This window comes from Arachis stenosperma, chromosome 10 (assembly GCF_014773155.1).
Source record: "Arachis stenosperma cultivar V10309 chromosome 10, arast.V10309.gnm1.PFL2, whole genome shotgun sequence".
Lineage (NCBI taxonomy): Eukaryota > Viridiplantae > Streptophyta > Magnoliopsida > Fabales > Fabaceae > Arachis > Arachis stenosperma.
This window is the reverse complement of record NC_080386.1, coordinates 104,429,180-104,501,268: the sequence shown is the minus strand read 5'-3', so window position 1 is coordinate 104,501,268 and position 72,089 is coordinate 104,429,180. Positions and strand designations below refer to the sequence as shown.

General features: G+C 36.0%; 2 protein-coding genes, 1 non-coding gene and 1 pseudogene across 4 annotated transcripts; 1 reads left to right on the top strand and 3 right to left on the bottom strand.

Moving 5' to 3' along the window:
* Positions 1–30,840: 30,840 nt before the first annotated feature.
* Positions 30,841–34,228, bottom strand: LOC130956009 (probable serine/threonine-protein kinase WNK7). 2 transcript variants are annotated; one of them, XM_057883028.1, is made up of 8 exons: positions 34,001–34,228; positions 33,633–33,769; positions 33,491–33,528; positions 33,063–33,290; positions 32,748–32,968; positions 32,402–32,559; positions 31,862–32,300; positions 30,841–31,778 (listed from the first exon to the last, which is right to left on the bottom strand). In XM_057883028.1, exons 2-8 carry the CDS (start codon positions 33,726–33,728, stop codon positions 30,994–30,996), a joined length of 1,965 nt encoding a protein of 654 aa, XP_057739011.1. In that variant the 5' UTR covers positions 33,729–33,769; positions 34,001–34,228; the 3' UTR covers positions 30,841–30,993. The 2 variants fall into 2 exon arrangements, with proteins under 2 accessions (XP_057739011.1, XP_057739012.1); XM_057883029.1 differs by having other exon boundaries at positions 33,633–33,747; positions 34,001–34,204.
* Positions 34,229–51,176: 16,948 nt separating this feature from the next.
* LOC130956212 (uncharacterized) lies at positions 51,177–52,087 on the bottom strand. The gene is made up of 3 exons (XM_057883263.1): positions 51,754–52,087; positions 51,575–51,663; positions 51,177–51,475 (listed from the first exon to the last, which is right to left on the bottom strand). The coding sequence occupies exons 1-3, from the start codon at positions 51,911–51,913 to the stop codon at positions 51,344–51,346; spliced, it is 381 nt and encodes a 126-aa protein (XP_057739246.1). The 5' UTR covers positions 51,914–52,087; the 3' UTR covers positions 51,177–51,343.
* A 1,473-nt stretch (positions 52,088–53,560) lies between these two features.
* Positions 53,561–64,655, bottom strand: LOC130957424 (isoflavone reductase homolog; annotated as a pseudogene).
* Positions 60,257–60,364, top strand: LOC130958834 (small nucleolar RNA R71). The gene has a single exon (XR_009077937.1). It is a non-coding gene; the product is annotated as a small nucleolar RNA R71 (small nucleolar RNA).
* Positions 64,656–72,089: the final 7,434 nt, after the last annotated feature.

Genomic DNA, 72,089 nt, shown 5'->3' with positions numbered 1-72,089 from the left:
AACGAAAATATTTATCCTTTATTGATTTATTTTGTTCATTATTTCTTTTTTATCCTATTTTTGGTGAGATTCTTTCTTGTGAAAATATTTTTTTTCATAATTTTTTTGTTACCAAAACCTTGCCATTTAACTCTCCTAGGGTTATAATTTACCATATTTGCTTTAGAAAATGGGGTGGTGCCAGCTAAGCGTGCTTTATGATTTCTTAAAAGCAATTTATTGTTACATTCAGTAACAAGAAAGTAAGAAATTAGCTCAGAATAATGTCACTTGCAAATAAAAGAGCAACATAGCAGACAAAAGATGATTGACGAACTTGCTATGAAACTAGGAGATGGTAGATCAACTAGATTTTGGAAGAACACATGGTTACAGTCGGAGAAGTTGAAAGACTCCTTTCGAGGGATGGCAATTCATACCCTACCCGCGGGTACCCAATCCGGTCCAACCCGTTCGGGTAGGGTAGACTACCCGACCCGCTGCGGGTAGGGTAAGGTAGGATACGGTCCGGGTATTCCTGCGGGTAGGGTAGGGGTACGGGCTTAGGGTGTATCCTACCCTACCCTATCCACACCTCGTATATAACACATATTTTTTAAAAATTGGGTATATAGTGAAGGAAGTGAGAGTTGAACCCACAACCTCCCTTATGTAATGATTTACAATAAGTGAACAACCACTAAACTAGTTAGTTAATTTAGTAATTTAGAGCATTAGTTTTTTATTTTCTATGTTATTAATATGTATAAAATTCGAAATGATTGAATTTTATATTTACTTTGAAAAAATTTGATATTTCTACGGGTAGGGTAGGGTAGGGTAGGGTAGGGTTTAGAGTTTTAGGGTGCAGGTAAGATTAGGGTTGAGAGATTCTTAACCCGCAAGTAAGGTAGGGTAGAGTTTTAATAAAATTTTCAACTTACGGGTAGGGTTAAGGTAGGGTCCAAACTCATTGCCAGCCCTACTCCTTTCCGAGACTCTTCTTGATTTCAAATAACAAAGGATCCGTAATTGGAGACTGTGGATTTTGGGATGGAATAGAGTGAGTGTGAAATTTCCAATGGAGGAGAAAACTTTGCCAATGGAAAACTGACAGTTTGAATCAGCTGCTTGATATCTTACAAGCTGTGAGATTGATTGCAAGCGTACAAGATAGAGTGGTGCCAAAATTTGACAAGGAAGGTGTTTATACCACTAAGTCATTTGTGTAGGTTTTGCAGGTACAGACTTTGATAGATGATATTATTAGCTACAAGTTCACAAATAGAATCTGGAAAGGACTAGTGCCTCATTGAGTTGAGTTGTTTACTTGGTTTGTGTTACTAGGTCGAGTTAATACAAAGGATCGTCTAAGTAGATTGGACATCATTTATCGGAGTGATAATGTTTGTGTTATGTGTAACAAGGAAGTTAAATCTGTACAACATTTGTTTGTTACATGTGAGTATACTTGGCAGGTATGGTGTGCATGGATTACTCATCTGGGTCATGTTTGGAGCATCCCAAGTTTCATAAAAGAACACTTTGAGAGTTGGAGGACGATGTCTTTGAGAAAAGACGTGCGAAAAATATGGTTAGTGAGATTTTTCTCAATTATATGGAATATCTGGTTGTGTAGAAATGAATTCATTTTTCAGAACAAGGCAACAGATGTGGTGCATTGTGCTGCTAGGTCGTTTTGTTACTCTAGAGAATGGTGCGAAAGCTAATTCATGTTGTTGATGGCTATGCCGGAGATGACATAGGAATTGCATTGTTTTACTTTTCTGTTTTTTGTATGCTCCACTAAGTGTGTTGAGCTTGTTTCTTCTTTCAAAAAAATTTTTTTTTCTCGATACTGCTGTTGTAGGAGCATATTCGAGGAACGGAAGGTCGAGAAAGTTTTCTCTAACATGTCATTATCAGTTATCTTTTTCCCACATAATTTTATTCGTGAGGTAATTCGGAACATTGCTGAATTGTATTCATTTATGAATTTAAAATCCTGTGGATGCAAGTATGTCCACTCCTATCTGGTTTGAAAAAGTATCACTGTCTTTTGATGATTATACATTTCTTCAAGGTTTTTTCACATATCTGCAGAATTATTTAGTGTGAGATATTCAATTTTCAATTTTTCGTCAAGATGACGACAAAGAAATATCATGGTTTTGTCTTTATCCTTCTGAGATGCTTTATTTTCAACCTTAATGGTATCTCCAAGATCCATTGAATCAAGATAAATTTTGGCATTTAATATCTATGATAAGTAGTTATTTTCAGATATATCAAAAGTATTAAATTCAAGATGAAAGAGCTTTGATATAATGAAAATTTATTATCTATGTCATCCTAAATTTTGATTAGAATTGTGTACTGATAAGGTGTTGTAAAATAAATAAATAAATAAATAAATAAATAAATATAAAATAAAGAAGTGTAAATAAAAAGGTTAAATTACACAGTTGGTCCCTACACTTTTAGTGAAATTACAAATTGGTCTCTACACTTTAAAAATTTATAATTGGGTCCCTAAAAAGAATTAAAATTTACAATTTAGTCCTTACTGTTCAAAAAATGTTGATTTAATATAATATTCTCAGCATCTGTTAAAATGAAAAATATGCTGAAAATATTCTGTAAAATCAAATACTTTTTGAATGGTGGGGACTAAATTATAAATTTTAATTTTCTTTAAGGATCCAATTACAAACTTTTAAAGTCTAGGGACCAATTTACAATTTCACTAAAAATATAAGGACCAATTGTGTAATTTAACCAATAAAAAATTCTAGTATTAACATTCACTAATATTATTATCTCAATATAATTGAGATAGTTTATATATATATATATATATATATATGAACTATATGTTGCAGCATACATCTATATAGAGAGAGGTGTTTTATATTGATCTTGTGTATGTATTGTGTGTGATACTTTGACCCCAGCCGCCCATATTAAAAAAAAAAAATCAAATCGTTAATGGCATTCATATCACAACAATATGTATACAGTAAATTTTATGTGTATTTGACAAATTTTGTATGTATACTTAAATAATTATTTAAAAGTGTATGCAAAAAATATCAAAATTCGATTTCTAAAATTTGTCATTTTTAAAAATTTTGGACATTTAACAAAAAAGTTGCATAAAATCTATTTAACGTAAAATAATCAAATTTTAAAAATAAAATATCTTTTTTTTAATTATTATATAAAAATAATTACATCAAAATTCGATCCTTCAATTTTTTTGAGAATATATATATATTGGATATTTTTATTATATTTAAAATATTTTTATTATTAATAAATTTAGAAAATATTTTTCAGAAAATTTGATAATTTGAAAATATAATAATATCACTCCCATTTTTATAATGTAACTTTACGCATGATATTTTTTTATTATATATTTATACAACATTTATAAAAAATATATTTTGAAAATAAAAATGATAATATCCATTCTCTATTTTTAGTATTTACACGCAATTTTATATTGGTTACAAGAGGTGCTACCTGGCATTTACAGTATCCTAGTTGAAGAGGTCTATAACAGCAGTTCCTGCTCTGTTTAGGGAGAGTAGGTCCAAATAAAAAACATACATTCACCTAACCACAACAAAAAGCCTATATGACATAACACACATACATACCCCCTTTACTTTATTTTGTTTCATCTCTTGCCTTTAATATTAGTTTTCTCCCCCTTCCCTTCCCTTCATTGCGCCGGTATACTACTGCTCGTCTGCTCCTATTACTTACTTTCCAATTCTTTAGATATTTAGAGTAATTTACTTTGTTTACAAAATCTATGTAATTTGTTTCATTATAATAATGAGTCTATACTCTATATATGTCAATCCTATATTCCAATTAAATAATAAATAAATATAAAGAGCGGGGTTCCAAAAAGCTTGTTCTTCATTCCCTCCAGGCTTTTCATCAATCAAACTCTCTGCTTACAAACATCCATCTGAATTCTTTTGAGGTTTGACTCAAATCAATTATCGGTTTAGTATCACTCCCTCTTCTCTCTTCTATTACCAAAAACTCCAACGATCGCTCTCTCCCAAAATAAACAAACATTCATTCTTGTTGCACTAGCTAATCTTTCATCTTCTCTTCTCCATCACTACTTAATAATGGTAATAGTGCAACGTCGTAGGAGACCTCTTCTGTTGTGCTTGATCTTGGTTCTATGCATATTGGGACATTGCCATGGATCAAGAACAACAAATTTATTCAAATTGAAGCCAAAGTCTGAGGAGATAAGAGGTCACTTTTTTGGGTTCTTGCCAAGAAGGATGCCATTTCCTTACTCATCTCCTTCAAGGAAACACAACGATATTGGTTTGCAAAGTTATTCTTCAACATCACCCTAATTATAAATTTATGGTCTCTTTTTTATTTTTTATTTTATTTTTTTTTTTAAATGACGAATGTACATGTTACATGGACATGCCATGCCTATAGGTTAGTTTAATTTGTCCGTCTATATTTCGATTATTGTAATGTAAGAACTACGAAGATACTTAGATTAGACTCGTTGGTTTTTTAGTCAAGATGACAATAGTGTTATTTAAGGTTGTTTAAGAGGCAAAGGATGTGATTGGAGCTAATAGATTTATGTTTCGTCTTTTTGGTTTAATTTAAAAGTTAATATCTGATTTTGTGTTCATCATGTGTTTGATTGTCATTTCCATGTACGTGTATGTATTAATAATACGGCATGATTTAGGGTGTGTTTGGGAAACACGTTGGGGAGGAGAGAAGTACGTTTGAGCTTCTTGAAAGTTTTACTTTTTTGTTTGGCCATTTTTATCTTTCTGAACGCAGAAGTGATTCTGCTTCTAAACGCACGTTTAGGAAAAGATAAAATTTGTAGCTTCTGCGTTTCACTTTCATGGTTGCTTGTTGTCTTTGGAAAATTAGATGAAATTTTATTTCTTTTTTACTAACCTTACCCTTCATTTTCTTCTATAAAAAGATACTAGTAACTATTACTTTCATAATAATTTTTTTGTAGTTCTTCTTACTTCTTCATAGTTATTCGTTCCAAATTTTTCATTAAAATAGTTCAAATTTGTTTTAATCACTAGCAAATTAAATATTTCAATTTTTTATTATTTTTAATACTTATTTTTATATTTTAATTTTTATGTTTTTTATTGTATTTTTTACTTATATTTTTTATTATATTTTTTATTTATATGATAAATATTTTTATATTATTTGTGTAGTGTTCTGATTTCTCATGTTATGTTTTTATGAGTTTTTTTAATGATTTATTATACTATTTTTAATATGTATATTTTTTTATGAAATTTTTTTATTTTTGTTTGGTTTTTTATTTATTTTATTGTATTTCTTTTATTCATATGACAAATGTTGTTGACTTTTTTTAGGATATTTTTATTTGTTTATATGAAGTCTTTTTTTTTTCTATCCTTTACTGCATTATATTTATGTTGCGTATGAAATTTTTTATGTTTTTAATTTTATTCATACAAATTTTATTTACTTTTTATTATATTTTTTTGTTCATATGATATTTGTTGTTAATTTTATGAAATTTTTATTATTTCTTATGTGTATGATTTTTTTCTATTCTTTGAAGTACTCTATTTTTATTTTGTATTAATTTTTTTTATTCTGACTTTGAAAAATTTGTAATTGTAATTATTATATACTACGTTTATTATCAAAATTTTGTATAATATAAATTATGATCCTATAAAAAAAGATAAAATAAATAAGAAATTAATTATAAGTAACAACAAAATCATAAATAATGAAAATTTATAGTAAAAAATAATACTAAATTAAAGAGTACTAACAGTACTGAAAAATTATAGAATATTTTTTTTTGACATTATCAAATTTATAGTACTGTCTTTTATATTTTTATTTTTTTATTATATTTATTTTATTTATATGATAAATATTTTTATATTATTTTTTTAGTATTTTGATTTTGTATATAAAAAAAATTATTTAAATTAATGTCTCTTTTAGTAATTTTTCATCTAAAATTGATTTTGAGTAGTATAATCCAAACAACATTTATTTTATTATAATTAATTTTGATATAAAAATTGCCAAACAAAAATCACGTTAACCCAAATTTACTTTTCATCAAAATCAATTTTGCAAAATCACTTTTATACAAACTCCCATTTGCAAACCGAAATCCAAACACACACTTAATGGTTCTGATTATACGGAGTTAATCTTGTTATTTTTCTTTCGCTAATTGATTACCCTGACCTGAGAAATTAAATTACCTGAAATGTACTGAACCTGTGAAATCTGAGATTCTGAATGCAGAGCAATCTGATCGGATCCCACTGAATCAGGGTAAAGCTGATCTCACACCATTATCTGCCCCGGGTTGCGTGTATTCCTTCCTTCCTTTCTTTTTTTCTTTCTTTTTTTCTTCTTGATTTAATTTCCTCCGTATAGTCATTATTAGTTTATAAATTTGTAACCAACGCAGAGTTGATCTCGAATAATATTGCGATCACCAATGATTTCGACTAGCAATCAATTTTCAGAAAATTCTGAACTCATGTATCCTATTAAATGCTCATATATACGTTAATTTGTCTACTCAAGTTCGACGTAATGTATGTTAGCGTAAATTGACTAAATTCATAAAAACATCTAAGAATAAATGAAAAATCAGGAAGATAAATTTAGGAAATTTTATTGTTAATTAGAAGGTAATCAGAAGATATATTCTAGTATAATATAATTAGGGCAAAAGTATCATCATCAGCTAGCTTACTTTGGATATGGACTAGTGATTGGAGTGTCATTGGATTCCACTAAAAAAGAAAAAAAGAAGACATTATGAGAAACAAATTATACATAACCAGTCTTTTAGTCTTTCCACCGCCATATATAGCGGTATTTTCATCATTAGACTTCTCATTTCAATTTGTGTGGCTTCTCACTCGGAAATAATAAATATATACTCCAATTATCTTCACAATATTGTTGCTGGATTTGTACGTAAAACAGCCGATCCATAACCCAACTATTCTAACTATAACGCAATTATCTTTAGTTGAGCGTTAGCGTATTATTTTTTTTTTTTTTTGTTGGTCTTTTTTAGAACACAACACAGCCACACACACTATACTGGAGTTGAATCTCACTTTGGCCCCTGAAATTTTCGAGGTGCCTCAATTTGGACCCCAAAATTTATAATTACCCAATTAAAACCCTCAAATATTGAATCGTGACCCACGTTTGTCCTTGTCGATAGTTCCGTTAACGGAACGCTGATGTGGCATGTTAAGTCGCCAGCGTGTGTATCCATGTGTCACGCAACTTGCCAGGGTGGATTCTTGATGAGTGAATGATGTGGCAAAATTTGAATCAACTCAATTTAACCCCTCCATAGATGATAAAACCCTGCAATGTCATCAGCTTTTATGTGGGAGCAGCTTCTCTTTGTGTGACCTTTTGTCCCACAGTTAGCACAAGAAAACTCCTTGTACTTTCTAGGTAGCTTTATTGCATCTCTCTTACTCTTCTTACTTCCTGAAGGCTCTTCATCTGCATCCTCCTACCTTGAGTGAACGCAGGGGATTTCGTGGTCGGGAAGAACGTGGGGGCTTTCGTGGCAGAGGTGATCGTGGTGGGTTTAGTGGCAGAGGTAGATCAGATGGGGAATGTTCTGGTGGCAGATGGGGATCAGAGAGAGGAGATCGTGGTGGGTTTGGTGGTTCTGGTGGCAGATGGGAAGCAGGGAGAGGAGATCGTGGTGGGTTTGGTGGCAGAGATAGATCAGATAGGGAAGGTTCTGGTGGCAGATGGGGATCAGAGAGAGGAGATCGTGGTGGGTTTGGTGGTTCTGGTGGTAGATGGGGAGCAGGGAGAGGAGATCGTGGTGGGTTTGGTGGCAGAGGTAGATCAAATGAAAAAGGTTCTGGTGGCAGATGGGGATCAGAGAGAGGATTTGGGGCCGAGGCCGTGGAAGGAGTGACCAATCTAGAGGTTGGAGTAGTAGAAGGGATTCTGGTGGGGATGGTTCTTCTGACTGGAAGGAGGGAGATACTGTAGAAGGATGGAAGAATAGTAACAGATCTGGGGCATGGAACCGGGAAGGTGGTGACAAGGATGGGCAGAGCTGAAGTCAAGGAGGTGGAAGTACTAAGCAATGGTCGAGCTGGAGCTCAGGTAGTGGAGGGGCAGCTGGTGGCAGTTGGAATAGCAATGAGTCTAAAGATGGCGCTGGTTGTACTTCCCAAGGAGGCAACAATTCTGGTTGAAAAAAGTCTACTGTTGAAGAGACCAATGTTCAGGAGGGTGGCTGGAATAAGGGACCCAACTCCAGTAATCAAGGCAATTGTTGGAAGTTCAATTCTCGCTCAGGGAGTGAAACCGATGCCACATCTATGGAGGGGTTAAATTGAGTTGATTCAAATTTTGCCACATCATTCACTCATCAAGAATCCACCCTGACAAGTTGCGTGACACATGGATACACACGCTGGCGACTTAACATGCCACATCAGCGTTCCGTTAACGGAACTATCGACAAGGACAAACGTGGGTCACGATTCAATATTTGAGGGTTTTAATTGGGTAACTATAAATTTTGGGGTCCAAATTGAGGCACCTCGAAAATTTCAGGGGCCAAAATGAGATTCAACTCCACTATACTGCGTTAACTTTAATTAGCGGAAGAAGATAGCGCATAACATCCATTTTTGCGGTGCACTAAGCTATTTCATTTAGCTTGACCAATAAAAAAAAAGTATTTCATTTGGGATTTGGTTGCACAAAAGTTTACCCTCGTCGTCGGGCCATCAATTCCTGGAGGTAAAGATTTATTGTAATTGTTATGCAGATTTTTAATAAATTTGAGTTGGTTCGATATTTGTAATATAGAAGTAAAATTTATTCCTCTTTTATAAATATTAATTTTTAAAATATACCAAAGGCCCTACTTTAAATAAAATAAAGGGCATAAAAAAAATAAAACATAAACTAAAATTAAATTACTTAAATTTGAAATTACCAAAAATAGAATGAATGACTTAGAAGAAATAAATGCCTTCAACACAATCAAAAGATTTTGGAATGAAAATAATAATGCAGAATTTAAAGAGAAAAGAAATGACTTTGCAAAAAAAATAAATAAATTGTAAAAGGAGAAATTACAAGACATTGAAAACAAATGTAAAAATATGGACTGAAAGACATAGAAGAAATTCTACATAAATGAATTCGAGACAAACTCAGAAATTTGTTAGAATATGAGTGTGTAAGAATACTTTTTAAAGATAAATTTTAATCTATTGCTTCTTCTGAGCCTCCTTAATTTATAGACCAATTTGACCAATCTTATGCTACTAGATGTGTTATAAGACTAATCTGACCAATCTTATGCTACTAGATGTGACCTTTGAGAAATTGATACGAAACGTGTAACCCAGAGTAAGATAAAAAAATAAAAAAAGGAATTCCTTTACTTCAATTTAATTTTCTAATGCAATAGTTAAGGGAATCACTCTATCTCACCTGTTCACACCCAAGTTTCTCATAAAAATTTTCATTCATAAAACTTAATTCAGAAAGAGTAACAAAGAGTCTTTAAATAAGCTCCTAGAAGATCAACCTATGAAAAAGCCAAATCTTCTTAGATATCTAATTTGAATTTAAATCTCTAAAAATAATTTAATTTAAATCAGATTTAATCTTTATTGGGTTAGATTAAATTTGATTTAAATTTAAACTTTCTAAAAATACTACTAAACAAATCAGAACTAAATCAAATCTTCTAATAAATCCTAACAACAAAACAAACTAAACATAGACTAAAAAGTCCTCCTGAACACGTATCAGAAGTCCAAAAAATGGCTGTTCCCACAAAGTGCAGAGCCAGTAACTGTCATTGTGTAGTACATCATCAATCTTAATATGTTATCTGCCGACCTCATTCTTTGACAAGTTTTGGCAGATCAAAACCCCTCTCTATCGATACCTTCTCTTCAAATTATCCTCTTTTGTAATTTGACCAATAGCACTACAATCTGCAACCTCGTCGACTATCAAATTCTTCGACTAACAATAATCATAAAAGTTTAAACATCTTAACCAATAAAAAAAATGTTATACACTTATAGATGTATAAAAATTCTTTTGTTGTATGAAAAGAAATATAGAAAAATGTTTTTGCTCCAATTAATGCTTAGAGAATTTTAGTGTTTTACAACATACATGAAAACTCAAATTTCTTTAAATCCAAGCAACTTCAAACCAAAGATACTAATAGATGATTGGACGTGGTCAATTAAATTATTATTTAATAATTTTTAACTAATTCACATGAGTGATAAATAAATATTAATTACCAAAATCAGTCTCAAAAAATTTTAAAAGTGAATATGTTAATCTTAAAAAAAATTAATATACAGATCAATTTTTAATATTTTTCTCCATCATACATAACAGTTATTAGTTCATTTTCTAGCATGACTCACTAATGGAGGCCTTATGCAGATTTTTAGCAAAATCTGGGTTAGTTCGATATCTAGTGATCTTGAAGCAAAACCTACTCCTCTTTATGAGTACCAATTTTGAGTTGTGCGCCAAAGATTCTATTTCTTGATCGAAAAGATAAAGAAAAACTTGAAATGTAAAAGAATATAAATGACTTGAAATTAAAGTTGATGAAAACAAATTAAATGGCTTCAAATTAAAGAAAAGCAATAAAATGCCTTCAACAATGTCAAAGGACTTTGAATTCAAATACAATGCAGAAATGTTAAAGACAAGAAAAATATTGCAAAAGAAAGTAAATTTGTAGGAAAGGAAAGATGACAAGGAATCTAAAAGGAATTTAAAAGAGACATGGAAGGAACCCTATAGAAAACAAATCTCTGAGCAAGATCAAAAAGTTCCTGGAGATGTGAAATTGAAGAGTCTTTTTCTGAAAACGAATTCCAACCTCTACTCCCACTACAAAAAAAGGCATATGGCCACGGTTACTAGGAAAAAGGGTGACCATAGTCTATAGTCACGGTTTTTTACCGTGGCCTATTTTCTCGTGTCCATAGGTCTATGGTCACAGTTTTTTTATCTATGGTCATGATTTTTATGGTCACGGTTACAATTTTCAAATTATGACACTTTAGGCCACGTTTTTTCACTGTGACCGTAGGTTAATCTATGGTCACGTGTAAAAACCATGACCATAGCCTTATCTATGGTCACAGTCTATGATCACCCCTCTTGAAAACTGTGACCATAGCCTTATCTATGGTCACAGTTTTCACCATGACCATAGCCTCTATGGTCACCCATCTTTAAAACCGTGACCATAACTTTATCTATGGTCACAGTTTTCACCGTGGCCATAGCTCTATGGTCACCCCTCCTTAAACCGTGACCATAGCCTTATCTATGGTCACCCCTCCTAAAAACCGTGACCATAGCCTTATCTATGGTCATGGTTTTCACCGTAACCATAGCCTCTATGGTCACCCCTCTTTAAAACCGTGACCATAGCCTTATCTATGGTCACGGTTTTCACCGTTGCCATAGCTCTATGGTCACCCCTCCTTAAACCATGACCATAGCTTTATCTACCGTGACCATAGCTTCTATGGTCACCCCTCCTTAAAACCGTAACCATAGCCTTATCTATGGTCACGGTTAGTCTCTATGGTCACCCCTCTTAAAACAGTGACCATAGCCTTATCTATGGTCACCCTACTTAAAACATAATCACGTCCTAAAACGATGATAATCACCAAATAAATCTAAAAATAAGAAATTCAAGAAATCTAAATCATAAAAGTTTTATTATAAGCTAGATATATTTTTAGTCCAAACAACATAAATAAAAGTAGAGCGTAATTATCAATTACATGTAATAACACGTAAAATCTCATTTGAAAAAGTACACAAGACATCAAAATATTACATGTAGATAATTAAAGTCGTTACAAGACTCATTCCATCTCATCCAAAATACAAGTATGAGAATAAAACAATTAGGCAGCACCCTTTCCCTTCTTCTGGATTTTCTTCAGTGCAACCCAAAAGCTTTTGAATTGCTCTTCGCATGTATTGGATTGCAAACTTTACCTATAACATTAAAAATCAAACAAAATCAGCTTAACAATAGTAAAACTATTACCAAATTTTAATTCAGCATTAGTTATAAGTATAAAAACAACTATATATACTCACAGTGAACATTGGAAGACGAACTTTATATGTATTTACAAGTTCCATCTTCAAATCAACCAAATCAGAGAATGGACTATCTAAAACCATCCCTGCAATTGACGGATCCTCAACTCCATACATAAGGCTGAAGAGAGTCACATAATTAATGGCATGATATACCGGTCAAAATGATAAGTTGAATCCTTACATGCACTTAACAAGGAGAGAAAATTTGATTCACATCAGAACAAAAACATACATGAGTTTCCAATTCAACAAATAAAATTACTTAAAATAATTTTTGCTCATGAATATAATATGAAATTCTTAGTGCTACAGAGATACAAAAATCTACTTCTCAAGAATCACAATGATGGAAACACCCTCTTTTACAAGCCATTTCAACTACCATATAATGGACTGTAATCCCTTTACGTTTTATATGATCCTTAGTTCCTTACAAATAACTACAAAATCTTAATGGAGGAAGTATTTAACAAATTAATGAGATTTCTTCTGTGGCAACTAATTATGACAATGCATTAACTGTGAAATAAACCCAAGTTTTTTTCCTTACAAACCCATTGTTTCTTAGCAAGCCATTTCTAACCCTTCTTCCAAAGAAAAAGGTCGAAGCTAGAAAGTGAATGATAAAAGCCTACCTAGTTATAGCTCCCATTGAGATACAAATCCAACAAAAAAAAATCTTCTATTGGAATTTAAATGTGAGAATTTGTGTCATCCTACTATAGCTTTATTTTTTAAAACTTAATAACTAAGTAATTGTTTCATGCTGACATTTTAGGTAAGGAACACATTGTGTGGCATCCAAATATAATTTCAAGAGATGAAAAAACAAGTTACAAAACTGTATATCTTTTAGCATAAAGCCATAACTCCACAATAACTATCATGTTCAAGCATATATCTACAAGTCCTAATGTCTTACAAGTTATAATATCCAATCTACGCTGAAATTTATTAGCTCTAGACTAAGTTTATAGGTTCATGATCCTCATTTAAGCCAACAATTGGCTGCCTAATCATTCACCCTTTTGCCACGACCTTTTATGTTCATGGAAAATTAAACAGAAGAAGAAATAGATTTACATTCTCACATAGCTAACATTAAAAAGCTTTACTGAAATTATAAAATCTACTTTTTCATGTTTACCTCTACATCCTTCCGTTGATACCATTTTCCTCTCAGCATGAACTCTTAATCCAATAAATCACTCTTAGGATCATATTCAGCTCTGCACCTCGCCAATAAAAATGAAAATAGAGCAAATTAGCAAGGGAAGCACCCAAATAATACAAGTCAATACAGCTTTCTAAAAATTATACAGAAGACAAGTGCATAATAATGATAATATGCATAATTTGGTCACAAGGCCAACATTTCAAGAGGATATCTCTTAGCATTATGGCTTGGAAAAGCTTTTTCTTTAAACCAGTGTTTCTATTTATACCAATATAATACTCAACCACTTAGAGATAAAACGACAAATACCTAAAGACTAGAGTTATCAAAATTTAGGATCTGGTAGTTACATATTATTCCATTATCCATTATATAAAACTATAGATCTCACTTTCATAAAATTGACAGCAATAAGAAATTGAATACTAAATAAAAACAAATCAGATGGTGACTAAATTTCAGATGTTCATTCAGAAAAGAAAGAAATGGCATGCCTCATAAGATTGTCTAAATGGGAGCAGGACTTATAAAATTGCATGATCTAGTTATCCACAACACAAAAGAATATATTACTAGCACAAAATATAGTGTGTAAGAGATTCTTTTTTATTATTGTTATTTATATATTTTAAAAGGAAAGTGAAAAACGAATACCTGAAAAATCAGGAAACTAAGAAGTAAGAAGTTTCCCAATGAATACAAGAAGGATGGTGATGTTGGGGGTGGAATTTGCGACAGAAATCCCCAAAGGAAAAGAGGCAGAATTTGAGGAGTAGCACTGGTGGCCCTGGCAGCAAGGACACGACACTGATTCACCTCCAGGGACAGCGAGCTCCACCGGTGGCGACTAGGTACGGTGTGGGTGATGGAAATCGGCTCCCCTTCTCTCACGAGCTTCACTGGCTTCCATCAATCTCTCTCAGTGCCGCTCTCCCTTTCTCTTCAGTTCGCGTTCTAACAACGATGGCGGTCTCCATAGCTGCAACAACAAGGCGTGACAGTGACGGCGTGAGACAGCGCCCCTCCTCCTCTTCTCTCGCGCTGGCTTTCTCTCTTTCTCTTCTTGTCTGCAGTCGTGCTGACGAAGAACCCAACAGCGACAACGAGTGATGGCCCATGATGAGAGCGGCGACAGCTCCACGGTGACGAGCTGGGCGCGACGCTGGCACGCTCTTCTCCCTCTCCTTCCCTTCTTCTTCTCCCTCGAGCTCCCCCTATTTCTCGTTTCCTTCATTTTCTGAACATGTGTGTGCGTTGTGTTTTGATTTAGGGTTTGGGGAATTAAGGTTTTATTTAGAAATTTTAGAGTTAGAGTTAAATATATACGAGTAATATAACAATTTTATAAAATATTTGTGATAAAATAACAATCTAGAATTTAAATATAATATTGTAAGGATTCTTTTTAGAACAGATAAAATTTCATTTATCAAGATATCATTGAGTTTAAATAATTATTTCTAATTTAAATTATAAAGTAAACATACTAATTACATTTTATAAAATACAGTTAAATTCAAAATATCAATTACCTAAATTAAATTATATGACCTTTCATTATTTTTTCATCATAACTTTAATTTAATTTATATAAAATAACTAATTAAAATAAAAATTGTACATAAATATTAATTGACTTAAATCTAAAGTATTTACAAAAATCCATTCAATCATTCCTAATAAATTAATCTCTAACTCTAAGAACTCAATTTAATAAATAAACCATAATTTATTCATAATAAAAATTTCTTAAATTTAATTATATAACACTTCCATTATTAAGTTATTAAATCATTTTTTATGTTATTAAGTTTTAAATCTTTTTTAATTTTAAATTAATAGGATTCAACTTAATTTTTTATTTATAAAATTAAATTTAAAATTTTAATATTTAAAATAAATCATATAAAATTATTATCAGTTTTTAATTATTAAAATTTTTAAAAGATAAAATATTTAAAATTATAAAAAATACATAAAAATCTTAATTAATTTAAACTCAAATGATTAAAACTGTGACCATAGACATCTTTAGGTCACCCCCGAAAACCGTGACCATAAACCCTTTTAGGTCACCCTTTTGAAAAACTGTGACCATAGACCCCTTTAGGTCACCCTCAAAATCATGACCATAGACCCTTTTAGGTCACCCTTCCGAAAAATCGTGACTATAGACCCTTTTTTGTCACTGTAAAAAACCGTCACGATAGACACCTTTAGGTCACCCCAAAAACTGTGACTATAGACCCTTTTAGGCCACCCCCAAAACCGTGACCATAGACCCCTTTAGGTCACCCCCCCCCCCAAAATCGTGACCATAGACCCTTTTAGGTCACCCTTTTTTCAAAAACCGTGACCATAGCCCCTTTTTTGTCACTGTAAAAAACCGTGACCATAGACCCCTTTAGGTCACCCCTAAAACTGTGACCATAGACCCTTTTAGGCCACCCCCAAAACCGTGACCATAGACCCCTTTAGGCCACCCCTCAAAAACGTGACCATAAACTATTTTAGGCCACCCCCAAAACCATGACCATAGACCCCTTTAGGTCACCTCCCAAAACCGTGACCATAGACCCTTTTAGGCCACCCCCAAAACCATGACCATAGACCCCTTTAGGTCACCCCCCAAAACCGTGACCATAAACCCTTTTAGGTCACCTTTTTTTGAAAAACCGTGACCATACCCCTTTTTGGTCACTGTAAAAAACTATGACCATAGACCCCTTTAGGTCATCCCAAAACCGTGACCATAGACCCCTTTAAGCCACCCCCCAAAATCGTGACCACAGACCCTTTTAGGTCACCCTTTTTTGAAAAACCGTGACCATGGACCCTTTTTGGTCACTGTGGTAACGAGCCTCGAAAATTGATCTCCTTTCAGTACAGCGGATCATTTTGGCTCCTTCAATTGTGGTTAAATACAGTTTTTGAAAGGTTCATGGAAGTCGATGACATCCTGATTTTAGCTAAACAACCCATCGAAGGCATCCACTTTGCATCTGTGAAACCAACTTTTCCTTGTCCCAAAATCGGAGATCTTTTCTAGGCAGTCTTCACCAAATTCTACCATGCTAAAACCTTTCAGAATGGGGAGCTTAACATTGCACCTTTTGTCGATCACAAATGTAGTCCCACTTGGTTTCGAGTACCAAGAATTTTGAAGGACAATAATGAGAAGGTGCAATGCTCAAATGACAGAAACTGGAGCAATTATATTGCCATCCAAGTTTTCACTACTGGCATCCCTATGTACAAGAAAGACTAATATCGAGTCACTTTACATGCTCTCCATTTTGTGGCTCGACAAATGGAATTTTCTCAAGCCTTACCAGCTCCATTTAGTTCAAAATTATCAAGTCAACTGGGTCAAAAAGTCTACAACTCCATGTCACTTATAACTCGGGAATTGAAACACAACAAAGGTCGTTGATCTAAGTACGAAGCGATCGACTTTGTCCCGAATTGATATGTGACCAAATCTTTTCTTTTTTGGTGGCAAAAATATTATTCTCAATATAATCGTAGCCTTGAAGAAATTCTTGAAGGTATGTTGAGGGTTTGTCCAAGCATGGGTGAAAAGCCTACCTCTATTGTTGTCTCAAAGAGGAAAGAAGAATCCTCAAAAGCTTCAAGAAAAAATTTGAATGCCTCAAAAGCTTCTTTTGCAGCATTGACTTTGGCAGAGGTTTTGAAACAAATAATATTTCTATTAATTTCTATACTTATATTTCCAATTGAGGTTTTTGAAGAGTTTTTTTTAGGCTAAACAACAACATACCAGTAAATTTGTTAAATCCCCTTCAGAAATCCAAGTACTACAACTTCTCCATCAAACAATGAAAGTTTAGAGGCTGACCCTGAAGATGTCTCTTCCAGTTCTTACAACTTAGTGGATTCTAAAGCTACCAAGGTATTTCCACTTTCTTTTATCTCATATATATAAAAAAAGTACAACCCCTTTATCGAAAGGTTTGTATGCAGGAAACAACTCCTCCTCCTCCAAAGAAAACTAGTACTAGCCCCACCATTCACCAATTATCTTTCACATCTTCTAGTACCAACTCAACCCCACCAATCAATACTGAGCCAAAGAAGACAAAAGATGTTGAGACAAATCTATTGCAAACTGGAGTTGTCATCGAAGCTCTATCGACCACACATGATGTCATTGTGGATATTCTTTCTGACAAGGTTGAACTCACATCCTTTGCACAAGATCCAATTTTCCACGTGCTTCAAACTGGAGTGCAGAAGTTAATAACCAAAGGGAAGAAACTATTGATCTCAGCCAGGGAGATGAAGTTTTGAGTGAGCTTTTTAAAGTCATCTCAAAGATCTCCAAAGAAAAAGAAACTAGGCTATCAAGTTCTAAGAACAAATCAGTTCATCTAAATCAGAATCCAAAAGTTCCTAACCTTTCTGAAGGCACACATGATTCAAATGTAAGAAAATATCTCATTGATCCTAGTGTTCTCGATCTCCTTCAAAAACTAAAACTTCTGCTTGTCAATCCTGTTAAAGAATGGTTCTCATAAGATGGTCTTAATGCTGCAGTTAACTAGATTTTGAGCTCTAATATTTCCCTTCAAGATCCTTCTGATCATATCAAACCACTTGTATCTTTTATCAATCACACCAAAAAAAACTTTTCTCATGTCAGAACGAGCTTGAGCTCCATCGAAAAGTAATGAAAGAGGTTAAAGATCGATGTGTTAAGGTTAAGGTTTCCTTAGCTAATAGAAAAAAGAAAGTATTAGATTAGGAAGCTCATCTTATCGAGGCTTCTTCCGAATTGAATCAACTAATTAGTAGGAAAAATGAGCTCAAAAAAGAACTTTCTGAAACAGACAAAACAAAGCTCTTCTCCAAAAACCTCTCAACAAACTCCAAAGTATAAAACAATTGCTCAACAAAGAAGTCTTTTCTTTATCAAAGGAAAAAGATGATATGGACAATCAAACTCTCCAACATCAAACTGCAGAAAGTAAGCAACCTCAAGAGCTTCAATTACTCGCGCAAGATCATGCAAAGATAAAGGAGTAGCTGGACCAACTTTTACAACTCCATGAAGGCTAAAGGCTTGGAATGCCAAGTTTTTTTTGTAACTAAGATTCCTTTTGAACTCGTGATACTTTGAATTTATTTTAACTTTAGCTTCGATCTTAATTGACATTTGCCAACCATTGATACCACTTTAAATACTTTTCATTGAGTAAATTTTGACTCCAGTATCAATATGCTTAATTCGATATGCATTTCTTGAATATAAATTGGTCACTTGGAAAGGCCATTCCTAACTAGGAGACCATTTTCCATAAACTCTCTATTTTTTATCAATTGGCAAAATAACTTTAAAAACTAATTCACCAATAACAAAAACTTTTTCTTTTACTCATCGATTATATATACGAGCTATATTTTTCTTTTGATGAATAAGATGATCAAGTGCTAATATGTGCTTGTTATCAAAATTATTCAACTCATCAAATATTGCATTTCAATAAAATTCAACTGGTAATTCCTCTTGTCGTATCACCTTTATGGTACTAAGATTGATTTTAAAAGGTAAACTGCATCATGACTATAAACTAATTTACAAGGGGACGTTTTTGTTGCGCCTCTTGGCGAATTTCGATAAGCCATCAACACTTCACTCAACTTTTTTCTGCCAAATGTGAGGTTTTTGACCAATTTGCTTCTTAATCAAATTATTTAAAATTTTATTTGCAACCTCGACCTAGCCATTTGTAAGAATCGGATTTTTCACAGATAAAATCATTTAAGTGCCCAAATTAAATTCCAGAAAATTAGCATGAGAATTTCGGAATTTAAATATAATTTTTGGACTCAATAGGTCCTTCTGAGTCAGAAAATGTGTTTTCTGCAAAAATCGTGAAAAACCGCGAACCGACAGTCGAACTGGTTGAACCGGTTCAAGCCTTTCCGGTATTGCACGAGAAAAAGTAAAAACAGTCGAGAACCTTAGAAAAATATTAGAGATAGAAAACCGGGCGTTAGTGTTAAAGGTTTGACCCAAAGTTGGGCCGAACGGGCTAAAAAACGCTAACGGGTTGAACCGGGCCCAAGTCCAACATATATAAGGTCCATTTAATGAACCCCATCAGCACAACACCCTCCTAAACACTACACACCCAGCTGAGAAGAGAAGAGAGAAGAGACTCCATTAACACTATTCACATAGAACTTCTCAAGCTCATATATTGAGCTACGGAGCTCCGATCGCCACACTGTTTGTGGCCACGCGTTCCTTGTGGAGAGCTCTACAAAACCCACCCAAGAAAGTAGTGACGTAACCACAAAATCTTTTTTGTTCTTCTCTCCAAAATTTCAAAAATATAGGGCTTTTGCTTATGTGAGATTTTGTGATTTTGGGTGTTTAGGTTCACTCTAACCTTTGCTTAGCATTGGAGTTTGACTTCCAAAGTTATTGGAAAAGGTAAGAGGCATTGAGCCCTTGTGAGATTATGTTTATATTGAGTCCTAGTTTAATTTATGATGGTTTATGTATATATAGCTTATTTGTTGTGAGTTTGGGAGCTTTTAGAGCTTGTTGGTGCTTGTTCGAGTCCTTTTGGAAGCGTGCTTGTGCTCCATTTGGGGTTTTGGATATATTGAAAATCGGCCAAGATATGATTTTGGTTTTTTCTATGTAGTATATAATATTCATGGACACTTAGGCTAGTTGACCCTAAGATAGGATTGAATGTTGTTGGTGTATGAATGATTATATGTGAATTGATGTTAATTGTTGGTGTCATTGGAATATTGTGGTTAAGGATGATTATGGGGAATTGTTGGTGTTAATGAGTAATGATGATTAGTGTTGTTGATGAGGTTGTTGGTATTTAATGATTGATGATGAGTAATGAGGTTATTGAAATTTAATGATTATAAAGGTTAATGGGAAATGTGTGATTTATTGTTGTTGATGAAGGTTGTTGATGTGGTTGATAAATGGCTATATTGATGTTGATAGTATGATGTTGGAGTTTGATGTTGAAATTACTAATGATGATGGTTAGTAAGGGTATTATTATGTATTTGATAGTGAGAATTGATGATTATATTTGGTGGAGAGGTAAATTCGAGTATGACAAATGATAAATTCTAATATGTGAAAGAATTAATGTGGTTTTGGTTGGTTTGGGTTATGAAAGTTGGTAAATTGAGATTCTTGTGAGTTTTGGTAAGAGTTGACTTTTGGTGAATTTTGTCCGATCATAACTAATGCCTTGGTTTTCAAAATCTATTGAAACTGCTAGTTTAGAATTAAAGTTTATTGAAAACTCTTCGAATCGATATAAAGTATGTAAAAATTAGAATTTTATAGAGGAAGTTATGATCATTCAAAGATTGGTGTAAAAATCTGAAATTCTGCAAAGTTGCAGAATTTCATGATTTCTGATGTGTACGCATGCACACCATTGCAAAAATTTAAATCTGTGCACAGGCACAGACCTGTGCATCTGCACATGCAGAGGGAGGCTCACGGTTTGCAACGTTATCACAGCTTGTGCGTGCACACACCAATGAAGAATTACAACCTGTACATATGCACAGCCCTGTGCGCATGCACACGTTGGGAAGACTAGTCTGTTAGGGGCGCTTGCATAGGTTGTGCGAGTGAACAGACTTTACATATTTTAGTACCTGTGCGTACGCACACCCCTGTGCGTACGCACACTTTTAAAATCTTCCTAGGCGTGCACACACACACTCCTGTGCATCCGCACACGCCCTGTTTCACAAATTTAAACTTTGTTTTCAATTATTTCACCTTCCCAACAAGGTTGTAAACTTCTATAACACCATTTTAAGGCTTTTGGGCTTAATTTTGAGTATGGAAATATGGGAGATAGGCTAAGGGTTCAAGTTATGATTATTATGAAAAATTAGAGAAACGAAGGCTTAGATTTCTGGTGTACTGAGGATGGGTTGGCAGAGTGAGAAGAGGAATGGAAATATGAATTGCCAGTGGTTGAGATGAGTCGAGGACTCTGAAGGAAATGATGGATCCATGTGATATTGAAAATATTTTCTGAAAACCACTAATGTATCATTTGTATATTGAGATTATGAGACGCTATGCGCCCGGCAGGGACGGCGGCTAATCCCTCCTGTCGAGGTAGCGGCGGCGACGTAAGGACGGTGGTTAATCCCGCTTACGCTTAGATGTGAGGTCGGTGGCAATAGTATCCCACTCGCATCCCTTCGAATCAATAGAGCGTACAGGCGCAAAATTCTGGATAGTGATCCGAGCACTATATCTCGGGGGTTCCCTTATAATGATTCCGAAGGGCAACATCTCCATGGAGATGTGTCGGGTTGGCAGTTGAACCGACAATGTGATATCACAGCCAGTAGAACAGGCATTCATCATATGCATTTTCTATATGTTTGTATGCTTTGCCGACCTGATATTTTTTTCTTATCTGTATAACATGTCTAATTGCTATTTGATTTAATTGATATATATGCTTCTACTTGTGTTTTACTTGTATTGTATACACTTGTATTTTCTACTGGGATTGAGGAGGTTTGGAAGGCAGTGGCGATGGGATCGCATGGAGGATAGGTTGGTGAAGGTTGTGGGATAGTGGTGTTTGGTTAGAGTAGAAATCCTTTAAGATAGATTACCCTTTTGATATGCTAAGGTTTTAAGTTTGTTAAGATTTTACATATTATGCTTTATTGTTTAGTATGCCATAAGATTGAATTTGTGATGGATATGAAGTCTAGGATTGCCTCTAGCGTTCTGGGGTCTTATATCCTACATCACTGGGCACTGTTACCATACTGAGAACCTCCAGTTCTCATACCATATTTCTGTTGTATTTTTCAGATGCAGGTTTGGTTGGTGACAGAAGCGGAGGATCCAGATACTTTTTGAGTCTCTTTGATTTATTTTGTTTATATATATCTCTCACTTTTGTATTTTGTTGTGCCTAGAGGCATGTATTGAGAGAACAAAACTTGTATAAGTCATTTTAAACTTCAGTTTCCTCTTTGTCTGTATATTTGGCAAGTCGGCTTAAACTCCGCGAGCCGTGGCTAGTTTCTTGTGATATTACACTATTATACTATTATCCTTGATTATATCATATCTATTTCTTATGCTTTTAGTTAGATGCTTCGCTAGTACGTTTTGCGCTTTTAAATCCTGTTTTTGAGCTGTACCTTTCATCAGGCTTCTAGATAATATTATTTCTTCCCTATATATATACATATGTATGAGCTTAGAACTGTCGTAATCCTTGATTAACCTTTGCTTTACGATGCGAGATAAAGCTTAGGCTAATTAGGGTATTACACCATTTGCTTGCGCATAATACGGCATTGAAGTTGCCATAGTTATACTTCTTGATGTTGCTAAACTTTTAATAGGTTGGCCTGTGAACATCGTGCCTTGATCAGTACTTAGAGTTTGAGGAATTCCAAATTGATGTATTATATGTTCTTCTATAAAATCAATAATCTCGCTTTGGCCAACCTCAATTAAAGGAATAACTTCAACCCATTTTGTAAAATAATCAATTGCTACTAAGATAAACTTATGATTTTTAGATGAAGGACGATGAATCATTCCGATCAAATTCAAAACCCAACCTCTAAATGGCCAAGGTTTTATAATCGAGGGTAAGTCAGAAGCAAGAATCTATTGTATTATCCATGTTTCTGACACTCTTGATATGCTTTTGCATAATCAATATAATCTTTGACCACAGACGGCCAATACACTTGATCAAGTCAAAGTACCCACTTCATTCTTTCACCAACTTAATGGGCACCACATATACCCTCATGGACTTCACCAAGAGAAATTATTTTTTCAGACTGACTCAAATACCTCATGAGACTTCTTTCGATGTCTTTTTTATACAACTCATCACCTATTACCACAAAATTAATTGCTTTTAATTTAACTATTTGATCAACTTGCATGTTAGGATCTTTTAGATATTCTGTAATTGGTTTCTCTAATCATCATCATCCCACTCATCAATGACTAAGATTTCTCTTTCTTCGATAGGAGTAAGGATTTGTTGCACTTGTATCAATTTTCGTAAGGTCTTAGGTAAAAATTTATACTTCGATGTAATTTGGACCAACTCATTAGCAACTTCATTTTGAATCCTTGGAATGTGAACCAAAAATACTTTTCAAAAAGATACCAACAATTTCTATACTGTCAATAAGTATTTTTACAATTTTTCATGCTTACATTTGAATTGTTTCGACAATTTCTTTAAGACTAACTGAGAATCTCCCAATATCTGAACATTCAGTGCCCCTTGTTAACCAAAATTTCTACACCTAATACCAAAACTTCATAATCAACTACATTATTCGAACAAGGATACTTTAATTCAAACAAAAATTTTGATGGGATTCCCTTTTCAAGATATAATTAAAATGCCGACACCAGCTTCGTCCTTGTGTTTCGACCTATCAAAATATAGCTTCCAAAGTTCAGACTCAATATCAATAATATTTGCTCCGTAGTCATTAGGATTGTTCTGCCGATTAACCAAAAAATCTGCAAGCAAGCATCCATTTTCCCAATTGACTTCTTAATATTGGGTAAGACAACATATACTTAACCAGATCAGTTTTTGCAATAACTTGAATATTTTTTGCAACCATATAATACTTTAATTTTGTACAAGCATAATAAAGGAAAAGGCACAGTTTTTCAATAGCAGAATATCCTGTTTCGATATCAGACAACACTCAACTTAGGTAATAAATCGCCCTTTCACGCTCCTCCTCATTGTTTTGAGCCAGCATACAACCAATATAGTATTTGTTGAAGCTACAACATACAATTTTAAAGGTTCGACAAGACGGACTGTTTGCCATTACAGGTGCTTTCGATAAATAATCCCTAATTGGATCAAATGCCTGTTGATGTTCTTTCGTCCACAAATATTGGGAATTGTCTTTAAGTTTCACTAAAGACGAGAAGATACGAGTTTGACTAGATAGATCCTCAAAAAATTCACTTTCTTTAAGAACGATTGAACCTTTTTTTTTACGAAGGGGGTGGTTAATTTAATTTAAAATTACTTTTGCTTTATTTTGATCGATAGCAATTCCTTTCTTTTATACTACAAACTCTAGGAAATTTCTTGCTAAAACTAGAAACGCACATTTCAAAGGATTCATTTTAAACATTTCTTTCACATGGTTTGAAATGCTTGGCTTAAATGATCAAGATCTTAATCTATTGAATTTGACTTTACCATTACATCGTCGATATATATTTCCATGAACTTTCCAATATACTCGTGGAAGATCGTATTTATGGCACGTTGATATGTTATCCCAGCATTCTTTAACCTAAAAGGAATCATTACCCATTCATAAGTTCCCAAATCACCAGGACATCGAAAGACTATTTTCGATACATCGTCCTCGGCCATAAAAATTTGGTTATAACAAACAAGAATATCTATCCATGAAACTCAAAATCTCATTACCAGCTGCAAAATCGATTAACATATCCGCCACAGCCATAAAATATTCATCATTAAGAGTAGCATTGTTCAAATCATAAAAATAAATGCAAACACAATGTTCCATTCTTTTTCATTATTGGCACAATGTTCAATACCCATTCAACATAACGGGCTATTCAAATAAACTTTGCTTTGATTAGCCTTTCGATTTCTTCTTTAATTTTAAGATTGATTTCAAGAGCAAAACATCGGGGTGCCTATTTCACAAGTTGAGAATATGGTTCCAATGTCAATCTATGTTCGACTAACGAACAATCTAGACCAAGCATTTCATCGTAGTCCCAAGAAAAAAAATCTTTGTATTCGACCAGTAAATCAACCAGTGTCACTCAAAATTGTTCATCAATATTTTTACAAATATATGCAGGTCTGAAATCGCCATCCATCCCTAAATTAATTTCTTCAAGTGGCTCAACTTTTTTCGATATGACTGTCATTAACTGAGGATTTTTTAAACCTAAAGGCTCCAAATCATAAATACAATTGAAAGAAAGATAAACTAGATCATATGAAGAAAAGCAAACTTTATTATTGACTAAGTCAGCAATCGAATCATTTACAAAACTGAGATCTTTAGATATATCAATGGCAGACTGGTCTATATTCCTAACCCTAGGAATGGAAATACATGTAGCATCTAAGACAACTAGATTCGATTTTAGGAATCGAAGCTATACTAGAAATCAAAAATACTTAATTTAAATTACTATCTGATTCAACTTCATCAGAAGAATCCTTCCTAACATGAGAGACACTTGAACTATCTAAATAACTTTTTAAAGAACATAAATAGTTCAATATGTTTTGTTTATCAGCTATGACAAGATACAACCGAACTAAGTGATCGACCTTTACTCCCAACCAATCGGTGTGTAATCAAGCTTTGGGTGTCGTAGCTTCACATTAAGCCCTTCTGAAGTTAAAAAACAACCTTCACAATTATAATAATTGAACATTCTGTCAACATTAAGTGGCTTTAATTTGTCATTATAAACCTTAAATTCAACTTGCATTTGCTTTACATAAAAACTTGAATCTACTTTTATCACTTCAATTTTTTCTTCATCAGTCCAAAGACGGATACTTTGGTGCACAGTCGTAAGGTACAGCCCCAACACCATGAATCCAGTCCTGGCCTAGCAAGGCATTATAACTATCCTTTGATGGGACTACAACAAAAACAGTAGTTTGAGATGATGATCCTACTTGAACTTGAAGAGCTATCAAGCCTTTTGCAGGTGTTGATACCCCACCATAGTCAATCATTGAAATATTAGTAGGAATCAAATCATCGAAGTACTTCCCAACTTTCATTAATATTCTTTCTGGCAACAGATTAATCGCTGCTCCTCCATCGACCAATATCTTGTTTATGCATATACCGCTCATACAAGAAGTAATGTGTAGAAGTCGAAGATGTGACTTTTGCTTTTCAGTTGACTTTTTGAAACATCCCAACTCTTCCTCCTCACATACAAATATAAAAGCCTATTCATCTTCCGCATCATAATCTTCACTCAAATCTCCTTCATATTCTCCCAAATACTCTGTTAGTATGATAGAGATAGTGCCCACCATATCTTTATCTCCTTCAACGAAATATTCCTTATCAAGGTCAACATCTTTTTCCTTAACTTCATTCAAGATGATCGTAACAGACTTGCCCTTCTCTATTTTAGCTGGAGAAAGAATTCATTTAGGATAAGTTTCCCTATCAGACGAAAGCCTATACAGGTATGAAAAGAGGGAGTTGCCTTCTTATCTATTGAAGTCGATGGTCTTCTTGATATCATTTGATGTCCAAATCTCCCACCTCGATTTTCTCTGGCCCTTCCTCGATAATAAGAGTAACGGCCTCGATTAAAGCCTTGATGACCTCTTTGAGGTTGACACCTATATTGCACATCTTGACTGCGAAATTCTTGACAATTCTTAATTCATTAAACTCCCAAGGCTTGTGAGTGACTCAGCAAAGGAGGAAAGTTTCCTTGAGGATTTCGAGAACTTTGACCTTCTTGTCTTCGAGAAGGATGACTTTAACGAATTTGTTCTTCCTTATGAGCCAATTCTTTTTTATTCTTTCCTTCTCAAAAATTGTTGCAGCTTCAGCATCGAAAACAGCATCCCATCAAGGACATATAGAAACATCTCGATCTTTTAATTTTTACTGCATCAAGAATTCTAGCAATCCCTCACCAACACCAGGATATACTGCACGCACATTGGTTTCAAAGTCTCCTAAAGCAGAATTGAACTCAAAGGAAGTAAAGCCAGCTATATTGACCCCCATGAAGTGAGGCTCAGCAAAATTTGCTCCAATGTCGAAGAGATCAGTGTAAACCTTCATATCTTTTTTACCATCATCAAACTTCAATCTTCCTTCCATAATTGCTTCTTGAATTAGGTTCCTGAAACGGGCACAATTATTAGTTGAATGGCTAGTTGCTTGATGAAATTTACAATAAGGCTTTTCTTTCAAATCTTTTTATGTCTTGCCTTCTGGAAAAACTAATTGTTTATCTTTAAGCAACACATCAAATATTTGTTCCGATTTCAAAATATCAAAACTATACTTTTTTCACTCTTATATTTCAAATCATTAGATTTTTCGACATTTGCAATTTTCTTAAGCAAAGAACAAATATAAGGTGGACCTTTCTTTAATTCAACCAAATCAACTTCAGAAAATTCAACATCAAACTCTTCACTCGAAGAACCCATTTCCACATAGGACACCTTTTCTTTTTAAGCAAAAAATTTACTATATACTTTTTCTCATTTCTAAGTTTTTCTTTTTCTTTTTTTTTCTGAAGAATTTCTACTTGACGAGCCCTTTCAGCCAAATGAGCTAAATCGGGTACATGTACATTGAGCAATTTTCGACGCATATAAAATCCTAATCCCATGGTAGCTATCTTTATCACTTCACTTTCAAGAAGTGAAACATAGCATCAACTTCTGGCATTCTTAAATCGAATCATAAAATCTTGGATTGACTCTCCATCATCACGTTTTAAAGCAACTAAATCTGTAATTGTCACATTCAACTCACCTCTATAAAATTGAGAATGAAAAGCACTTTCTAACTGTATCCAAGTTACAATCGAATTAGGTCTTAAATTTGAAAACCAAATAAAAGCATTCTTTGTCAACGAAGAAGGAAAGAATTTCATTTTCAAATTCTCATCATTTGTCAAGTTGCCTAATTTGATCATATATCGAGCAACATGCTCAGTGGTTGATTCACCCACTTCTCCTACAAATTTTATTATTATCTTAGGATTCATAACACCCCTAAGCATTTCTGCCATCTGCACTACAACAAAGAAAGCGGAAAAAAATATGGTTGATTCATAAATCCCACATTGATTTCGACCATATTAAGAATATCTTCAACTATTCTTGTCACTTAATAACGTTCACCTCGTTGATTAACACGCATCGTGGCTAACACTTCATCTGCATTTTGACCACGCCGAACTACATAATTCACATCTTCACCAAGATTTATATTATCATCTCTATTCCTAAGAGTATTCCCCAAATCTTCTGGATCCACTTCTCCATTTCGACGATCACCTTCATCATAATCAACTATTCGAGCAATTCGTTCCGCTTGTCTAGCCAGATGCTCGAATTTTGTTTCATGAGCAGCTATCATGGGGTTTAAGATAGTGGTCATCTATTGAGTCAATAAGTTGACCAAATCATGATGACTCTCATCGACATATTGTCGAACTGCTACTATCGAACCCAAACTATTCAATGTTGACCCTATCTGACAATCGTGGGAGAATTCAGGATGGTGTATTGGTGATTGATTATTAACCGCTCCCTATGCATTTTCAAATCTAATTGGAAGCACATAGCCACTCATGGGTGGAGTGTAACTAGGAGGAAGACCAAAAGGAGGCCACCCAGCGGTTATAGGAAGTTGTGTTTATGTTTGAGAAGTTCATGGGCGTTGATTGCGCCCATTATTCCCCAAAGGCAGATTAATAACTGTCACATTTTTCCCAGACCCAACTCCTGGGTTTTGGTTGCTACTTTCTATATGTGACGCCAATTCTACAGTAGTTTGAGCAACTACTACAGGAATATGATCATTCGTAGATAATCCAACATTAGCATTAAAAATTTTGTGTGCCATACATACAATTTTTTCACTTCTAAGTTGCATAAACTAAATCATTACCAAATTTCTGACACACTTTTCAAAACTGTCCCACCAGGCGTATCATTTTGTTATGCAAATTTTTAGTAAAATTTGGGTTGGTTTGATATCTAGTGATCTGGGAGCAAAATTTACTCATCTTTATGAGTACCAATTTTGAGTTTTGCACCAAAAATTCTATTTCTTGATCGAAAAGATAAAGAAAAACTCAAAATGTAAAAGAATATAAATGACTTAAAACTAAAATTTATGAAAAAGAAGTAAATGACTTCAAATTAAAGAAAAGCAATAAAATACCTTCAACAAGGTTGAAGGACTTTGAATTCAAATACAATGCAGAAATGTTAAAGGAAGAACAAGAAAAATTTTGCAAAAGAAAGTAAATTTGCAGGAAAGGAAAGATTACAAAGAATCTAAAAGGAATTTAAAAGAGACATGGAAGGAATCCTACAGAAAAGAAAACTCTGAACAAGATCAAAAAGTCTTTTGAGAAGTAAAATTGCAAGAGTCTTTTTCTGAAAACGAATTCCAACTTTTACTCCTTCCAACTCTGTCTATTTATAGTCCTTTTCAACAACTTCAATTCCATCACGTGCTCCAGCCATATGCGAGAAAACTTAAGTGTAATTGTTCCTGCCATATAAATGATGGAGTAACCATCTTCAACTGCTTTTAACATTTAAAACTTTTCACTTGCTTCGATCATGGAATCGCTGCTTCGATCAGGAAGACATGTCCTCGACAAACATTTTCTATCTGTCCACCTTACTTGTTGATAACCTCTCTTCGATGAACTCAAAAAAAATCTGCTCGATAATATTCAAACAATATTCTTGATATGCTCATCATTAATTTGAATTATTTTTTTACCATTAGGAGGACAAAACAATCCGTGGCAAGGAGGACAAAATAGTCTCTGATGGCTTTCTTCTTCCTCTTCTTATCCGCTGCCATTACCGTCTCTTCATCTCAGAAATCATTCAGACCAAAAGCATTGGTCATCCTAGTGACTACTGCAACAAAAACTATGTCTCCTCCACCTATTTCCCGTCCCTGTGGCTTCACCTAGTGCTCCCTCACCGGCTTCACCTCATGCGGCACCTGCAACGCCCCTCCTTGCCTAGGATGCAGCAACAACACTTGTGACCTCATACCAGACATCACCATCACCCACACCACCACCGGTGGTGAGCATGCTAAAGACGCCGTGTCCATACAATCCACTAACGGCTTCAACCCAAGCCAAAATGTCACCATTTCACGCTTCCTCTTCTCCTGTGCTCCCACTTTCTTCCTCAAATTGGATTGTCCTTCGTTCCTCTCTTCCCACTGCAACCACCCTCTGTTTTAGATTTCTCTTTTATAGTCGTTGACAGAGACAACACCGTGTGCGAAGACGACGACATCACTGTGTTCTTTTGGTCTGAATTATTTCTGAGTTGAAGAGACGGTAATAGCAGCGAAGAAGAGGAGGAAGAAAAAAGCTACCAGAGACTATTTTATCCCCCGTTAGTGAGTCACGCCAAAAAATATATTGAAAACTATTATGTTCAACGGAAAAAAAGTTAAGAATTTATTTGTATATTTATTTTTCTTAGAGACTAAAATATCCACTTTTAAAATATTTGAGAGACCGATTTCAGTAAATACACAAATAAAATTAAGTTTCCACTGTTAAGTTATTATTGGATTCAACCATGTTTGGATTCAATCATATTATAGCACATTTTAGCACGGTGTTAGCGATTATTATTAATCAATGATAAGACTAATAAGTGAATTAGTTTCATATAGAACGTACTATTTACACTTGTAACCTCCAAGGAAGGAAAAAGAATGACGAGACACAAACGTCAACTATAAAAAAGGATTAGTGAACTCTGAAGTGATTTCTATAATGGCATCTTTTGCGCCAGCCTCTTCCTAGTTTCCATTATGGCAAGGTATCTCCTTTCTGATAAATCTTTAATTGCATCTTGGTATTGCTGTTCAACCTTTGCTAACTCTATTCTTAACTCATCCTGAGGTTCAGACACGGAAGAAACAACGGGGGGATGAGTGGAGGAGGAGTTCATCATACCATCACTTTCCATGTCATGTGATACCTCAGTTTCATAATCAAACGAGGATTGACTACCTCCGATTGTCCTAGTAAGACCCAAGTCTGCAAATTCTGAGTTAGCAGACACCAATGAAGCCAATGAAACCATGGACAAATTCTTGCCGGCTAAGTTAGACGTTGCAGAAGTATACGACATCTCGGAACGCAAATCATCTGCCATTGTTCCTTCTTGAAGACCAATGCTTGCTTGAGACCATGCCTTGTGAAAAGTTGTATTCTCATTGTTTCCTCTTTGTGCTGACCTTGAAATCAATGTTGTACCTGCATTTTTATTTGCAGTTTGGCTACCACCTTCCGAACTATTTTTGAACATTGAAAACCCAGAGCTGTTCTGTTGGCTCGAGTGTGGCCATCTAACATTTGGAGAAGCCAGATGATCAACCGGTACACAAGGTTTCCAATCAGGAACCAAAGTCATCAATAACAAGTCAATTATCTCAGCTATGAATTTAACATTCTGCTGAGCAAGATCAAGTTGCTCAACCATTTCCGTTGAAACTGAGATGGCTGTGTCACTGCTGAGGTAAAATATGAAATGGATATTCCTTGCCCGCCCTGCATGCAAGAGTACATAATTTTCTACCATTAAACTATGGAAACAGTTGTTAGGAGTAGAATAAGCTACTAGTTATACTAACCACTCTGATCAGCTATTCGGAGAACTAAAGACACTGAATTCTCATCATTTTCTTCGCCTCTCAGAAAGAAAATATCACTTCCCTTCTGCCTTCGTATCTCAACACATGGAGAAGGTGTTCCATCATCACCATTATTATTATAAAATACAGCAGTCACTGGTAGCTCATTGGTACCACCAGGATCCATGGGAATGGATCCTATGCGTGCACTAGCAGGACCTTCTGACATCAGGCAACGATTTTCAAAGGCTCCAAATTTGGGAAGAACAATATCTGGTAATGGAAGAGGACGATTTGTTACTGAACCATTGGCTTGGAGAAAAGGATCCATGAGAAGCTCCTTAGCTGACAATCTTTGAGATGCAGGGACAAGGCATTTCTCAATAAATGATTTTACATCTGGATCTTTGACTTTAGAAAGACCAAAGGGCTTTACACCCTGCAGTATTAATGTGTATATGTATCCATTACATGACAAAAAATTTCCTAAACTACTCTAAAGAAGAAGAAAATAAATATATAATCAATAATTGTACTGACAGTTGAAACTTTCTTGAATATCTGAGCTGAGTTTCTACATTCACTGTAGGGATACTCAGAAGTCACCAACTCAAGCATGCACATCCCGAAAGAATATATGTCAACTAGCTCATTGTAACTTTCATCATACAGTTCAGGTGCCATAAACTCCGGAGTTCCTACCAGGGTTAACTAAGTGTAAATACAAACTGAATCTGAATCAGAAAAAAAAAAAAAAAGATTCCCCTGGTACTTTTAAAGCTATGAGATGGTAGAACTTACTGAGCACTTTTCTTACTGCTTCAACAATACAAAGGATGAAAATAAATTAACAGGAAACAAAAATTGCAGATTAACACAAACATACCAATTACGCTCTTAGCATTACCCTCTTTCAAGAGAGTTGCTAATCCCAGATCTCCAATTTTCACTTCTCCTTGGTGACCGTTTATAAATATATTATCACATTTCAGGTCCCTATGTATAATTGGAGGGCTGTGATTATGGAGGTAGCTTAAACCCATTAAAATTTGTCTTGCCCATCCCTTAATAGCCTTAATGTTGATCTTCTTGTGTCTCTTACAATACCTAAATTAAACATCAAATCCACTAACACAAAGGTTGATTTCACAATAAAAGGTAAAACCATATTATATACATCAACAGAGGATAAGGAACTTACTGTCTGAGGCTCCCCGAGGTGAAAAGCTCTGTAATCATGTTAACTGTCCTGTGTTTGTCGTCAATCCAAGAATTGTAGAACCTTACTATGTTATTGTGTTTCAATGACCTCAAGAGATGCACCTCCGAGTACAGCCTCTCTAAGTCATCTGGTGACTGTAGTACTTCATCAATCCGAACCTGGCTCCAAGCAACTTCGAGTCCATTGACTTCATCAAATGCCCTGTAACTGATGGACCGCAAATTAAGGAAAACAAAACTTCTCATACGATAAAACTCATCTGAATCCTAGCTACAAGATGCATCACATTGTTATCCTAACTTCTAAATTGGCTTGGAATTCAAAATGCATTTATATTTTGAATAAGAAAAACATTAAATATAGAAGTAAAATAATCAAATAAAACCAGAATGGAGAAGAAAGGATACACAGTCTTGAAAGCTCCTTTGCCGATCATTTCTTTATACTGTTGTAAACACCGAAAACAGCATTAGCTCAATGCATGAGAGGCCACGTTTTGTCCAATAGAAAAAAAGAAATGATAATGAAGAATGCAGAGAATTGCATTACCTTAATGTAGCGACCGGTAGGATCAATTTCAAGCACATCGGGATCAAGAGGCTCTGGATGCCCTGCACCTTCGTCTGAGCTTGATGTTCCCACCATAATCTACACCTACACCCTCCTACAAATTTATAATCCCTACCCTACATAAACATCAAAAGAACAATTTCCAATATATCAATTTTTAACAAATTGTAGCACACACGTAGAAAGTTAGGGGAATGGCTCTAAAATCTACACAGAGAAAAGCAAAAAGCAAGCATATAGATGGAGATTGGGTTAGCTGAGGAAATGCAATGCAATACAATGCAATGGTCGAGATCATAAAATAAAAAAATATATAAAAAAAGGAATGGAAACAGAAAACAGCGTACCGTAATGCAGGACCTTCTGAGCTTAATTTCTCAGGAGGAATTTCGTAGAGTTTAGAGAGAGAAAGGGGCATCAGATAGAGAGAGAAAATGGAACCCTAATCAGATAAGGGAGAGAAGGAGAAAGAAAAAAAGGAAAGGAAAATTGGGGAAGGGAAGGGAGTGTCGTGTGGTTTGGTGAGGTGTCGTACCCGATGAATCGCTTCTTACCAACACAGACGTCTCTCTCTCCCGCTCACTCTAAAAACGGATATAACTTCCCTAACGCACTCCCTCTATTTAATATTTATACTTTACCCCTCCAACCATTATAATTATTTGAACCAAATATTAATAGATATTAAAATAGAGTTTAATTTTTATGTATTGATAATGTTTTTAAATGCAAAAGTGTATTGTCAAAAAATTAAAATTAATTAATTTTTAAATTAATTAATTTTTAAATTTATTAAAAAGTTATCTAAAAATATCAATTTAATTAAATAATTATCTAAAATTTTTTACATTATTAAAATATCAAAATAAAACTCATCAAAATATACTAAAAAGATATATCTATCTTTTAATATAAATTAGCTCTGCATAGAAAAACAAAAACAAAACTTGAAACTAATTTTTTTTAGTTATCTCTTTTTAAAACTTTCCTTCTTTTTAATCTTTACTTATTATTAGTTCCTAAAAAGATCGAAACAAGTTTTATCCATAAATTAATTTAATATATAAATTTAATTTTCATACCTTATCAGTGTAAATAAATTTTTATATATATTTAATGATGTATGCCACATTACTTAAAATAACTAATTTTAAAAATTAATATTCAAAAAATTATCCAAATAGATAAATTTAATTAGATGTCTATGTAAAATTTTTTACATTGTTACTAAATTAAAATTAAACTCTATATTATATATCAAATGATGTATCGCATGAAAAATGTAATAATTTCATACTCACTACTTAAATAAAAATTTCTTAGGTACTTTAAAGCAATTCAACTTATTTTTCTTATACCATTTATAAGAAAAAAAAATTTAATCGAAAAACAATGTAAATTGTTGCATCTATGAAAATTACTTTAATCAAAATCCTATTGAAAAGTATATTAATTTTAGCTGTTAGTTTTTTTTAAAAGTTATATGTTCATACTTCTAAATAATTATTATTTATTTTCAGACAAATAATAAATTTAAATTTTAAACCAAATTTTTCAACTGTGGAGAGCGAAATTAGAGTGTATAGAGATTCTAAAATTCATATCAAACCAAGAAAAAAGTAGAAGAGTTAGTTATGCAATAGGACAATAGAATTATAGTCGAAGTTAGTTAGAGTTAGTTATTAGGCTTTGTTGAGTTGATTAGGAGTTGTATAAGATGTTTTGTATTCTATAGTTCAATTCTATAAGCTTAAATTTTCTATATTCTCTTTCTTTCTTTTCGTTCTCTCTTAAGTCTTCTGGTTCATTGAACAAAGGTTTTGATTTTCTTGCAATCAAAGCATGCTTTTTTCAAAATTCTATTATGATATCTAGAGCTTGGGTGTTGATTGATCCATGGCATCTCTTTCTACTGATTTTACAACCTCAACAAATATGGAAATTAATAATTCAAATATCAGTATCGACAGTATATTGTCAATACAAATTCTTGCACAAAGGCCTTTCAATCTGAATCAAGATAAACTGGGAAAAAATAATCATAAGAGTTGGGAACAATAAGCACTTGCTACCATTAGAGGACAAAGATTGCAAGATCATCTGCACAAAGAAAAGATACCAAAGTAGTTTGACAATCACAAAAATTAAAGAGCTGGTATCAAATCTGATAAAGAAACTCAATGAATTCAAGATGATCAGAATCTTATTTCATGGTTATTAGCTTCAATTGATTCGAATATCAAGCCAAAAATGGTAAGATGTATATATAGCTATCAAATTTGGGAGAGAATTGAAAGCTACTTTGTAGAATCCACAGAATTCAGGATTAAACAGTTGAAAGCTCAACTCAAGATTATCAAGAAACAAGGTCTTATAGCTTTTGACTACATCTTAATGATTAAGACCACTATAGATACTTTAGCTGTATTGGGGAAGCCTCTTAAACCTAAAAAATAGATTTAAGCTATTCTGGATGGATTGTCAGAAGAGTATCAATTGCTATTTACCACCATTAATGCAAAGTTAGAAATGTATACCTTATGTGAGGTAGAAAAAAATTCTTTTAACATATGATGACATGTTAAAAAAATATCAAAAATCTAAAATTGTTATGGTCTAAGCAAATCTGATGAATCACACCACATATCCCACTATACCCAACTTCAACAGGGTACTGGTGGTAGAAGAGGAAGAAGTGGAGGACGAATGCCTAGAGGAGGCAAAACCTTCTACACATTTCTAAGACCACAGTGTCAGGTATGTGGACATATAGGTCATATAGCTTGGCGTTATTTTCACAAGTTCAATCAAGAAGTGCCTCCACCTACTCAATCTCAGATTCAATCAAGAACCAACAATTTTTCACAAACATCAATGGCTCCTCAATCAAATTCAATTTCGATACCTCCTCCTCTTCCTCCGACAAATTCATTTCATAATCCTTCAGCATATCTGGCACCTCCATCAACTATATCTGATCCATCCTGGTACCCAGATTCAGGTGCCTCACATCATGTGACACCTGATCAAAATAACATGTTGACTACAGTAGAATACCATGAGCCAAATCAGGTTCAGATTGGTAATGGTACAGGTATTTCTCTTCAACATATAAGAAATGCTTTACTCTCTTCTATACACACTCTAAAAGATTATTTTCTTTGCAAAAATTAATTCATAGTCCTGATAATTACTAAGAACTTAATCAGTGTATCAAAGTTTGCTGAAGATAATAAGGTTCACTTTCAGTTTCATGCATCATACTGTGTTATTAAATATGAATTTACTCATAAAGTTCTTCTGCAGGGTTAGAGAAATGGTAGATTATACAAATTCATTAACATTATTGTTCCATAAGCTAATCCTAGAAATCTGTCTCCATCTTTACATTCTATACATTACTTTTTCTTTGATTTTTGGCATCAGAGATTAGAAAATTCTGCTTATAATACTATAAAACTGATCTTATCACAATGTAATATCAAACTTCAAGAATCCAATACAAATTCAGACTTATCTCTCAAATTGTGTGAAAATTGTGATAAAACAAAAATACATAAAATTTCCTTTTGTGTCTCTATTACTGAATTTATTGCTCCCTTACAAACTTGTATACTCGAATATTTAGGGACCAGCTCCCATCATCTCTCATTTAGGATATAGATATTATGTGACATTCATAGATATCTTTACTAGATATACTTGTACTTTTTTACTTACTATTAAATCACAAGTCTATAAGGCTTTCAAATAATACAAAGCATATATTGAGAACTTAACAAATTGCAAGATAAAAGAACTAAAAACTGATAACGAAACTAAATATACCTCTCACCAATTCTCTGAATACTTGATAGAGGAAGGCATTCATCATGGATTCTCATGCTCTAATACACCAAAACAAAATGAATTGGTTGAAAAAAAGTATAGACACTTAATTGAGATGAGTCTTGCTATGCTTTCCACAGCCAAAATGCCATTGATTTATTGTGATGAGGCCGTGATGATTGCTACCTTTCTAATTAATCAATTACCATAAAAAAATATTGTCAAATAAATCTCACAAAAACCATATTATACTATGTTAAGAGTTTTTGGCAGTGCTTGTTACCCTTGGCTTAGACTTTACAATAAACACAACTAAAAAGTAGGTCACATATTAGATATTCCCCAAATTATAAGGGTTATAAATGTTTATCACCTAATGATAAAGTTTATATGTCGAGACATATAAAATTTGATGAGTCTGATTTTTCCTATCATAAATTATTTATTGCATCATCTCATTAAATTATTGACAAGTTTGATCCTATGAATTATGATTATGCTCCTCTTTTCTCTAATACATCTTTTTCTTCAACCACATTACCACTTAGTTTAGCTCAGACTGTTTTTTCACAGGCAAAAAATCAAATAGATCACTCTTCAAGGGTTTCACATACCTCTCTTACTCCAAATATTCAGAGAGAAATTTCTCTCAATGTAATAAGACCACAGCATAATCCATCTCTGTAGTCTATTGATATTACCATTTCTCATTTTGATATATCACCTAATACTAGCATACTTTCACCTATTAATACTCATCCTATGTTAACTAGGTCTAAAACACAAGGTGACAAGGGAAAAGCTTTATCTGCTTCTGTTGTTATCACTAACAGTAAAGAACAGGTTCAAAAGTCAGCCACGGATGCTTTACAATTTTCTCATTGGAGATAAGCAATAATTGAAGAGTATAAAGCCTTGATGAGGAATAATACATGGACAGTGGTTTCTATGCCTCAAGAGGCTAAAGTTATAGGTTGCAAGTTGGTATTTACTATTAAGAGACAACTTGATTGCACTATAAGAAAATATAAGACCAGACTTGTAGTTCAAGGCTTCTATCAAGAGAAAGGATTTGACTTTGAACAAGTCTTTAGTCCTGTAATCAGGCCAACTACAATTAGATTAGTCTTAAGCATTGTTGTTTCAAAGAATTAGATAGTGAGGCAGTTTGATTTTAATAATGCATTTTTCAATGGGGAATTGCATCAAATCATACATATGAAACAACTAGTAGATTTTGAACAACAGTCCTCAAACTATGTTTACAGATTGAATAAGTCCTTATATGGACTAAAACAGGCACTTAGAGAGTGGTTTATGAAATTAAGTACTACTTTAAACAATTTTAAGTTTAAAAGCACAAAATATGACACTTTTTTATTTGTTAAACAAAGCTCTACTTCTATTATGTATATACTTTATTATGTAGATGATATAATTATAATTGGTTGCTTACCAACTGATGTAGAGACCATGACACAATAATTGGATCATGTATTCTCTCTGAAAGATTTAAGAGAATTGAATTATTTATTAGGTGTCAAAGTACAGAAAATAGACAATGGCAGTTTACATTTATCATAAACTAAATACATTAATGATCTTTTGTCTAAAGCTGGCATGGTAGGGGATAGTCCGATGCCAACACCAATGGTCTTTTCCCTTTATTTGCTTTTCTCTGGGTCTGCAAAATTTAAAGACCCGAAGCTATATAGAATTGTGGTTGGTTCATTTCAATATTTAACTACAACTAGACCTGATTTATCTTATGCTGTGAGTAAAATTAGTCAGTTTATGCATTATCCTTTGGTTGCTCATTGGAAGGCAGCTATACATGTACTTCAATATCTTTAAGGTACAAAAAAACATGGACTATTGATTAAAAAATATAGTAACTACAGGCTTTATAGGTTCAATGATTCAGATTAGGTTGTAGATCTTGAAGATAGAAGGTCAGTATCTAGTTTTTGTGTATTTTTTGGCACTAATCTTGTGTCTTGGTCTTGTAGAAAGCAAGCCACTATTAGTAGGTCTTTCACTAAAACAGAGTTCAGAAGTCTAGCATCGTGTGAAGCAGAATTGGTGTGGCTGCAAAATTTGCTTGAAGAATTGCAAGTCCCTTTGAAGACAGCACCAACAATTTATTGTGACAACATGAGTATTGTGCTTCTTATAGCAAATCCAGTGCTTCATGATCGCACAAAACACTTTCAGTTGGATGTTCAGGTTACTAGAGACAAAATGAGGTCAAATTCCTTTCAATAGTGCATATTCCTGGTGTTCCGAGAGCTACCTAAAACTGGATTGTGTTTGGATCTAGACGTAAGGTCCAGACCCCTTTTGAGGCAACGTCCGACTTGTATTGTTGCCGAGGTGCCATCGTCTGAGTTCCTTATAAGGTGGTGGAGGGTGGTACCTGCAAGAGACTCTGATGGTTAAGTTAGCAAGGGCTTTAAGCAGGTTTTTAGTAGATTGAGTCTGGAATATACTTGGAGATGTCAGTTTTTTTATAGTAGAATAGATAACTACCTTTTAGAGTAGTTCGACCTTTATTGGTGGATAACTGTTCTATTTTTCTAGGGAGGTTGTTGAGATCTCCCTTCTAAATAAGTGGAAGTTATCTTAGGAGGTAGTTACTTATTCAGATAAGTAGGGCTAAACTATCTTCGTTGCGTCCGACTACTATGAGGTCACGTAGGAGTAGTGGAGGCCACCTTTATAGGGTAGGCTTTTATTCTTTTTGGGTCTGGCGTTATTTTGAGCCAGGGTTTGAACAGTTCCCCTACTTAACCCCGAGCTTTTATGAGGTTGGACTCGAGCATTTTGTGGCTTAGGATGTTGACACGTCACATCGGGTAAACTGCATTTCTAGGACAGATCACGTACTCGACGTTCTTTAAAATTCGAAATGTTATATCTTTTCGCAACATCACACACATTCCTTCTTTGATTACCTTGGTAACCGTGCACACTATTAATGAGGGGTGCGAAATGAAACTTTTCCCCAGTGTAATGACACTTTGCTCCCAACATCTTATAAATACTCAATTTTCTTCTTCTTTCTTCTTTTTCGTTTCTTTGAATCACTTTCCCTCACTATTTCTTTGCAACATTTGTTTTTCTTCCAAGAATTCTTTATCTTGAATTTTTGTTTAGGTGTTTTAATTTATTCATTTGAGACTTTGGAGCGTACATGCCTTTGCTGTTGAAGTACTCTTTTTTCGTTTCGCATTTCTTCTTTCCAGGTTGGTTTTATCTTCTTCTTGCTCTGTTTCTTGCGTTCTGCTTTCTTTGTTTTGCTTTACCACTTTGATTACAATTTTGATTCTGGAAATTTAATTGATTTCTTTTGTTGTTGCTATGATTCTAAATGTGGGATTTTATTCTATATTGCCCCCAAATGGTGCAATTTTCTTATGGAAGATGGTGTTATCTCCACATTTTGGAGATATAATATAACTGTTGTATGTTGGAAGGCTTTCCTGATGTTCTTGGTTGACGTTAACCCGGCCTTTTTGAAATTTTAAATGCTTGTGTTTGTTTATTCTTTGCATTTGGAAGGTTGAAGACGATTTTTGAAGATAACCCGATCTCCTAATCATTTGTCTTGATTCTTGTTGTTGTCCAATTTGTGATGATGAATTTTTGTTTTGTTCTATTATTAGTATAGCTTTTATGTCTCGATCAGTAATTCACAACATGTCGTCTAAAGTCGTGTCTGACCTGACTTGGGTAGATATATCTGTTCTTATTCTTGTCCCTGCTATTGATAATGAGTATGCTGAAACCTTTTGTAAACATCATAGGTTATGTTTGAATCGGGAGAATGACAGGAGTTATGGATTATTGTTGCCGACCCTGTGGAGAGGGTCTGTTTTTCCTAATTGTTAGGTCAGAACATCACTTCATCTCTGTGTATGATTGCTTTTTTTTTTATCAAGTTAAAGGTTAGACTTCCCTTTTTCGACTTTAAAATTGAGGTCCTTAAGGGCTTAATGTTGCCCCTACCCGTTACATCTCAATTCTTGGGGTTTCTTAAAAATATACCAACTTCTTTATCAGGAACTGGATGTCTGACCTTCTCTTAAGGTATTCTTTAATCTTTTTGTCCTTACCAAGCCTTTCAATTTCAAAAAACAAATATGGGTCTCCTTCCGAAATGTCCAGCGGAGAAAAGTCTTTGTTATCTTTGACGATTCTTTCCACGATTTTAAAAGCTATTTTTTTAAGATCCGTTATGTTGAGGGTGCCCGACCTTTCTTTCTTAGTGAGGAGGATAAGCCTGTTTTCTCTTTATATTCGGAGGAATATCCTGTAATAGTTAAGTATAATATGGAAGACTTAGATAAGATCGAGGAGAGTGTAGTCGGTCTATTCCACGAATGTTGAGGCCAAGTTCCTTATTTGGATATCAAGAAGTTTTTAGGGAATCCCAGCCAACTTTAATTCGAACAAGGTAGTCTTCTTCTCATTTTTTTAAATGTAGTTTTGTTGATTTTATTTTTTATGGCTAACATGATCTGACTTTGATGTCGTACAAATAAAATGGCTCCTAAGTCAGCTGCAATGAAAACACTTCGGACAGCAAGAAAAAATGTTATTGTTCGAAACATATAACTGAAAGAAGCCGGTGAAACTGCCGATCTCCCCTAACCCTCTAAGTCGGAGTCGAATGCCTCAACCTCTTTAAATATTACGTCCAATCCAGCTCTCCAGCCAACCACTCCTCCTTCTAGTAAGGCCAAACAAACAGCTTGTCCTCCGCCTTCCAATCCCGAGCCGAACCCTAAAAAACATAAGATTTTGGACTCGAGGGGTATATATGAGCAGTGCTTTGATGCCATTGTTTGGAGTGAGAAACACATCATTTCCCATAGTTTTATTAGTATGGATGACGTCGTCATAAAGTCCCGTCTCCAACTTATGGCTCGAGGTGGAGTCTGGACGGCTGGGATTTACGCAACTTTGTTAAGGGAGCTGGATAAAACTCCCCTCAGTGCTACTCAGAGCTCTTTGGCTAATTTATAGGTTGAAATGGCATCTTTAAGGGAGTCAAAGAAGGAGTCGGAAGGAGAAAAGGAGGCTTTGATTTTCGACTTTGGTAAAGCTTGGGCTAGAGCAAAGCAGGCAGAGGCCTCTTTAGCTATGGCAGAGGGGTTAAAGAAGAAGGTGGAGGAAGGTTATACCAGGGTCTTTAGAAAGAAGCTTGATTTGGTTGATGAGGTCACTAAATCCCAAGACAAATACGTGAAGCTTGAGGAAACCATAACCAAAGGTATGGACGAGATGGTCCACGTTGTCGCTCCCAAGGCGGACCTCTCCCTCATTAGCCCTGACAATATTGTGGTGGATAGAAGATTGTTCATGCCCCAGATAATGAGGAGAAAACTTTTATGCCTGATCCGAAGACCTCGAGGGCACAACTCGGGCAGGCTTCTCGAGTTCCCGCTCCTCAAGTGGATGGTGAACCCCTTCCTTCTGCAACCCTCACATCTTCTGATGTGCCAGTGTCTGATTCTATTCCGACCTCCTCTAGTTAGCCTGAGGATGCTGCAACTGGAGAACAACTCCTCCCTCTATGATTTCTAGTTTTGAATGGTCCGACCTGTGGGTCTTTATGAACAATTTTAATTTTGGTAATAATTGTAGTTTGAACAACTTTAGTTTTTTTTAAAAAAAAAAACCTTCTTCCACTATTCTAATAGTGGCTTTTTGGCATGAATGATTGTGTTGTTTGAACGTCTTTCTTTAGTCAGTACAGCTATTAATTGAATAAAAATTTTCATTGTTTCGACAACTTTCAATGCTGCTTTTTGCTAAGTTAGAAAAGACGTCGGTGAAGTAGATCTGTCATTTTTGGACCTTTCATATATAAGTATTATTTTTCCTTAAATGTTTGAGTTCCGACTTAAAGTAATCAGACTTTATCAAGTTACTCTTACATTTCATTTTCGGTCCGACTTGTTTAAGGTCTGGCCACGAACTATTTATATAACTTTTTTACACTAATTTGTATCTCATCACTTCATCTTGCCGACCATTCAGGTCGAGCAATGATTTTTGTATTTTTTCAAGTTTAAATTAATGCATTTGAATGGAAAATTTGGTAGAAAATGAATCATTATTGATAAAGGAAAAAGATTTACATAAGTCGGCTTGCTACTAAGGATTTTCTCTTTACCCTTAGCCCTTGCTATGGTGCCTCGTTAAAACCCCCTTCAGGAAAAAACCATGAAGTTGAAAAAAAGAGTACACCAGGGAGTAAGGTATGCTTTCTAACTATAGTACCTTTTTAAGTTACATGCGTTCCACGACCTTGGGAGTTCATTCCCTTTTAAGTAGAACACTTTATAGTAACATTTTCCTAAGACTTCGACAACCTTGTAAGGTCCTTTCTAGTTTATAGCCAGCTTTCCTTTGCTCGACTTCTGAACTCCGATGTCATTTCGAATCAGAATGAGGTCGTTAACGGTGAAGCTTCTCTTGATTACTTTCTGGTTGTACCTTAAGGCCATCCTTTGTTTCAATACCTCTTCTTTTATCTGAGCTTGTTCTCGAACTTCTAGGAGGAGGTTGGATTCTTCTTTTTGTGCTAGGACATTGATCACTTCATCATAAAATCTAACTCTTGGAGATTCCTCAGCAATCTCTATTGGAATCATGGCCTCTATGCCATAAGCAAGTCAGAAAGGGGATTTCCTAGTTATTGAATGGGGAGTTGTCCGATATGCCCACAAGACTTGAAAAAGCTCGTCTGCCCATGCTCCCTTTGCTTCCTGTAGTCGGTGTTTTAACCTGGCCAATACAACTTTGTTTGTGCTTTTGGCTTGTCCATTGGCTTGAGAGTGTTCTACCGATATGAACTAATGTTTAATCTTTAGGTTGGCAACCAGGGTTCTAAAGGTTGAGTCGGTGAATTGAGTTTAATTGTCCATTGTGATGGAGTGTGAAACTCCAAACTGGGTGACAATGTTCTTGTAGAGGAACTTCCGACTTCTTTGAGCTGTGATGGTTGTCAAAGGTTCTACCTCGATCCACTTAGTAAAATAATCAACACCCACTATGAGGTATTTTACTTGTCCAGGGGATTGTGAAAATGGACCGAGGAGATCTAATCCCCATCTTGCAAATGGCTAAGGTGAAGTGACACTAATGAGTTCTTCTGGAGGCATGACATGAAAGTTGGCATGTTTTTGGCAAGGTGGACACTTTTTAACGAAGTCAGCCGCTTCTTTTTGCAAGGTCGGCCAAAAGAAGTCGGCTTGGATCACTTTCTTGGCTGGTGATCGTGCTCCTAAGTGGTTTTCACATATGCCATTATGAACTTCTTCTAAGACCTCCTTAGTCTTGGAGGTCGGGATACACTTCAATAGGGGTGTGGATACCCCTCTTTTGTAGAGAACATTATGGACCAATGTATAGTTTTGTGCTTCCCTTATGAGCTTTCTTGCTCCCATTTCATCTTTGGGAATGATATCGAATTTAAGATATTCGACTATGGGAGTCATCTATCCTAGGCTTTGGTTGGATATTGTCATTGTATTCGACTTGTCGTCTTCCTTTAGCACCCATGGTGCGTGGAGAGTTTCTTGGATCAGGCTTATTGTTGTCCCCTGGCTTGGTGCTGGCTAATTTAGAGAGGGAATTAGCTCGGGCATTGGATTCTCGAGCTATATGCAGGACCTCTCTTTCCAAGAAGTGGGCTAATTATTCTCGTTCTTCATCTAGGTACCTTTTCATGTTGGGATCTTTAGCTTGATAAATCCTGTTGACTTGGGAGGTTATCACTTGAGAATCACTAAACACGATTAACCTTTCTGTCCCGACTTCTTTAGCCAGCTCAAGCCAGCGAGTAAGGTTTCATATTCTGTTTGATTGTTAGAAGAAGGAAACTCGAACTTTAATGATAGTTCAATTTGATTTCCTTGTTCATTTTCCAGAATAACCCATACTCTACTTCTAGATTTATTAGATGATCCATCTATATACAAATTCCAAGTTGACGGATTTTTCGAGGCTTTAGTGTATTTTGCTACGAAGTCGGCCAAATATTGGGATTTGATTGTTGTCCGAGTTTCATACCTTAAATCAAATTCGGACAGCTCCACATCCCATTATAGCATCCTTCCCGCAATGTTCGTCTTCTGTAAAATATGCTTTATGGGGTGATTAGTTCGGACCTTTATAGTGTGAGTTTGAAAATAAGGTCAAAACCTTTTGGATGTGATGATAAGGGCATATGCAAACTTCTCTATCTTTTGATAGTTTAGTTCTGCCCTCTTGTAGGGCTTTGCTTACAAAGTAAATGGGTTGTTGTCCGTGTTCATCTTCGCGGACCAAAGGTAAAGCTATAGCCCGACTTGCTACTGCTATGTAGAGGATAAGCTCCTCCCGTAGGAGAGGTCAGGTAAGGATTGGGGGTTGGCTTAGGAATGTTTTAAAGTATTGGAAGACCTGTTCACATTCTTGAGTCCATTAAAATTGTTTCCTTTTTTTTGTACTGAGAACAAGGATAGGGACTTCAGAGCTGATCCCACGAGGAACCTGGACAATGTTGCCAACCTTCCCATTTAGTTGTTGGACTTTCTTGAGGTAAGTCGGGCTTTTCATCTCTAATATGGTTGTACACTTATCTGGGTTGGCCTCAATACCTCTTTAAGTGAGCATGAAATCTAAGAACTTTCTGACCTCCACTATAAAGGTGCATTTTGAAGGATTCAGTCTCATCCCATGCTTCCTTATTATGGAGAACACCTCAGACAAGTTGGTCATAAGTGCAAGGTCGTCTCTAGTTTTGACAAGCATATCATCTACATATACCTCCATTAGTTTTCCAAGGTGTGATGAAAATACCTTATTCATCAGCCGTTGGTATGTGGCTCCAACATTCTTTAACCTAAAAGACATTACTACATAACAATAGTTAGCCTTTGAAGTAATGAAAAAAAGTCTTTTCTTGATCTGACTTGTACATCGAGATTTGGTTGTATCCCGAGTATGCATCCATAAAGGACAGATATCTATACCATGAAGCTGAGTCAACCAGGGTATCAATACTGGAGAGAGGGTGTGGATCCTTGGGGCAAGCTTTATTAAGGTTGATGTAATCCACACACATCCTCAATTTTCCGTTTTTCTTTTTACAAGGACCACATTAGCCAGCCACAAGGGATACTTTACCTCATTTATAAACTCAGTTTCTAATAAGGTTTACACATGTTCTTCCACGATCTGTGTTCTTTCAGGATCGAGTTTTCGTCATTTTTGCTGAACGGGCTGGAAACTTGGATAAACGGTGAGCTCATGAGACATGAGATTGGCATCTATACCAGGCATATCGGAGGCTTTTCAGGAGAATAGGTCAGAATTCCATCATAAAGACCAACGAGCTGTGCCTTTAGACTTTCTTCCAGATTGGCCCTTATGCTCATTGTCTTTTCTGCCTGGCCTTCGATTTGCACCTTTTCTATCTTTCCTTCATGTTAGGGCCGTAGCTCTTCCCGAACTCGGATACTGCCAAGCCCAATAGTATTGACTTCTTTACCATTTGTACTACTTCTTAAGTTGAGACTTTATTGTAACACTTTCTTGCTAACTTCTGGTCTCTTTTTACAGTGGCAATTTCCTTTGCAGTTAGGAACTTCATACATAGTTAGGTGTAGAGACAATAGCAGCTAGTCGATTTAGGGTGGTCTGACCTATTAAGGCATTATAAGTGGATATAACGTCGACCATGATGGAACCAAAAGGTTTGATCAGCGTGTTCCCCAACCTAAAAAGATTGTCTGGGTATGCCTTAAAGTCTTTTTCTTCTAGTCTGGGCTTCTCAAAAGTGGATTTAAATAGTATGTCGGCCGAACTCCCTTGGTCCACCAAAGTTCTATGGATATTTGCATTAGCAAGGGTCATTGTAATTACCAAAGGGTTGTCGTGACCAGATGTCACCCCTTGTGCATCCTCTTTGGTGAATGAGACTGTGGACAGATCGGGAGCTCCGCTGCTTGATATACCTCCTTAAGATATCTTTTATATAAGGTCTTAGTAACTCCTCCTCCTCCTACAAATCTTCCATTTATCTTGTATATGTGCTTATCAGGAGTTTTGTGGGGGGGGGGGGGGTCAATCTCGCCGACTTCCATCCTCATCTCCTCTCTTCCTCTTTCCCAGGTCATCCAACCTTTCAGTGAGGTATCTTTCTAGCCGACCTTCTCTGGCCAACTTTACTATAACGTTTTTCATATCATAATAGTCATTGGTAGAAGGCCCGTATAGTGTGTGATACTCGCAATATTTTGTCTAACTTCCAGCCTTTTTGTGCTTAATGGGACGAGAAAGTAGAAGTTTTTCAGTATGACAAATCTCTCTATACATTGAAGAGAAACTCGAAGTGGGGTGTAGTTGAGGTATCTTCGAGGTTTCTTCGGGTTGTACTCTTCCTTTTTCTTTGTCTCATTCTCTTTGTCCCAAGCTTGGTAAGGAGGGTTTGGCTTTGGGACTGGAGCTCTAAGTTGGGAGTTCTCTTTCATGTTGATATCCTTCTCTACCCACTCTTGAACATCATACAAGAAGGTCAGGTGTCGCTTGGATATAGATTAGAAAAACGACCCTTCTCTAAGGCTGTTAACCAACCCTATTATTACTGCTTCCGGAGGTAAGTTTTGTATTTCCAAGCAAGTTTTGTTGAATCTTTCCATATAATCTCAGAGTATTTTTCCGACTTCTTGTTTGACCCCTAAGAGACTTGAAGCATGTTTGAATTTGTTCTTCTGAATTAAAAATTGGGTAAGAAAGTTCCTTGCCATGTCATCAAATCAAGTCACCGACCTGGGTGGTAAGTTATCGAACCACTTCATCTCTGCCTTGGTCAGTGTTGTCGGAAGGCCTTGCAGCGAGTTGCATTGGATGCATCAGCTAGGTACATCCGACTTTTAAAAATTGCTAAGGCGATGTCTCAGGTCGGTCATACTGTCAGAGAAATCCGTGTCGGGACTTTTAAAGTTCCTGAGAACCCTAGCTCGCATGATTTCTTCAATTAACAGATCCTTCCCTCTGATAGGAATTTCCTCCTAATTGCTCCGACTTCGAAGGTCGGCCTATAATATCTCTCTCTGTGTTTCATAATTCTCTGTGTTTCTCATCTGTCGCGGTGCCCGTGTACGAGTCCTAGTATTTCTGTGGGATGAGGAGGCTTTTCGTCCTCCAGTGAATGTACCTCCGACTATAGTCATTGGGTGTAAGGATTTCGCGATGTTCCTTCCTTATTTGGATTACTTGTCCCTTCTAGTCACGGGGGTACAATAAGGGCTCGTTCGTCGTTGTGAGTTTCAGGCTCAGACTCAGACGCGGTGCATCCGTCTTCAAATTGTTTGTCCGTCATGGTGGGATGTAGACTTCTAGGTCCCCGAAAACGGCACCAATGTTCTGGGGGTTACCTGAAATTGGGTTACTTTTGGGTCTAGACGTGAGGTTCAGACTCCTTTTGAGGTAGCATCCGACTTGTATTGGTGCTGAGGTGCCGCCGTCCAAGTTTCTCATGAGAAATAGGGGTGGTACTTATAAGAGACTCCAATGTTTAAGTTAGCAAGGACTTTAAGCAGCTTTTTAGTAGATTTGGTCCTGAATAAATCTGAGAGTGTCAATTTATTTACAATAGAATAGATAACCACCTTTTAAAGTAGTTCCACCTTTATTAGTGGATAATTGTTCCCTTTTTCTAGGGAAGTTGTTGAGATCTCCCTTCTAGATAAGAGGGAGATATCTTAGGAAGTAGTTACTTATTCGAATAAGTAGGGCTGAGCTATCTTCGTTGCGCCCGACCTCTATGAGGTCGGATAGGAGTAGTAAAAGCCACCTTTATGGGATGGACTGTTATTCTTTTTGGGCCTGGCTTCATTTTAGGCCAGGATATGAACACCTGGTGTGGATCATGTTGCTAATGTCCTCACAAAACCCCTTGCTGCTACTGCGTTTGAAAGGCTGAAAGCCAAACTTCGAGTGTGTCCAAGACCCACTTTGAGTTTGAAAGGGGGTTATAGAGGCTATAAAGTCCATATCAAAAAAAGAAGAGAGTGAAAGAGTTATTATGCAACAAGGCAATAGAATTGTGGTCCAATTTAGTTAGAGTTGGTTATCAGGATTTGTTGAGTTTGTTAGGAGCTGTATTATAAATAGATAATCTAGGGTTAGTTGTATAAGAAGTTTCGTATTCTATAGTTCAATTTTACAAGTTTGAATTCTCTATACTCTCTTTCTTTTTTCTGGTTTACTCTTAAGCCTTTTGCTTCATTGAGTACAATGAAATTATTTTCCAAAAAATTAAAAAAATTTTGAAATTCACCTTTTTTTTTGGGTGGAGACAAGTTTGTCGCACCCTAAGAATACACAAGAGTACACAAAAATAAATTGTATTTAAAAATAACTTGAAATTTTTTATACTTCACATTAATTTTTTAGAAATACGTATTCTTAAAAATCTATAAAAAAAAATCAAATAAAATCATATGTTCAAATTATTATTTGTTCAATTATATATGATACATGCATACAAACATATGATACATGCATACAAACAGCAATAATATAGTATGAATGATGCTTTCTAATGCCTAGAAAAACTTGAAAATTCAGTTGAGAAAATGGCAAACTTTATAAATTTTATAAAATTCACTGAAGAAGATATGATGAACTTGTTCCACCAAAAAAAATTAAATCTTAAAAATAAAATTTTAATCATTTTTTAAAAAATATATTTTTTTATTTTATAATATAAGAAAAACCCGTTTCAATATGAAAAAAGAACGGACTCACGCTATGCATGCAAGATGAAGTTGGCTGACTTTACTTTAGGACAATTTAAGGACAATTTAAGCCTAAGTTGAAGTTGGCTGACTTTACTTCAGGACAATTTAGGCTAAGCCTAATTATTGGTGAAAGGGACATGTAAATTAGGGGTGTTTAAATTCAAAGCGATCTAAATTAAATTATTCATCTAATTTAAATTAAACCAAAAATTGATTAAAACCGCACTAATTCAGATTTGATTGAATTTTATTTTATTTTTTGCAAACCACTGGATCGGATCGGATCGAATTTTGGATCTATTTTTTTATAATCGATCTAATCCAATCCAAACCGCACAATGTGCTATAATATTATTATTTTATCATTATAGTTACAATTATACTTAATTTTTTATACATTTTTATATTATTCATGTATTATTATTATTTAATAAATATTTTATATTCAAAATGTTATTTATTTATTTATTTTAACAAATCTATCATTTTATTTCTATTATTATATTATCGTTAGCTTTTTAATATATTGTTGAGACTTGTTATGTCATTGCTGATTATTTAAATTTTGATATTGAGATTTGTTATATGTATTTAATTTTTTTTTAATTTATAAAACTACAAATCCAATCCATTCCAAACCGCTTAAAATTGGATCCGTCGGATCAGATTTTTTTAAAAAAAACATCCAATCCAAACTGTACCACAAGTAAATTTAGTGATCGAATGGAATGAGTTTTTGACTCAAAACCGATCCAAACTGCACCACAAATATTCTTAATGTTAATAACATCATTCATACCTAGTGGCTAGTGCACACTAAAATCATTTACGAGTATAAAATAGAAATAAAAATATATATTAAAAATAAATTAAATATATATTTACACATAAATAATTAATTTTAGTGTTTAAATAAATTTTTTTTTATAATTTGCCCAAAGATTGCTTTCTGTAATCCATCAAAGCAATGAACATTAATTAACCATAATCCTTATAAGTTCTTATATAAAATCAAACCAAGAACAACAACGAAGAACAAGTTTTACAAAACTTCTCTCTTGGTCACTGCTGCTTTGAGACTTTATCCAATGCGTCAAAAACAAATTGCTGAGTTACATCCTCCACAATCACCGTCTTGTCTCTTGATTTAGAACCAGTTCCTATAGAAACCTGCCTTCGTTTTACACCTAAAACCTGTAATCAGCACAGCACCAAAATGTTCCATTTTCCAACACTAAAGAATCCTAAATTACTATGCAATGTGAAAATTTCAATTCAAGCACAGAGCCTTACAGAGCTAATGTAATTGAGAAGAGCGGCGTTTGCTTCTCCATCCCTGGCAGGCGCGTCGATTTGAACTCCTACCGCTTCATCGCTGATATCTAAAACCCTATTTCTTGTTACCAAACGGCGGTGGAAATAGAAACTATAAAATTGAACCTATGAAACTGAGTTTGAGTTGAAGAGAAGACCTGTTACGGATGCGGATTTGGATCCGGGTTTGGCGTGGATCGTTACGGCGACGGAAGAAGGAGACATGATCCTTATACAAGACGGAAATTTGTCTGATGTTTGTGGCAGAGGCTGCGCCCTGGGTTCGGCCTTCGCTTTCCCCTTCTTCGCCGGCGCCATGCTTTCAGGTTCTTTTCTTCCCGGTGACCGGTGAGGGAGAAAGTGTCGATATCGCTGGCGATTCGATTAACGAAGATGGGTCCAAGAGGTAATAGGGGTGTTTTTGGGGGAAACTGGGTGTTGGGTGAGATTTTATTTCGGGTTTGGTCGTTTGGGATCCGGCTCGTTGGTTACTTTAACTTTAGCCTGCGTTTGTTTCAGATAATAACGCAAGATTGAAAACAAAAATATAAAAATTAATTTTTTTATATTTTATTTGATAATAAATTAAAATAAATTATAAAAATTTAATTTATTTTTATTTTAAAAAAATAAAAAAATATAATAACAAAAAAATATAATTATGAATATTTGATAGAAATAATAAATAAAAAATAAGTTATATTTTTTATTAATGTACTTATAAACAAATGCAGGATTAAAGTTTAGAGAGAAAGTAACTTGATTTGCACCATTAAATTATGGGAAATAGATTTGTCAACATGATATTTTTTTTATAGTTGCCAAAATCGAATTTGTGATCAAACTAGTTAGCTTATTGACTATTGTTTATTGGTTCAATCGATGAGTCACTAGTTGAGCCGATAGAATCAAATTCTATGTAAATAAAAAATATAAAATAGTTAAAACTTAAAATTAAAATTTAAAATACATATTTTCACTAATATTTTAAAAATAATCAAGTTTCAATAAATTCTAATCAATAAGTTATAATCCGATTAGGCGATTATTATTAAATAAGTATATAAAATTCTAATATTTCTTCGTAATAAATTTGTTTTAATTTTATTTTTGTATTAAAATATTTTTATATTTATTATATTGTTATATACTATATGTATTTATTAAAAAATAATATCAATACATATAATCATATCACAAAAAAAATAATTATATTGTAATTAATAAAAATATTATATATTTTTTAGTTATACCTGTTTAATAATATTTTATTAATAATTATGAATAATACAAACATAATTAATTTAAATATAAATGAGTATAAAATTAAAATAATATCTAAAAGATTATTGTGCAGTTTTACTATATAATTAATAAGGATTTGATTTTGTAAACAATAAGAACAACAGGGAGTTAAACTCCAAAGAGGTCCCTGATATTCACAAATTGCATCGATTTAGTCTTTGACTTACTAATTGCACAGTTTATGTCCCCGACTTTGTTAAAAATGCACTACATTGGTCCCTCTCCACATCTCCAGCCAGTTTACCTGTCGCTGGCAGTGACATGGCACTGACATGCCACGCTGGCGTATATAACGGCTACCTGAGGTGGCAATTGGAATTATTTAACCCATTTTAGTCCCCTTATCTATTTTCAACCCTAATTTCAGCATCACATCTCTATCGCCCTTCATCTTCTTCTCTTTGCTCATGAACATTCTTCTCCTACTTCTTTGTTGTTACTCTTTAAAACTGAAAGCAAAATCATGATTAGATGTGCAAGTCAGGGTTAAGGAATGATATGTGAAATTGCATTGTTTAGAATTAGAATGATAAAACACTTAGAACCTCAATTGGGAAGTTGTGGATCTTATCAGTCCAAGGGTTTTTTTTTTCTTAATAGGGTTAATGGTCTTGAGAGCTTTCTATACTGCACTATTGAACTTAAATCCAGAACCAAATGCTATTTACCATACTCTATCACCCTTCTTGACCCTTCTGTTGGCTTCTTTGTAAGCCAATTCATGCCATGGAGATAGCTGCAAGTTCTTCTCCAACTCATCCAAAACAGCCCTACCTCCTGCATGGATGCAAAAATATTCGAATGCAAGCTTGAAATATGGAATATATGCTTTGAGAGAATGTTGTCGGGAGGCCTAAGGTAGAGAGTCTTGTTAAGGGGTGCGGGGCTCATCGATGGTCTTTATGGTATAGGTGGCGACATCGTCTTTATCATCGAAAACGGCCTTGAGTGTGCCATCTCCAAAGAAGTTGACCTTTTTCCTGAGAGGCACGAAAGACCCCATCTGAGACACGCTGCCCGCAAAGTAGCCCGCAAATAGGTTGGTGGAGATGTATGGTGCGCGAAATTGTGAACATTACTTTTCACAACTCTCATAATCCCCGGTCATGAACTCCAAAAACTTGGTAGTTCAATTCCATGGCATTACACAACTTCGCACAACTAACCAGCACGTGCACTGGGTCGTCCAAGTAATACCTTACGTGAGTAAGGGTCGATCCCACGGAGATTGTTAGTATTGAAGCAAGCTATGGTCATCTTGTAAATCTTAGTCAGACAGACTCAAATGGATATGGTGATGAACGAAAATAACATAAAAGGTAAAGATAGAGATACTTATGTAATTCATTGGTAGGAACTTCAGATAAGTGCATGAAGATGCCTTCCCTTCCGTCTCTCTGCTTTCCTACTGTCTTCATCCAATCCTTCTTACTCCTTTCCATGGCAAGCTCGTGTAGGGTTTCACCGTTGTCAATGGCTACCTCCCATCCTCTCAGTGAAAGCGATTGCATATGCTCTGTCACAGCATAGCGGAATTCAGCTGTCGGTTCTCGGTCAGGCCGGAATAATCTCCATCGATACTTTTGCGTCTGTCACTAACGCCCCGCCTGCTAGGAGTTTGAAGCACGTCACAGTCATTCAGTCATTGAATCCTACTCAGAATACCACAGACAAGGTTAGACCTTCCGGATTCTCTTGAATGCTGCCATCAGGTCCTGCCTATACCACGAAGATTCCGATTAAAGAATCCAAGAGATATTCACTAGAGCCTTGGTTGCTTGTAGAACAAAAGTGGTTGTCAGTCACCTTGTTCATAAGTGAGAATGATGATGAGTGTCACGGATCATCACATTCATCAAGTTGAAGAACAAGTGATATCTTAGAACAAGAACAAGCGGAATTGAATGGAAGAACAATAGTAATTGTATTAATACTCGAGGTACAGCAGAGCTCCACACCTTAATCTATGGTGTGTAGAAACTCCACCGTTGAAAATACATAAGCATAAGGTCTAGGCATGGCCGAATGGCCAGCCTCCCAATGATCTAAGATAGCATAAAACGAAGATAGCTACCAAAAGTCCTTTTTATACAATAGTAAAAGGTCCTACTTATAGATAACTAGTAGCCTAAGGTTTACAGAAATGAGTAAATGACATAAAAATCCACTTCCGGGCCCACTTGGTGTGTGCTTGGGCTGAGCAATGAAGCAATTTCGTGTAGAGACTCTTCTTGGAGTTAAACGCCAGCTTTTATGCCAGTTTGGGCGTTTAACTCCCATTTGGGTGCCAGTTCCAGCGTTTAACGCTGGGATTTCTTGAGGTGACTTTGAACGCCGGTTTGGGCCATCAAATCTTGGGCAAAGTATGGACTATCATATATTGCTGGAAAGCCCAGGATGTCTACTTTCCAACGCCGTTGAGAGCGCGCCAATTGGGCTTCTGTAGCTCCAGAAAATCCACTTCGAGTGCAGGGAGGTCAGAATCCAACAGCATCTGCAGTCCTTTTCAGTCTCTGAATCAGATTTTTGCTCAGAACCTTCAATTTCAGCCAGAAAATACCTGAAATCACAGAAAAACACACAAACTCATAGTAAAGTCCAGAAAAGTGAATTTTAACTAAAAACTAATAAAAATATACTAAAAACTCAACTAAAACTACTAAAAACATACTAAAAAACAATGCCAAAAAGTGTATAAATTATCCGCTCATCACAACACCAAACTTAAATTGTTGCTTGTCCTCAAGCAACTGAAAATCAAATAAGATAAAAAGAAGAGAATATGCAATGAATTCCAAAAACATCTATGAAGATCAGTATTAATTAGATGAGCGGGGCTTTTAGCTTTTTGCCTCTGAACAGTTTTGGCATCTCACTCTATCCTTTGAAATTCAGAATGGTTGGCTTCTTTAGGAACTCAGAATCCAGATAGTGTTATTGATTCTCCTAGTTAAGTATGATGATTCTTGAACACAGCTACTTTATGAGTCTTGGCCGTGGCCCAAAGCACTCTGTCTTCCAGTATTACCACCGGATACATACATGCCACAGACACATAATTGGGTAAACCTTTTCAGATTGTGACTCAGCTTTGCTAAAGTCCCCAATTAGAGGTGTCCAGGGTTCTTAAGCACACTCTTTTTGCCTTGGATCACAACTTTGTTCTTTCTTTTTCTTTCTTTTTTTTTTCTTCTCTCTTTTTTTTTTCGGTTTTCTTCTTTCTTTTTTTTTTTCGCTTGCTTTCTCTTTTTTTTTTTGTATTCACTGCTTTTTCTTGCTTCAAGAATCATTTTTTATGATTTTTCAGATCCTCAGTAACATGTCTCCTTTTTCATCATTCTTTCAAGAGCCAACCTTCATGAACCACAAATTCAAGATACATATGCACTGTTTAAGCATACATTCAGAGAACAAGAGTGTTGCCACCACATCAAAATAATTAAACTATTATAAAATTCAAAATTCATGCAATTCTTTCCTTTTTTTCAATTAAGCACGTTTTTATTCAAGAAAGGTGATGGATTCATAGGACATTCATAACTTTAAGGCATAGACACTAAGACACTAATGATCACAAGACACTAACATGGATAAACATAAGCATAAAATTCGAAAAACAGAAGAATAAAGAACAAGGAAATTAAAGAACGGGTCCACCTTAGTGATGGCGGCTCTTTCTTCTTCTTGAAGATCCTATGGAGTGCTTGAGCTCCTCAATGTCTCTTCCTTGTCTTTGTTGCTCCTCCCTCATGATTCTTTGGTCTTCTCTAATTTCATGGAGGATGATGGAGTGTTCTTGATGCTCCACCCTTAGTTGTCCCATGTTGGAACTCAATTCTCCTAGGGAGGTGTTTAGTTGCTCCCAATAGTTTTGTGGAGGAAGGTGCATCCCTTGAGGTATCTCAGGGATCTCATGATGAGAGGGGTCTCTTGTGTGCTCCATCCTTTTCTTAGTGATGGGCTTGTCCTCATCAATGGGGGTGTCTCCTTCTATGTCAACTCCAACTGAATAATAGAGGTGACAAATGAGATGAGGAAAGGCTAGCCTTGCCAAGGTGGAAGACTTGTCCGCCACTTTATAGAGTTCTTGGGCTATAACCTCATGAACTTCCACTTCTTCTTCAATCATAATGCTATGAATCATGATGGCCCGGTCTAGAGTAACTTCGGACCGGTTGCTAGTGGGAATGATTGAGCGTTGGATGAACTCCAACCATCCTCTAGCCACGGGTTTGAGGTCATGCCTTCTCAATTGAACCGGCTTGCCTCTTGAATCTCTCTTCCATTGTGCGCCCTCTTCACATATGACTGTGAGGACTTGGTCCAACCTTTGATCAAAGTTGACCCTTCTTGTGTAAGGATGTTCATCTCCTTGCATCATAGGCAAGTTGAACGCTACCCTCACACTTTCCGGACTGAAATCCAAGTATTTCCCCCGAACCATAGTAAGATAATTCTTTGGATCCGGGTTCATACTTTGATCATGGTTCTTTGTGATCCATGCATTGGCATAGAACTCTTGAACCATCAAGATTCCGACTTGTTGAATGGGGTTGGTAAGTACTTCCCAACCTCTTCTTCGGATCTCATGGCGGATCTCCGGATATTCACCCTTTTTGAGTGAAAAGGGGACCTCGGGGATCACCTTCTTCAAGGCCACAACTTCATAGAAGTGGTCTTGATGCACCCTTGAGATGAATCTATCCATCTCCCATGACTCGGAGGTGGAAGCTTTTGCCTTCCCTTTCCTCTTTCTAGAGGTTTCTCCGGCCTTGGATGCCATAAATGGTTATGGAAAACGAAAAAGCAACACTTTTACCACACCAAACTTAAAAGGTTTGCTCGTCCTCGAGCAAAAGAAGAAAGAAGAGAGTAGAAGAAGAAGAAATGAGGGAGAAAGGGATGGCTTTGTATTCGGCCAAAGAAGGGGAGAAGTGGTGTTTAGGTTGTGTGAAAATGAAGGAATGAAGAAGGGTATTTATAGGAGAGAGGGGAGATGGAGTTCGGCCATTATGGGTGGGTTTGGGTGGGAAAGTGGTTTGAATTTGAATGGAAGGTTAGGTGGGGTTTTATGAAGGATGGATGTGAGTGGTGAAGAGAAAGATGGGATTTGATAGGTGAAGGGTTTTTTGGGGAGGAGGTATTGAGGTGATTGGTGAATGGGGGAAGAAGAGAGAGAGTGGTGGTGGGGTAGGTGGGGGTCCTGTGGGGTCCACAGATCCTGTGGTGTCAAGGAAAAGTCATCCCTGCACCAAATGTTGCTCAAAATCACGTTTTGAGCCATTTCTGGCGTTAAACGCCGGGCTGGTGCCCATTCCTGGCGTTTAACGCCGAGTTCTAGCCCTTTTCTGGCGTTTAACGCCAGTCTGGTGCCCCCTTTCTGGCGTTAAACGCCCAGAATGGTGCCAGACTGGGCGTTAAACGCCCAACAGCTAACCTCACTGGCGTTTAAATGCCTAGCAACATCTTCCTCCAGGGTGTGCTGTTTTTCTTCCTGTTTTTCATTTTGTTTTTGCTTTTTTTCATTGATTTTGTGACTTCTCATGATCATCAACCTACAAAAGAAATAAAATAACAAAAGGAAATAGTTAATTATAAAACATTGGGTTGCCTCCCAACAAGCGCTTCTTTAATGTCATTAGCTTGACAGAAGACTCTCATGGAGCCTCACAGATACTCAGAGCCATGTTGGAACCTCCCAACACCAAACTTAGAGTTTGAATGTGGGGGTTCAACACCAAACTTAGAGCTTGGTTGTGGCCTCCCAACACCAAACTTAGAGTTTGACTGTGGGGGCTCTGTTTGGCTCTGTTTTGAGAGAATCTCTTCATGCTTCTTCTCCATGGTGATAGAGGGATATCCTTGGGCCTTAAACACAAGGGATTCTTCATTCACTTGAATGATTAACTCTCCTCTATCAACATCAATCACAGCCTTTGCTGTGGCTAGGAAGGGTCTGCCAAGGATGATGGATTCATCCATGCACTTCCCAGTCTCTAGGACTATGAAATCAGTAGAGATGTAATGGTCTTCAACTTTTACCAGAACATCCTCTACAAGTCCATGAGCTTGTTTTCTTGAGTTGTCTGCCATCTCTAGTGAGATTTTTGCAGCTTGCACCTCAAAGATCCCTAGCTTCTCCATTACAGAGAGGGGCATGAGGTTTACACTTGACCCTAAGTCACACAAGGCCTTCTTGAAGGTCATGGTGCCTATGGTACAAGGTATGGAAAACTTCCCAGGATCTTGTCTCTTTTGAGGTAGTTTCTGCCTAGACAAGTCATCCAGTTCTTTGGTGAGCAAAGGAGGTTCATCTTCCCAAGTCTCATTTCCAAATAACTTGTCATTTAGCTTCATGATTGCTCCAAGGTATTTAGCAACTTGCTCTTCAGTGACATACTCATCCTCTTCAGAGGAAGAATACTCATCAGAGCTCATGAAAGGCAGAAGTAAGTCCAATGGAATCTCTATGGTCTCATTTTGAGCCTCAGATTCCCATGGTTCCTCATTGGGGAACTCAGAGGAGGTTGGTGCACGCCCATTGAGGTCTTCCTCAGTGGCGTCCACCTCCTCTCTTTCCTCTCCATATTCGGCCATGGTTATGGCTTTGCACTCTCCTTTTGGATTTTCTTCTGTATTACTTGGGAGAGTACTAGGAGGGAGTTCAGTAACTTTCTTGCTCAGCTGTCCCACTTGTCCTTCCAAATTTCTGATGGAGGACCTTGTTTCATTCATGAAACTTTGAGTGGTTTTGATTAGATCAGAGACCATTGTTGCTAAGTCAGAGGTATTCTGCTTAGAACTCTCTGTCTGTTGCTGAGAAGATGATGGAAAAGGCTTGCCATTGCTAAACCTGTTTCTTCCACCATTATTGTTATTGATACCTTGTTGAGGTCTCTCTTGATTCTTCCCTGAGAAATTTGGATGATTTCTCCATGAAGAATTATAGGTGTTTCCATAGGGCTCTCCTAGGTAATTCACCTCTTCCATTGAAGGGTTCTCAGGATCATAAGCTTTTTCTTCAGATGAAGCATCCTTAGTCCTGCTTGGTGCATTTTGCATTCCAGACAGACTTTGAGAAATCAAATTGACTTGTTGAGTTAATATCTTGTTCTGAGCCAATATGGCATTCAGAGTATCAATCTCAAGAACTCCTTTCTTCTGATTAGTCCCATTGTTCACAGGATTCCTTTCAGAAGTGTACATGAATTGGTTATTTGCAACCATCTCAATTAGTTCCTGAGCCTCTGTAGGCGTCTTCTTCAGATGAAGAGATCCTCCAGCAGAGCTATCCAAAGATATCTTGGATAGTTCAGAGAGACCATCATAGAAAATACCTATGATGCTCCATTCAGAAAGCATGTCTGAGGGACATTTTCTGATTAATTGTTTGTATCTTTCCCAAGCTTCATAGAGGGATTCTCCATCCTTCTGTCTGAAGGTTTGGACTTTCACTCTAAGCTTACTCCATTTTTGAGGTGGAAAGAACTTTGCCAAGAAGGCATTGACTAGCTTTTCCCAAGAGTCCAGGCTTTCTTTAGGTTGAGAGTTCAACCATATTCTAGCTCTGTCTCTTACAGCAAAAGGAAATAGCATCAGTCTGTAGACCTCAGGGTCAACCCCATTAGTCTTGACTGTGTCACAGATTTGCAAGAACTCAGCTAAAAACTGATGAGGATCTTCCATTGGAAGTCCATGGAACTTGCAATTCTGTTGCATTAGAGAAACTAATTGAGGCTTAAGCTCAAAGTTGTTTGCTCCAATGGCAGGGATAGAGATGCTTCTCCCATAGAAGTCGGGAGTAGGTGCAGTAAAGTCACCCAGCACCTTCCTTGCATTGTTTGCATTATTGTTATTTTCGGCTGCCATGTGTTCTTCTTCCTTGAAGAATTCGGTCAGGTCCTCTAAAGAGAGTTGTGCTTTGGCTTCTCTTAGCTTTCTCTTCAAGGTCCTTTCAGGTTCAGGGTCAGCTTCAACAAGAATGCCTTTGTCTCTGCTCCTGCTCATATGAAAGAGAAGAGAACAAGAAGATGTGGAATCCTCTATGTCACAGTATAGAGATTCCTTGAGGTGTCAGAGGGAAAGAAAAATAGAAGAAAGAAGGTAGAAGCATTCGAACTTGTTGAGATAAAGTTCGAATTGTGCATTAAGAAGGAGCAGTACTCCATAAATAGAAGGATGTGAGAAGGAAGGAAGAGAATTTTCGAAAATTAATTAGAAAGATGTCAAAAATATTTTAAAAATTGATTGATAATTTTCGAAAATTGAGAGTGGAAAAGAAATCAAGTGATTTTTGAAAAAGATTTTGAAATTAGAAGTTAGAAAGATTTGATTGAAAACTGATTTTGAAAAAGATGTGATTAAAGAGATATGATTGAAAAGATTTGATTTAAAAACGATTTTAAAAGATATGTTTTGAAAACAATTTTTTTAAAAGATTTGATTTTGAAAATCAATGACTTGTCTAACAAGAAAAGATATGATTCAAACATTAAACCTTCCTCAACAGAAAAGGCAACATAATTGAGATGTTCAATCAAATCATTAATTGTTAGTAAGCATCTTTGAAAAAGGAAAGGAATTGATTTTGAAAACATTTGATTGAAAAGATATGATTTGAAAAAGATTTGATTTTGAAAAGCTTAGAAAACTTGAAAAAAAATGATTTGAAAAACAAAATCTTCCCCCTTTGCCATCCTGGCGTTAAACGCCCAGAATGGCCTCCATTCTGGCGTTTAACGCCCAAAATGCTACCTCTTTGGGCGTTAAACGCCCAACCAGGTACCCTGGCTGGCGTTTAAACGCCAGTCTGTCTTCTTCACTGGGCATTTTTTGAATGCTCAGCTTTTTCTATATAATTCCTCTGCAGCATGTTCTGAATCTTCAATTCTTTGTATTATTAACTTGAAAAGACACAACTTAAAAATATTTTTGGATTTTTAATAATCAAAATGCAACAAGAATGAAATAACAATGCATGCAAGACACCAAACTTAGCAGTTTGTATACTACTGACACTATATGAGACATATAAACACTCAAGCCAAAAGAATTCAAAGATCAGAGTAAGAAATCATCAAGAATTACTTGAAGATCCTTAAGATACATGAATGAATGTATGCAATTGACACCAACTTAAGATGAGACTAGTGTCTCAACAAGGAACATAACATATTTTTGGTTTTTATGAAAATTTTTTTTTGAATTTTTTTTTGTGTTTTTCGAAAATTAAGTGGAAAAAGACATCAAAATTCTTAATGAGAATTCCAGGAATCAGTGCAATGCTAGTCTAAGACTCCGGTCCAGGAATTAGACATGGCTTTACAGCCAGCCAAGCTTTCAAAGAAAGCTTCGGTCCAAAACACTAGACATGGCCAAAGGCCAGTCAAGCCTTAGCAGATCACTGCTCCAAAAGCAAGATTGATAAAAATCAACAGCTCTTGTGATGATAAGTTGAAATCTCGGTCCAATGAGATTAGACATGGCTTCTCAGCCAGCCAGATTTCAACAAATCATCATGAAACTCTAGAATTCATCTTCAAGAATTTCGAAAAAAAATACCTAATCTAAGCAACAAGATGAACCGTCAGTTGTCCAAACTGAACAATTCCCGGCAACGGCGCCAAAAACTTGGTGCTTGTTGCCGGATCTTGGCACTGATGTTACCAAAAGCTTGCTCAAAACTTGAACAATCCCCGGCAACGGCGCCAAAAACTTGGTGCGCGAAATTGTGAACATTACTTTTCACAACTCTCATAATCCCCGGTCATGAACTCCAAAAACTTGGTAGTTCAATTCCATGGCATTACACAACTTCGCACAACTAACCAGCAAGTGCACTGGGTCGTCCAAGTAATACCTTACGTGAGTAAGGGTCGATCCCACGGAGATTGTTAGTATTGAAGCAAGCTATGGTCATCTTGTAAATCTTAGTCAGGCAGACTCAAATGGATATGGTGATGAACGAAAATAACATAAAAGGTAAAGATAGAGATACTTATGTAATTCATTGGTAGGAACTTCAGATAAGTGCATGAAGATGCCTTCCCTTCCGTCTCTCTGCTTTCCTACTGTCTTCATCCAATCCTTCTTACTCCTTTCCATGGCAAGCTCGTGTAGGGTTTCACCGTTGTCAATGGCTACCTCCCATCCTCTCAGTGAAAGCGATTGCATATGCTCTGTCACAGCATAGCGGAATTCAGCTGTCGGTTCTCGGTCAGGCCGGAATAATATCCATCGATACTTTTGCGTCTGTCACTAACGCCCCGCCTGCTAGGAGTTTGAAGCACGTCACAGTCATTCAGTCATTGAATCCTACTCAGAATACCACAGACAAGGTTAGACCTTCCGGATTCTCTTGAATGCTGCCATCAGGTCCTGCCTATACCACGAAGATTCCGATTAAAGAATCCAAGAGATATTCACTAGAGCCTTGGTTGCTTGTAGAACAAAAGTGGTTGTCAGTCACCTTGTTCATAAGTGAGAATGATGATGAGTGTCACGGATCATCACATTCATCAAGTTGAAGAACAAGTGATATCTTAGAACAAGAACAAGCGGAATTGAATGGAAGAACAATAGTAATTGCATTAATACTCGAGGTACAGCAGAGCTCCACACCTTAATCTATGGTGTGTAGAAACTCCACCGTTGAAAATACATAAGCATAAGGTCTAGGCATGGCCGAATGGCCAGCCTCCCAATGATCTAAGATAGCATAAAACGAAGATAGCTACCAAAAGTCCTTTTTATACAATAGTAAAAGGTCCTACTTATAGATAACTAGTAGCCTAAGGTTTACAGAAATGAGTAAACGACATAAAAATTCACTTCCGGGCCCACTTGGTGTGTGCTTGGGCTGAGCAATGAAGCAATTTCGTGTAGAGACTCTTCTTGGAGTTAAACGCCAGCTTTTATGCCAGTTTGGGCGTTTAACTCCCATTTGGGTGCCAGTTCCAGCGTTTAACGCTGGGATTTCTTGAGGTAACTTTGAACGCCGGTTTGGGCCATCAAATCTTGGGCAAAGTATGGACTATCATATATTGCTGGAAAGCCCAGGATGTCTACTTTCCAACGCCGTTGAGAGCGCGTCAATTGGGCTTCTGTAGCTCCAGAAAATCCACTTCGAGTGCAGGGAGGTCAGAATCCAACAGCATCTGCAGTCCTTTTCAGTCTCTGAATCAGATTTTTGCTCAGAACCTTCAATTTCAGCCAGAAAATACCTGAAATCACAGAAAAACACACAAACTCATAGTAAAGTCCAGAAAAGTGAATTTTAACTAAAAACTAATAAAAATATACTAAAAACTCAACTAAAACTACTAAAAACATACTAAAAAACAATGCCAAAAAGTGTATAAATTATCCGCTCATCAATGTACATGAAATGGATGTTTGCTTCCTCTATCGCTTTTCTCACAGCTATCTTGTCCTCAAATGTCACCCTTCCTAGCTCTAACGCGTCCCCCATCCTCGCTGGGTCCAGTCCAAACTCCGACGGCAAGAGGCGCTACGGACATACAAGACTAGACTATTAATTGATTGATGATGAAATTAGAAACTAAAATGAATTGAATGAAACCTTGACATTGCCGGCTTCCTTGATGGCGTTAATGAGGTTGATCTGCAAGCCAATGTTGTGGCTCCTGATATGGACATTCGAGATGGCACTGATGACAACATCCACCTTCTTGACAGCATCCACAAGGCTCTGGTGATCGGAGAAGGATGTCTCTATGAGGTGGGCAACATCCAATCATGATTTTGCTTTCTGTCTCAAAAAGTAACAACAAAGAAGCACGAGAAGAACGTTTCTTAGAAAAGAGAAGAAGATGAAGAACGATAGAGATGGGATGCTGAAATTAGGGTTGAAAATAGGTAAAAGGACCACAATGGGTTAAATAGTTCTAATTGCCACGTCAGCTAGCCGTCATATACACCAGCGTGGCATGTCAGTGCCATGTCATTGCCGGCGGCAGGTAAATTGGCCAGAGATGCAGAGAGGGGACCAACGTGGTGCATTTTTAACAAAGTCGGGGACATAAACAGTGCAATTGGTAAGTCAGGGACTAAATCGATGCAATCAGTGAATCTCAGGGACCACTTTGGGGTTTAACTCGAACAATAGGTTTTAAAATTGACCCAATAAAGTAAAAAAAAACACTCAACCCCAAATTACCTCTTAGACTTTAACATTAGAATAACCATCTGCACACCTAGTGAATTGAACATCTAGCCATTATTAACTGTGCATGAGTAAATCGAATCAAAAGAAATAACCATCCAATTAAAAATAATGAACATAATCATATACTTTTTTAAAAATAATGACATATCCATTATTCACATTATTTAGTATTCTCATTGTCTACCTATACTTTTTCAATTAATAATTAACATATAAAATATCAAAGAATAACATAGTTCAACGACAAAGGGTGTATGCAATAATAAAGAAGACTTAGGTTCAATCCACACTTTCATCAATTTTGGAATTTTCGCTCAAACGATTTGATTGGACCAATTTCCACCGACTTTGATCAGTTCATCCCGGTTCTTGTCCTTACATGGTCTAAAGACTAAATCGAATCGATTAAAAGCCCGATTCACCAGTTTTTTTGTCGAACCAGCCGATCTGATTCGATTTTTACAACTATACATTCCTTACACTATTCTGTTAGATTTCAAATTTTTTCTAATTTTAAAACCCTAATTTTCCATAGATTTCCATATCTCCAAGCGTGAGGATCTATCATCATGAAGTATGCAATTGTAACTAAAACACTTGAATGCTTTCAATCTTTCAACATTCTGCCATTCTTGAGTATACTAGTCGTTGTTATATAATTTATTCTCCAAACATTCACTATTTGTAGTTTTGTACTCATATAAAAAATCGAATGTTCATTGTTAATCATCATCACATTGTGGAAGTTGGGAGCTTCTAAATTCTTACATTGTTCATGAATCCTAGCACTGAGTAGAGGAAAAAGGGCAGGAGAGGACAGCGCTGGCCAAGAGACAAACGACAGTTGTCATCGTTGTTGAGGAGAGAGATGAATAGAGAGAGAGAGAGAGAGAGAGAGAGCTGATGAGATAGAAAAATCAAAGAATAAATGGCTAAGCAAGAACAACACTAGCGACGAGCAAGACCACGGCTATTGCGGTCGCCATCGCCAAATTGAGGATAAGGGAACATAGAGGGAGAGAGAAGGGGGAGAATGAAAGAGAGAGAGAGAGAGAGAGAGAGAGAGAGAGAGAGAGAGAGGAGGCAATGGCATCCTTGAGGAGAGAAACAGTGAGGAAGATGATGTTGTTGTTGCGGCGGTTTTTGTGAGAAAGAAGAGGAGGATATTATTGCAGAATTTTTGCGGTTTCAGAAGAGAGTGACTGATATCTATCGTTGTTGTTGTTGTTGCGGGCTTACTGCTACTTCTAGGATGTTTGAGTAAGGGGAGAGAGTGAGGAGATAATGTTGTTGTTGTTATTCTTGTAGTTTCTCTAGTGATGTTTGGGAGAGGGAGTGACTAAAATACTGTTTGTTGTTATTGCAGTTGCTTTGGAAAAGGGAGTGAGAAAGAATGAGAAGGCTTATAACGAAATTGGCTTTTCTTTAAGGTTTGGTATTTTGTAGTGTTTTTTAATATTTGGGGGGCATTTTGTCGCTAAAAAAAGTGGATGTCATTTTTGTCAACGTATTGATAATTCAGAGGACAGAATTGGTAGTTTATCCTTTTAAGATTATGACTTATGGGAGAAAGTGAGTCATGAAATAAATTAAAAGAATTAAAAAAATCTAAATTATCTAAATTAATAAATAAAAAGATTAAGTACGATTTTGGTCCCTAAGATTTAAATAAAAAATTTTATTCGTCTCTAAAACTTTTTTTGCATTCAAATTCGTCCTTAAGGTTCAACTTGGTTTTAAAATCATACTTCGAACAATTATACCCTCAATATCATCATCTTTATAAGAAAGAAGCAAAAACTCAGAGAGAGAAAGAGAGAGAATCAGAAACTCAGAGAGAGAGAGAGATTAAAGAATAGAAGCAAGCCTCGCTGTCGTCGTGCCTTGCCCTCGCCATCGCAACGCCGTAACTCGCCCTTGCCTTGCCGCGATGCACCTGGCCCAGCTTCTTATCTCGCTGGTGGCGCCACCTCTAGAAGGATTTCCAAGCCTTTGATTTTGATTTTGATACCCAACACATTAGGAACAATGAGAGATTCATGTCTTTTGTCGACACAGTTCTATCCCAGCACAGGTCTCGGACATCCAAAAGCTCCGCCTCTCATGTGCGACACACTTAAACGAAGACAATGACATCGGAAGGTGGATGCGTGCTGCTCTCAGACCCTACCTTCAGGAAATGGATCTTCTTTTGTTTGGTTATGCTAATAGCAACTGTGTTGATGAAATATTTACATGTGCTTCGCTGGTGTCTCTCTCCTTGGTGGTGGTCATGTTCCTTCCCTCCTTGTCCTCTGTCATTTAGACTCTTGTAGAATATAGGTGAGCTAACAGAGAAACCCTAATTCCCTTCCATCCCTTTCCTTTAATCGCAAACCTTAATTTCTAAACATGGATTGTTGTTTCACGTTCTTGGTTCTTTGGCTTTGGTGAGAAATTGGAGGAAGAACAAGATATTTGTTGTTCTTGTTAATGTCTAATCCTTTTGTTAATGTTTGTTTTGACAATGATGATGATAATTTTCTTGTTTTTTGTTAATGATGATGGTTTTAGTGATGAATTGTTGTTTTGGTTCTGATTTATTTGAGGTTGTTGTTGAAGGTTTGATTTTCTTGTTGGATTCATGAACAGATGGTGATGGAGTGGTAGTAGGTGGGGTGGTAGTTGATGACAAGTCATCATATACCCATTTTTCAAGCTAATTTCACTTGTTTTGATAGCATTTATGCACTTTCTTGTATCCTAAGTAAGTGATTTGGAGTGAAAATGCATAACTTCTCTAAATCAATCAACCATATGTGAATTAATGCAAATTCATGAGGTTTTATGCTATAATTGTTGCATATTATGATAGATTGAATATCTCATGATTTTGAGCATAGCTTTGATGTGTTTGGTTGATTTATGATAGGTGAAGAAAGCTTGGAGAAAAGTGGAAGAAAGAAGGAACGGCTAGAAGCAAAGAGGGAGCAATGAAACAAGTGAAATTGAACCAAGAAACATAAAGTTGGAGTTGAAGTTAGCCCCCAAACTTTGGCACAAACTTTTGGTGCAAAGTTAGCCTCAAAGTTTGCCCCCAAACTTGAAGGCTAACTTGAGAAGTTGAAATTTCTTCCCTGGGCACTCAAAGTTTGCGCCAACGTTAGCCCCCAAACTTGGAGGCTAACGTTGGCATGTTGATTCCTCCCAGGATAGCCAAAGTTTGCGCTCAAGTTTGCCCCCAAACTTGGAGGCCAACTTTGGCATGTCAATTTCTCACCCAGGGCAACCAAAGTTTGCGCTCAAGTTTGCCCCCAAACTTGGAGGCCAACTTTGGCGCCAATTGTATTTAAGGAAAGGCCAAAGTTTGCGCTGAAGTTTGCCCCCAAACTTGAAGGCCAACTTTGGCACCAGAAAAATTGAATTGCTGATATGAAAAGTTGGCCTCAAAGTTTGACCCCAAACTTCAACTCAAACTTTGAATCCAACTTGGCAAAAATTCAAATCCGGTTCACATGGTTCACTTGGGTTTCTCTTCAAACTTCAAGAGCAATTAACCAAGGCCTCTTTCAACCCAATTTCACCAAATCAAAAGCCCATCCAAATCCCAAAATCCAAGAATAGAAAGTGTATAAATAGGAGTTAGTTTGATGTAATGAGGACCTTTACTTTTAGCTTTGAATTTTTACTTTTATTTTGGGAGCTTTTGAATACTTTCTTGGGGAGGGAATTGATCTCTCTTCTCCCTCGTTCTTGCCTTAGCAATTCTAATCTTCTGTTTCTGAGTTTTGGGTGTGAAGAGTTGAGGAAATTCTGTCTCAACCTCCATTCAAAATCTCTTCAATTCTGTTTCTGCATAATCAAGTTGAATTTCATTTTCTCTACTGCTTCTTCTTCTAATTCTTGTCAATTGCTTTGTTAACTTGGATCTAGGAAGGCAAATAGAGATCTAGGCTTTGCTACCTAGTCTCTTGAGACCTGAGACCCAATTTTACTTTTGGTTCTTCTGTGAACCTCTTCTGCACTTTATTTTCTTTCTGTTTGAATGCTTACTACTTCTGATTCAATTTTTGCTCTCTTAATTGTTGCAATTACTTTCTCTCTGTTTAGATTCTGCAATCCCATTCCTCAATTCCCTTTTACATTCAAGCAATTTACATTACTTGCCATTTAAGTTACTGCAATTTACATTTCTTGCACTTTAAGTTTCAGTCATTTACTTTCTTGTTCTTTAAGTTTCTGCAATTTTACTTTCCTGCTTCTCAATTTATTGCACATTTCCCTTCCCCCTTTACATTTACTGTCATTTACTTCTTGTTAAACACAAATCATTCAACCAAAACTTGATTCGCTTGACTAAACCACCCACTAAACTAAAATTGCTCAATCCTTCAATCCCTGTGGGATCGACCTCACTCATGTGAGTTATTATTACTTGATGCGACCCGGTACACTTGCCGGTGAGTTTTGTGTTGGATCGTTTTCCACACATCAAGTTTTTGGCGCCGTTGCCGGGGATTGAAATAGATTGACAATGATTAAGTGAAGTGGAGGTCTAGATTAAGCACTTTTTCTTTTCTGTTATTCTAATTCTTACTAACACACTAACTGTTTGAATTTTTGCTTAAACTAACCAAAACCTCATTCTAGCAATAGATTGGAGTTTTATTAATTTTCTGGGTCTGTGTGTTTATTGTTGTGTGTTTGTATGTCAGGTATAGGAAGATCTTCCCCTATCATCTCTGAAATTGATCAAAGAACCCTTCGGAGGATAAGAAGAGCCGAAAGAGGGAAGAACATTGTTGGAGAAGAAGAAGAATCTGAGGAGGAATTCCAAGATATGGAAGGAGATACCAATCAACCAGGAGGAGGAGCCAACAATGACCAACAGAGAAGAGTCTTGGCTTCATACACATTTGCAAATGCTAGGCATTGTGGGAGTAGCATTCTTCCTCCCAATGTCAATGCAAACAACTTTGAACTCAAGCCACAACTCATCACTCTGGTTCAAAACAATTGTTCTTTTGGAGGAGGTCCTTTGGAGGATCCAAATCAACATTTGTCTACCTTCTTGAGAATCTGTGACACAGTGAAAACAAATGGTGTACCTCCTGATAGCTATAAGTTGCTACTCTTCCCATTCTCTCTCAGAGATAAAGCCACTCAATGGCTAGAAACCTTTCCAAAAGAAAGCATCAACACTTGGGATGACTTGGTGAGAAAGTTTCTTGCCAAATTCTACCCCCCTCAAAGAGTTCTAAGGTTGAAGACAGAGGTTCAAACATTCACTCAATTGGAGGCCGAGAGCTTATATGAAGCATGGGAAAGATATAAGGCTCTATTGAGGAAATGTCCCCCAGAAATGTTTACTGAATGGGATAAGTTGCAAAACTTCTATGAAGGACTCACTCTTAAAGCTCAAGAAGCTCTTGATCACTCTGCAGGAGGATCCTTGCAACTCATGAAGACCACAGAGGAAGCTCGAAACCTCATTGATATGGTGGCCAACAACCAATATTTCTTTGCTCACCAAAGACAACGCCAACCATCACAGAGAAGAGGAGTAATGGAGTTGGAAGGAGTTGATTCTATTCTGGCTCAAAACAAGATGATGCAGCAGCAGATTCAACAACAATTTGAGCAAATGGCCAAAAGGATTGATGGCTTGCAAGTGGCAGCAGTGAGCACCACAAGCCAATCTCCAACTACTTGGGTGCAAAGTGAAGAAACACAAGAAGAGCAACAGCAAGAGCAAGTTCAATACATGCACAACCAAAATCCTGGAACAAATGAAGTCTATGGTGATACTTACAATCCATCTTGGAAGAACCATCCCAACCTCAGATGGGGAGACAACCATAATCAAAACCAACAACCATGGCAAAGAAACACAGGCCAGAACAATTGGAAAAACACAAACCATAACCCCCAGCCAAACACTAACCAAAATACATACAGAAAACCACAAAACAACTACCCAAATTCTAACCAATACCCACCCAATAACCAACCAACTAACCAAAACACTTATCATCATCCATCAACAACCCAAAATCAACCCATCTCACAAGACTCACAAAGGATCACCAATCTAGAGCTGCTCATGGAGAAACTAATGAAGAACCAAGAATTGACAACCAAGAATCAAGAAGCCTCCATGAAGAACCTAGAGAGGCAGATTGGACAAATCTCCAAGAAGATTTCTGTTGAAAAACCATCAAGTTCACTACCTAGTGACACCATTCCTAACCCAAAGGAAGAATGCAAGGTCGTGCAACTAAGAAGTGGAAAAGTGTTAACAGATGGTAACCAAGGAGCAACAAAGAAGCTTATGGAGAATGACACTGAGCCAACAAAGAATGATGAAGCCATCAACAAAGACATGATAAGCAAGAATGCTCCAGAAAAACTCACAGAGGAAGACAACAAACCACAGAATTTGAAGAAAGGAAAGAAGATCTTGGAGGAACCAGTTCCAAAACAGCATCAAGTGGAGAAAAGCTCAACACCACCACTGCCTTATCCACAGAGATTTCACAAGGAAACAAAGGATCAGCATTTCCACAAATTTCTTGAGACTTTTAAGAAGTTGGAAATCAACATACCTCTGGCTGAGGCACTGGAACAAATGCCTTTGTATGCCAAGTTCTTAAAGGAGCTCATCAACAAGAAAAGAGATTGGAATGAAAAGGAAACAGTGATGCTAAGTGAAGAATGTAGCGCCGTGCTCCAAAAAGGAATTCCACCAAAGCTTAAGGATCTAGGGAGTTTTGTAGTGCCATGCACTATAGGCAAACTATCCTTGGACAAAGCTCTTTGTGATCTTGGAGCTAGTATCAACTTAATGCCCTTGTCCATGATGAAGAAGCTTGCCATAGAAGAACTCAAACCCACCAGGATGTCACTAGTCATGGCAGACAGATCAATCAAGACACCGAATGGCATTGTGGAAAATTTGCTGGTTAAGGTTGGAAAATTTATCTTCCCTGCGGACTTTGTAATTCTAGATACTGATGAGGAAGG

Excerpts from the sequence above, each read along its gene's own strand:
- LOC130956009 (XM_057883028.1), bottom strand. The coding sequence starts at position 33,728 with ATGGTGGGAACATCAAGCTCAGACGAAGGTGCAGGGCATCCAGAGCCT. Across the intron at positions 33,529-33,632 it reads CTACCGGTCGCTACATTAAG|TATAAAGAAATGATCGGCAA; the intron begins GTAATGCAATTC and ends TGTTTACAACAG. Across the intron at positions 33,291-33,490 it reads AAAGGAGCTTTCAAGACTGT|TTACAGGGCATTTGATGAAG; the intron begins GTATCCTTTCTT and ends GCGGTCCATCAG.
- LOC130956212 (XM_057883263.1), bottom strand. The coding sequence starts at position 51,913 with ATGGCGCCGGCGAAGAAGGGGAAAGCGAAGGCCGAACCCAGGGCGCAG. Across the intron at positions 51,664-51,753 it reads CAAATCCGCATCCGTAACAG|ATATCAGCGATGAAGCGGTA; the intron begins GTCTTCTCTTCA and ends ATAGGGTTTTAG. Across the intron at positions 51,476-51,574 it reads TTCTCAATTACATTAGCTCT|GTTTTAGGTGTAAAACGAAG; the intron begins GTAAGGCTCTGT and ends TGCTGATTACAG.